This window comes from Talpa occidentalis, unplaced genomic scaffold (genome assembly GCF_014898055.3).
Source record: "Talpa occidentalis isolate TD23 unplaced genomic scaffold, MPIMG_talOcc4v2.1 talOcc4.13, whole genome shotgun sequence".
In the NCBI taxonomy this organism is placed as follows: domain Eukaryota; kingdom Metazoa; phylum Chordata; class Mammalia; order Eulipotyphla; family Talpidae; genus Talpa; species Talpa occidentalis.
This window is the reverse complement of record NW_023601322.1, coordinates 40,242,336-40,303,283: the sequence shown is the minus strand read 5'-3', so window position 1 is coordinate 40,303,283 and position 60,948 is coordinate 40,242,336. Positions and strand designations below refer to the sequence as shown.

The 60,948-nt window shown below is 41.2% G+C and overlaps 2 long non-coding RNA genes across 3 annotated transcripts; one reads left to right on the top strand and one right to left on the bottom strand.

Moving 5' to 3' along the window:
* The first annotated feature begins 3,224 nt into the window (after positions 1-3,224).
* LOC119243146 (uncharacterized) lies at positions 3,225-48,227 on the top strand. 2 transcript variants are annotated; one of them, XR_008551384.1, is made up of 4 exons: positions 3,225-3,387; positions 8,030-8,102; positions 42,231-42,375; positions 48,189-48,227. It is a non-coding gene; the product is annotated as an uncharacterized LOC119243146 (long non-coding RNA). The 2 variants fall into 2 exon arrangements; XR_008551385.1 differs by having other exon boundaries at positions 42,231-42,429; positions 48,189-48,225.
* On the bottom strand, positions 35,754-38,727 carry LOC129145599 (uncharacterized). The gene is made up of 4 exons (XR_008551382.1): positions 38,456-38,727; positions 38,183-38,361; positions 36,677-36,765; positions 35,754-35,912 (listed from the first exon to the last, which is right to left on the bottom strand). It is a non-coding gene; the product is annotated as an uncharacterized LOC129145599 (long non-coding RNA).
* Positions 48,228-60,948: the final 12,721 nt, after the last annotated feature.

Sequence of the window (60,948 nt, the reverse complement as noted above, 5' to 3'; positions counted from 1 at the left end):
ATTTCCCAGATTAGCCTTCACTATATTAGTTTTATCACAGCTACAAGAACAGAGTGATACCATTTCTACTTCCCTTAGGCAGTTCTCGGAAAACATAATTTTAAAGGTTTAAACACACTATTCATCAAACAGGTACTGTATGCCCATGTTCACAGCAGCACTGTTAACAAAAGCCAAAAGGTTTCACGTGTCTCTTGACAGATGAATGGATAAGCAAGATGTGGCATGAATCCACAACGGAATAATATTCAGCCTTAAAAACATGACACATGCTACAGCACAGATGAATCAGACAACATTTGAAACATCAGATACAAGTGAAATAGCCAGACACAAAAGGACAGATACTGGTCATGATGGTTGCATAATAATGTGAATGTATTTAATGTACTGAACTGCACACTTAAAAATAGTTAAGAGGATAAATTAAATGTTATGTACATTTTACCATAAAAAATGTACAAACACAGGTACCACTACTTGAGTGTTCTTTTATGATTCCGTTCAAAGTTAGGAAGGCCAGTTTGAGCCTCACTTTCCCTTTGCCTCTGGGTGGCTCAGGTGCCCCTGGGCCAGCTTTGAACTAGTCTTTGTACAGGAACTAAGTCAAGGGCGGGTGACTCTGATCTCACCTTGCCCATGGCCAGATGACTAACTGGAAGTCAGCTGTTCACATTGCAGGGAGTGATGAGAAAGGAAGTTTGTGGGGCTGGGGTGGAAAGAAATACCTATAAGTTCATAAGGAAGAACTTAATTGATAATTAAAGAAATATGAAATATGAAAGCACTCATAAGCACAACCATGACAGGTGATCTTGGGAAGGACTGGAGGTGATCCTTATAGACCTCAAAGGGAGTTCTCTTGGAAGGCTTTGCGAGGAACCTGAAATCATGGGTAAGCTGCAACCACAGAAGGAGGTGAGGGTGTGACTTGTGATGCTTAGCATGGTTTGCTCCAGGGCAGAGCTGAAGCGGCCAGGCCTGGGAGCAGTGAGTGCCACGCTTCCTGTTTATTTATCTCCCCTTGAATTTCGATTTATTTTCCTAAAAGAACTTGGCCTGCAGTTAACTATGTGTGAACTGGAAAATTTATGTCTGCATTTGTTGTTCTTCCCTTACTACTCAGAAACCTCTGGAAATTCGTTTCCTAATGGTTGGAGAGCAGAGGTAAAGTTATCACTTTGGTTGCCAAATGACTTCGGTAGAAATCTGAACTTGCTGTTCTGCTCTCAAAGGAAGTGCAGCAAACACCGAGGTGCTGAGGGCTCCTGGCAGGGTGCTGTGGAAAGTGCAGGGAAACACCTGGCACAGGGCACCGGGGTTTGCTGTTGCCCTAGGTAGTGAGGCAGGAAAGGGGGAGAAACTGACATAGCTGCTCTAACCTTCCAGACCACGCGCCTCACCTCCTGGTGTCTCTGGCTGCTTAGGATTCCATACACAGTCCTTTGCTGAACTCAATCAAAACCAGTTTTTTATTATTCCTCTTTGCTCCACTGGCCTCCATCTCCTGGCAGGTGAAAATGAGTTTCATTTAAAAATGTTTCCCTTGGAATTTTCATTTCGGGTGCCAGCAAGACTGGACCACAAACTACCCAAGAAAAGAGTATGCAAAAGACATGAGTAGGAATTTCATAGAAAAGAAAATACGTGTGGCCTATAGACATATTAAGAAATAGCCAATGCTCTGAGAGGTCAATGAAATGCAGATCAAATCCACCGTAACACTGTTTTATATACATTCAATTGGCAAAAATAAAGAGGACTGACAATACTAAATGCTGGAGAGGGTGCAGATCTGAAGGACCTCTATGTGATAGGTAATTGCTTTAGGGAGTGTAAATAGGCTCAATCACCTTGAAAATTTGATTGGCGTTATTTCCTAGAAAGGGACATTTAGAAAACTTATACTGAGTATTTCCACCGTGGTATATAACAAAAACCCATTCTGGCATTATTATGAAAACAACAACAACAGGCACGCACAAGACTGATCAGACAGTGCTGTTCTCAACAGCACAAAACTGGAAACACCGGGGGAGTGGGTGAATAAAGGTAGCAGTCAAATGCATGAACTGAACAGAGGAATAAAAATGTGAATGAATCGAACTGAGGAAATAAGTTCCAAAAGATTACAAACAGCCTTATAATCTTTAAAAAAAGAAAAACAAGTGAAATGTCAGTTTATACTTAAAAATATGCATATAGAGTCAGTACAACTATTTACCAAGGTAAGCAATAGTATGATGAACAAGGGTTCAGCTGAACTGGAAAGGGTCTGGGACGTATCATGTGTTAGATGAAGGCTGCTGTCTGGTTGCTTGCTTTTATTTTTAAGTGGTGGCTTTGAGGTTGCTTATTCCACTGTTAAAATAACTAACCTAATAGCAACATGTGCATGAGTCAATGAGTAGAGGGGTTTATAAACCAAGATTAAAAATCGTTTATAATTTGATACTATGCTTCTGAGGTCCCCTTGTCCCTCAACCTCTCAGGAAACCAAAGAAGCCTCATTTACAGGTGAACAGCACAGGGGTCCCTCCACTGGGTGGGTTTCAACCTCTTAGAGACCTTTCTGGTTGCCTGGGGATATCTGGACATTCTTTTCAAGATTCACTTCTTTTTGTTCCAGGCACCCTTATCTACTATCTACATGCAAATAATGTTATGGAAGGGCCAGAAGAGTATGATTTATTCTTAAATGTGTGTTTTTAGAACAATTCAACTATCTTTCCTTATCTCTCTCTCTAGATTAATTTCATTCTTTGTAACAACTGCATAGATTTATCTGGATCATAATTTCTTTAACTACTCTTTCAATGATCACATTGAGAATGTTTCTAGTTTTTGCTTTTACGAAAAGTTACTACAGTAAAGGAAATACTGTAGGGAATATTTGTATATACTTAAGTGAGTATGTTGGTAGAGTGAATTTCTAGAAGAATTGCTGAGTTAAAAGATATACATATTTATATTTTGGTAGCCATTGCCAAATTGCCTCCAGAATAGTTCTACCTGTTTCCAGATCCAGCAAAATTGTGTCATAGTGGGTGTGACTGACTGTTAGGGAGTCACATTTTAATGCCTTCCTTTATTCCCGCCCCCCCCCCCCCCCACCGAGCTGGCTAGGGAGGAAGAATGTTCTTTGACCAGGGATTCTGGGAGGGGCAATGTTCACCTCTGACCTTTAACCTCTCCCCTCTGTGTCCTAGTTGTTAGGGCACAGGCTGGCTGCTTCCCTTTGGCAACAGTAGGGGCACTGTCTTCCCTCTGGCTTCCCATAGTCCTTGCGCCTGCCCACAAGCTTCAACTCTGGGAAGGAGAGCACTTCTCCTCACCTGCCTCAGGTGGATGCTCTTAGGATTTGTGAAAATCCCTTTGGAACAAAAGGTACACACACACACACACACTATATATATATATATATATATATAGTTTCCCTAGTACCTGTTTCTCTCTCTCTATATATATATAGTCTGTGTACCTTTATATATAATATAATATAATATAATATAATATAATATAATATAATATAATATAATATAATATAATAAATCCACTTTAAAAGTACAACTCCATAGATAATCACGCTGGAGAGATGCCAGGAGAGAACATTTATAATGTCAATAAAAACTTTGCCGTCTCTTACTCAGAAATTTGACATTTCTCCTTTTGGATTGAGATGTCCCAAGGTTTCGCTTGAAGGCCACTTTCCACGCACAGCTCACATTCTTTGTTTGGCTGTGTTTGCAGTGTGATGTCAGAAAACAAAACCTTTCCCCTGTCCCAACTTTTACTAGTGTCATCGAGTCATTTAACATGCAGATCTCTCTCAGGTAGCATTTTGTTAAGATCTCTGTGCAAACATCTCTGTGTTGTCTAACCACTGGCAGCGACCCCACCTGATGGATCCACCTGGATCTCGGGAAGGTGCTTACTTCTTCTGGGCCCAGGTTCCCACACTAGGCCCTTGTGGGTTTGAAAGCAGGAGTGCACCTACTCATTGCCCCTGTCTCTTGAAAGCCTCCAACTTGGGACAGCTGGTGCTTGGCTCTAGTTTTGTTCTTTCAAAATAGAGTGAATAGAAAACATAGTACTTTTTTTCCTGCTGGTGAATGCAAATATAATACCCAAAGTTGGGAGGTAGCGATGTAAGCTATTTGGCACCACATAACCCTTAGCAAGTTTGACCCTCAGGCCTCTGGGCTGTGCAGGGGTGTCTCAGGCCTGCCTGGGCCCTGGTGTGCTCACTTCCTGAATCACTACCAGCCACTAGCAGGCTGCTTCAGAGGTCAATTACAACCAAAGCCAGGGTTTGATATCCACTTTTCTAAGTCTCCTTGGTGGAGGCAGTGTGACGTGAGAGTTTTGATAGAGACCTGAATTATATAGTTATTTAATCCAGACTGTCAGCTTTTCTAGCTGTGACTAGAATTTATCTGGTGTTTGTTCTGATGTGAGCATAACCGTCAAACATGACTAGAATAATTCTATAGAATAGCAAAAATTTTGAATAACATTAAGAATGTAAGCTTGATGATATGATTAATTTTTACATTTAATACTGTAAGTATATAACTATATATGTTATATAGTTATAAGTATATCATTATATATAAGTATATATAGTTATATATACTTATATAAGTATATATAGTTATAAGTATGTAACTGGCATATGACATTATATCATTAAAGTGTGAAGGTTATAGTTTACAAGATGTAAGTTATAAGGATGTAATATAATACTGAATGCTTATTACTATGCCCCTGGTACCAGGAAGGCTTAGTATGTATTATTTCATTTAATCCACAGAAAAGTTCTATGATATAGGCGATAAAATTTACCCATTTTTCAGGTCATGCACATAATGAGAACAATAAGCATAAACACAACAAGCATAAACACAGTAATACAATAGGAATAATAATTATATTAAATTACATTCATTTACTGTTTGTTATTATTGTGGTCATAAAATTAAGTAACTTTACACACATTATTTCATTTATTCTCTCATCTTGTGAAGTAGGTATTATTTTCCCTGTATTCTAGATAAGGAAACTAAGCTAGAAATTAAATAATGTACCTAAGGCCACTGATCATTTAAAAGGTTAGGGCAGGATTTTGAAACATGTATACAGGTAAAGCCAAAGACTTCAGGCAGTTGAACAGCAAGAATTGTGTAATTCTTTTTAAGTAAAAAGAAATGATCTTGTTTCAATTTCTATTGTATTCATAAATATATAGGCAAAATAGTATGCAACTGAACATTTTATGTTCAAGGGAGCTATTGTATATCTGAAAGTGACTTATTGTAAATAATTTCTCATAGGAGCAATGTTGTTCTTGGTAGAGAATTTCACATTGAATAAATCAGACAGAAAATTAAAAATATGGTTGGAGGAACAGAACCAAATTATATAGTCAGAGGATTTTTGAACTCAAAAATTTTTAAGTGGCTTTAAAATAATTTTAAATTCAAAGGAACACTTTAGTCAGCAAAATCTTACTTATCCCATACATAAAACAGCTTAAAAACTAACCATACCATTTGTGCACGATAAGAGATTGTGTGTGTGTGTATATATAATATATATACTTCTTATGTATAAAAGATATACATTTATTATCTTGCATATAATACAATTGCTATACTTATATGCACACATAATTATACATATAAAATATATATGTAAAAATATACAATAATGATATGATTGTTATGCCTTGAGTGTCTAGGGAAAACCAAGAAAATGTCAGCAAATGGGTTGAGGTTGAGGGATCCTTACATGTCCCATTTGTTTATAATGTTTGAATTTTTAAACAGCAAACACACCTAAGCATGTCACATGAGGTTGTTCTGTGGCATCCTTTCAAGCTCCCTTCCCTACCCCTCTAAGCCCCACATGCCACGCGCCAGTCTTGGCAACTGGAAATATGCACTAAAACTTTGAAAGCTTCCCCTTTCCTGCTACTTACCACATGCTTTCCTGTGTGCTGAAGAGGCCTTCATTTTCTCATCTGAGAAATGAAAATACAAAACTAAGTGTTATTTGGGAACACTAAAGAGACTCAGTCTACAACAATAGAAATATTAGAGGAGTTGCAAATGTAAGTCATACATGTAATTAAAAAAATTTTTAGTGATTGCTTTAAAAATCAAGAGAAACAGGTAAAATTAATTTAATTGTAGAGCTTATTTAAGATATCTTACATATTATCATTTCATCGTGTAATCAGTATCAAAATGATTACTGAGATTGTCTACATTCTTTCCTTCAAGCTAAATTGTTGAAATCCTTTGTGTGTTTACTCCTGGAACATCTCAGTTTAACCATCTTCATTTCAATAACCACCTGAGATCAATAGCTATACACAGGTCTGTAACAATCTAGGCATATTCCCTGGATTTGAGCATACACTTAAAAAAAAATGCACTTAGGGCCTCCCCAGTGGCTCAGCGGTTGAGCACTGGGTTGTGAAGCTGCCCGCGGCCTCTGCAGCACCGGTTCAATCCTCGGCTGCTCCCCGGCTACCTGAGGAGGGTCCTACATGGCGCGCAGACCTCTCCTGCTGCCCGCTGCTCCCCTCAGCAGTGTACTTCGGTCCTTCTGCCTGCTCTGCTCCCTGCTCTGGCTCTGGTGAATTCTCTCACCCTCCCGCACTTCCGACTGTACCCAGTGCATGTATAAACAAAACAACCAACCAACCAACCAAATAAATAAATAAAAAACATGCCTCTACTAAAAAAAAAAAAAAAAAACTTTAAAAAAAATGTACTTAAAAAAAGGGACAATAGCGTACACTTAAAAAAAAGGGACAACAGCCATATAACCTTATAACAGTTTTAGGTGTATACTCTAATGATACAATAGTGGTGTACATTGTCACGTGATCACCACAAGAAGTTTAGTTAGCATCCATTACCTATCATAGCTACAATTTTTTTTGTGATCCAACTTTTAAGATCTACTCTTAGCAATTTAAGTATGCAATACAGTGTTATTAACTACAGCTACCATGCTGTACATTATATCCACATGACTTATTTATCTTACAGCTGGAAGTTAACAGTATCAGCTTAATAAATAATAGCTGTCATTAATTTTGTATCATTGCATATGCTTTTACACCTCCGCTTTCTCTGTGGAACTCTTGCCCAGCCAATTGGCCACATCCCTGGATAGGCCTTCTGGATGCATCCTGACCTGATTCCTCCTTCATTCTTTGTTTTCCTAGTAACTATCTCCAGTGTAGATTTTGTCTATCTCCATAGACTCTAAACTTTTTAAGAGTTATAATCCGGGCCTCCCCGGTGGCGCAGCGGTTGAGAGCTGGGTTGCGAAGCTGCCTGCGGCCTCTGCAGCGCCAGTTCGATCCCCGGCTGCTCCCCGGCCACCGGAGGAGGGTCCCACATGGCGCGCAGACCTCTCCTGCCGCCCGCTGCTCCCCTCAGCAGTGTACTTCGGTCCTTCTGCCTGCTCTGCTCCCCGCTCTGGCTCTGGTGAATTCTCTCACCCTCCCGCGCTTCTGACTGTACCCAGTGCATGTATAAACAAAACAAACAAACAAATAAATAAATAAAACATGCCTCTATAAAAAAAAAAGAGTTATAATCCACTTTTTGGTCTTTATAACCCTGGGACATGACTCTATGCTAGGCACAGGGGAGGGACTTAATAATTAGTCATTTGAATGACAAGGGGAATAGAGAAGTTATACGCCTACATCTTTGCTTTGATGACAGAGTGGCTGATTATGGGTTGTTTCTCTTTTGTCATTTAATTTTTAAATACTGGTTGGTAGAGCCAGCTCCTCCTTCCTTCTCAAGCTGCCTTTCAAGGTCATTTCCACAAGTTGGGCCTTGCTGCAGAAAAACAATGATAAGAAAAGCAAATGTATCAATTAAATAGTGGTCCCAGAGAGAAATCACAAAATGTAAGCAGGATCACCCCAATACACAAATTCTGTTACTTATATATTATAAACCAATGCAAAGAAAAACTACCCACCCTCCATTTCTTTCAGAGATTTGAGTAAGAAGTTTTGTGAAATGGCTCAGAAGACAAGAGCGCCCAGGAAAGCAGGGTGATATTTTACTGTGAGTATTCTTTTTGGGAACAGGCCTTTCTGCAAAGAGAATTTGGGGGTGGGGCCAGACATTTAGCTAGGCAACCTGGGGGAAGGCAGTTTTAGGAGTGGTGTTGCTGTCTCCTTTGCTCACATTCTCTTCATCCTGGCTCTGGGGTGCAATTCTCACACTCCTGCAATTCTACCTGATTTCGGTCTCCAAGAGTAAATTTGAGGTGAAGGTGAGAAGAGATACTGAGGCATCTTTACTCAGGGCTCATTTTTCACCTTTTGTCAAAGAGGTGTGTTAAGTTTGGCTGACAGAAGCCCTCGTGCACCCATGTCTCCTATAACTTTAAGAAACTGCAGAGTTTCTGCGTTTGATGTGTCTTAACTTTAACACAAAGCACACCAGGGCTGGTTAATGATCATGAACTGTCATGGCAGCCACTCTGCAAAGGTGACAGTGATGGATGGGCCTGTGGTGTGGAGGGAGACGGCAGGGTGCAGAGGCAGAAGGTTTATTTAAGCCAAGGCTGATAATAGAGGGCTCTCCTCAGTACCTGAGCAGCAGGACTTTAATGCAGAAATTTAAAAGAGAAGGAGAGCCCTTTTTCTTTTTTCTTTCTTTTTTTATTATAAATTTTATTTTTATATTCCCCACACAGTTGCGACCCCCTTATTTTGACCCCAATCCCTCCCCTCCCCGCCCTTTACCCCCCCCATAGAGTGTCTCTGGTTCATAGTTGTTTATTGATTTTGATTTTTACTTTCTTATAGTTATTCTTTTTCCTTGTCCCTTATTTAAGTTTTCTAGATTCCTGCTATGGGTGAGACCATCCAGTATTTTTCTTTTTCTTTCTGGCTTATTTCGCTGAGCATGATCCCTTCCAGCGCCATCCATGTAGCTGCAAATTGCATGTGTTTATCTTTTTTGAATGCTGAGTAATATTCCATTGTGTATATGTACCACATCTTCTTGATCCAGTCATCTATTTTTGGGCATTTGGGCTGTTTCCAAAGCTTAGTTATTGTAAACAGTGCTGCTATAAACATAGGGGTGCAGGTGACGAGAGCCCTTTTTCTGTGCTGCTCTCTGAAAGGACGGTGCTCATTCTACCAGTCTGCTCCACCAAATTAGAGCATTCCTTAGAGATTTAGATCTATTTGACATTTTCTGCTAGAACAGGGGAAAAAGCCATTTCTATAATGAACTTTACCATCTTTCTTCGTTTGGTCCTGCTTAACTAAAAGTCCATGTCTGCAACCTGAAAGAAATGATGTAGGGATGGGCCTGAGTAACAATGAATTCATAAGCTTACTCTCCTTGGAATAACCACCAAAATGTGAACAGGATTATGGAATTTTATATGTTAATTGGAATTCCTTACATGACTGATATGGGAAAATAAAATCTACTGAAAAAATTATTGAGTGAATTTTTTATACTCATATTTGGTTTTGGAGTTATTGATCATCACTTCATTCAGTGCCCAAACTAGGTACCACAGCTATATGTTTCTTTAGGTAAATATCAAGACAATCTCTATTATGTTAACATTAGTATTTCAGCTATTTTCATCATATCTTTACATGTATCTCTAGGTGTGTTTTGTCCCATCAGACAAGCTAAGCCATGATGCACCAGGATTAGAAGCAAAGTTTCCTTTCCTTTCAGATGTGACTGGATCTCTTTATGTGTCATTAAAATGAGTTCTAGGGAATAGCCTGACCAGAGACCCTTCCTTTGGAGATGCTAAATTCGGATCACCCTGGGACTTTTAATCTTTTAGGGAGAGACACACTATCAGGGTCCACTGATAATTCTGTGGTGTAAGGGTTAATGCCGGATGGAGACATTTAGTTGACTCCCCAATCACTAAATTCAGCAGCTCATGGCCTCTACTTGTTGCTGGACAGCATAAACATCAGGTTTTGGTAAATAAACTCAGGCTATCATGCAACTGTCCCACATGCACTTAAGCTGTGACTGACAGCTCACTTGGGAGGACTTGGAGTCTAGAGGCAAAGCTTTTGGGTGCAGAGGCTCTGAGGTTCCAAGATAAACAAATCTGTCGGTGAGAGTGACCAGAGTGTTAGGTCAGTCCAAGGGTCACTTATAGGTCATCCCACTGGGAGCTTGGTCTCTGCTTTGTGTTTATCCTGGGAGGGGAGAAGCAGGAGGGGCTGGGGGCAGAGGCTGGGTCTCTATTGGGAAAACATCCCAGGTCTGCTCATCAGAACCTTTGGAAGTGAATCAGTGCCCATCCCACTCTGAGTAATCCAGTAAAAGGTATGGGCACAGTCTTCTGTTTTTTATTGGTGTTAATGAGCAAGTTCTTTTGGAAATACGGACTGCAGAATGTGTATGGGGCTGGCTCACTGGGTTGTAAAATCATTCAAGGATTTTCAGAGGCCAGAGTAAGTCATTAGATTACTCTTATGAAATTGTGGCAGTTAAAATTAGAAAAGTCAGTGGGAGGAATGGAAAACTTTCCCTGTCTCTACCCCTCTTACTAATTTCCCTGGGAAATATTTCCTCAGTTTTAAAATTTTTACCAACAAGGAACTTTTAGGAGAATGATAGCAAATTTCCTCTTTTTCTGTGCTTGACTCTACAAGACTGATAGAGAAGTGAAAGCAGGGATAGGTATTACCACCTTTCCTAATTGATATTGAGCAAAATAACAACCCTCACCTTCCCATGAATCCCTCTTAGCCACCTTGCAGTTCTCTCTCATTTGGAGAACAATCTGGTTCGTGAAGAAGATATGACATCAAACAATGGATATTTAGAGCTGATTGCATGATTTGTTTCCATATTACAAATGACAAAGACTTTTAAATCCAAGTTTCAGTTGCTTGCTTTGGAGAATAACCTTTCAAATAAGAAGTCCAAAGGGGCTGGTGTCTTCAGATAAATTAGAAGCTGAAGTATTTCCAAATAAGCTCTTAGGGATAATGGCAAACCACTTTTAATTAAACTGAATTCATAAAATATTTATAATACTTATATGTTAAAGATGCATTTAAGGATATATCTAGAGATACATATATAAATATATAATTAAAAGAATTGAAATCCATCAGTATGTCTATGATAAAATGGAATTAAACTATAGGAATCAGTAGAGAAGGGACAATCTCTAAATATTTGGAAACTAAATATAAAGATGAAATACTTTTTTGAAAGTTACAAGGAAATAAACATGTATTAAGCTGAATCACAATAAAAATACAACATATCAAGATTTGTGGGACATTGCTAAAGCTGTACTGAGCGGGGCATTTATAACATTAAATGCTTATATTAGGAAAAAGAAAACTTTTCAAATCAATAATCTAGGATTCCACTGCAAGAAACCAGGAAAAGAAGAAAAAAAATTCACAAAAAGCTGAAAAGGGAAATAATAAAGTTAAAAGTGAAAAAAAAAATAGAGAAACTCATTGAAACAAAGAGTCTTTTTAAAACAAATCTGTCTTTTTAAAAAGATTGATATAATCGACAAGTCTTGGGCAAGAGAGATAATGAAGAGAAGTGAGAAGATACAAATTATCAATATAAAACAGGGGCTCTCACTACATACCCTAAAGACATCACAAAGATAATAGAATATTACTAACTCTACACTCATAAATTTAGACCTGTGAGGACTTAAATGAAGTGACCAATTCTTTGAAAAATACAACCACAAGTCATTCAACATGAAATGGATAACTTAAATAGTCCTATAATTATTAAGGAAATTGAATTAATAATTAATCCTCCTTTCAAAAATGAAATCTTCAGGCCTAAATGGTTTCATTGGAAAATTCCATCAAGTGTTATGCCAGAATCAAACCAATTTTATATAATTTCCTCCTGAAAATAGAAGAGGAAACACTTCCCAGTTCATTTTATGAAGCTGCTGCCAAAATCAAAGACAGTACAAAAAGAAAATTACAGACCAATATTCTTCATGAGTACAAATTCAAAAATTGTTAATAAAATAATAGCAAATAGAATTCAGCAATATGTGAAAATAATTATACATCATGACCAAATGATATTCATTCTAGGGATCAGGACTGGTTCAATATTTGAAAAATTGATACAATAAATATACATATAATAAAATTATATTGACTAAATTAAAAAAATCACATGATTAGATCAATCTATTTTATTGAATGAGCTCCACCCACTGATGTTTTGGACTCCACCTTGATGGTGGACTCCACCTCGGTGTCAAAGAGATCTCAGGCACCTGGAATTACAACTCCTGTCATGCCCTGAATCTGCCGTGACTCTTGACATCCTGAAAGGGGGATTCCTGGGAACTAAGGATGGAGCTAAGCGGTTATTCTTGGTATAAAACTGAATACATGTGAGCTTGGGCTCTCTTGCTTTTCCTGCTTTCAGCTTGCAATCAGGGTCTTAGCTCTGAGGGCATTACTGTAGGATGTATTGGTCAATTAATCTGTTTTCTCTCTTTTGATTTCCCTTGTAAATGAAACTTTCATTAACTTTTCTCTTCTGACTTATACCCAGGCCACCCTGTTTCTCCCTTGACTTGCCCTATAACATTTTAACAGAGTACTCAAAGTTCTAAAAGGCATTCATTTAAAAGACAAAAAAATTATCTATTAATGTTCCTATGAACAGGTAACACATGTCTACATAGAAATCCCAAAGGAATCTAAAAGTACATGTGATTTGGTAACATACATCTGAAGAAGTGTGAACCTGTGCCCACAAATTAATTGTATTTCCATATTAGCAATGAAAACATGGAGAAAAGAATATAACAGCATTTATAATCATTCAAAAAAAAAGAGAAATACTTTGGTGCAAATCTGACAAAACACATACAAGACCTATATAATAATAACCATGAAATGCTGATCAAGGAAATCAGACAAAGAAATCTAAATAAATGGAGAGGTATATCATACTCATGAATTGGAAGACTCAACATAATAATATCAATTCTCTCCAAATTGAAATTTAGATTTAATGAAGTTCCCTTTAAAGTTCTGGAAAGTTTTAATTATTCTAAAGTTTATATGGAAGACAAAAAGCTAGAATAATTTTGAAAAAAGAATAATAAAGTAAATGAACCAGTCTATGTGATTTTAAGACTTCTCTGTAGTAATCAAGAGTGTATAGTACTGAGCAAGAGATAGGTACATAAATCAATAGAACAGAATGGATAACCCAGAATAGACATACAAATAAACCTAACTGACTTTTGACAAAGGTGCAAAAGTTTTGGGATAGAGCGACTGGACAGCCATGGACAAAAAAAGTGAACTTCAACTATGTTACATCTTATAGAAAGATGAAGTCAAAACTGTTGGAGGACCTCAAAAAAAAATTTAGGAGAAAACATAGAGGCAAATCTTCAAGATCTAGGTCTAGGCTAAGAGTTCTTAAACTTGACACCAAAAGCAAGCATTTATCTCTTCAAAAAACATGGTAAATTATACCACATTAAAATGAAAAGTTTTACTCTATGAAAGACTATATGAAGATGATAAGAAAACAGAGAATGGGACAAAATATTTGCAGACCACACAACTGACAAAGGACTTGTATCTCAAATACATAAAAACACTCAAAACTCTACAGTAAAAACACTAAACAATCTAATTAGAAAATGGATAAAGGACAAGAAGAGCCTTTTTACTGAAGAGAATAAACAGATTGCACACAAGCACATAAATAGATGGTTTCAATATCATTATCCACTAAGAATTGCAAGTTTAAGGGCCTCCCTGGTGGCTCAAGGGGTTAAGTTTCTGCTCTATGAAGCTATCACCAGCCACTGCAGCAAGAGTTTGATCTCTGGCCAGGGAGTAAACCCACATGGCACAGCAGACCTCTCCTGTCTTGCCTGCTGTGACCCTCAGCTGTGTATTTCAGTCAATCTGCCTGTTCTGCTCCCCACTCTGTCTCTGGTGAATCCTCTCACCACCACCCCCCACACCTCTGGCCTGTACCCCAGCTCTTGTGTGCATAAATAAATAAAATAAATCTTAAAAAAAAGAAAAGAATTGCAAGTTAAAACCATGGTGAGATAGTGTTAGATTCCTATCAGAATGGCTAAATACAAAGTAATGACAACATTATTTCTGCTGGTGAAGATGTACAGATTGGTTTACAGTGCTGGTGGGAATGTATTATATGGTACAGCCACTCTGGAAAGCAGTTTATCAATTTCTTAAAAAACTAAATATGTATCTATGATGTGACCAATCATGATCTGGCATTTATATTCCTGGGTATTTATCTCAGAGAAATGAAAACTTATGCTCACACAAAAACCTGTGCATGGTTATTTTTTTATTTTTTAAATTTTTTTAAGAGATGTGCATTTTCTTTTTTTTTTTTAATATTTATTTATTTATTCATACAAGCACTGGGTACAGTCAGAAGCGCAGGAGGGTGAGAGAACCCACCAGAGCCAGAGTGGGGAGCAGAGCAGGTAGAAGGACCCAAGTACACTGCTGAGGGGAGCAGCGGGCGGCAGGAGAGGTCTGCGCGCCATGTGGGACCCTCCTCCGGTGGCCGGGGAGCAGCCGGGGATCGAACCGGCGCTGTAGAGGCTGCGGGCAGCCCCGCAACCCAGCGCTCAACCGCTGCGCCGCCAGGGAGGCCCCTGTGCATGGTTATTTAATGACAACTTTATTCCCAATAGCCCCCAACTGGAAACAATCCAGATGTTGTTTAATGGGTGAGAGGGTAAACTCTGCTACCTCCAGACCATGGAATACTACTCAGCAATAAAAAGAAACAGACATGCAATAACTCGGTTGAATCTCAACATAATGGATCTCACAGATCTTATGTTGAGTGAAATAAAAGTCAATATCAAAAGATCACATACAGATTGATAGTTGTCAGGCAGTAAGGAGGTGATGGAATTAAAGGGAAGCGGGCATGACTCTAAAAGAACTACAAGAATGATCCTTGTGTTGATGAACCTGTATTTTCACTGTAACAATGTCAATCTCCTGGTTGTAATATTATGCTATAGTTCTGGAAGATATTAACATTCAGGGAAATATTAGGTAGAGGGTATACAGGATTGCTTAATATTTTTTTTAGAATTGCATGTGAATTTATAATTATCTTAAAAGTAAATTAAAATTTTCTTTTGTGTTATTAGCAATTGTTGTCTAATATTTTTAAATTATGAGTCTGCCACATGTGTGTGTAGATATAAATGAAGATGTAGATATAGGTGTAGATATATACTAGCTAATCAAATAGAATTAGTCTTAAACACCTATTTTATTTACAAACTATGTTCTGCAGTGAACTGTAACATAAAGTCACCTAAATGTTTGCTCTCACCAAAACCCCATGTTTATCTGTCTCCTTTGTTCTACTCCTTGAATCGATGAATTTTTTTCTCATATACACAACATGTATAGCATGTAGACCGGGGTAAGACAGTCACACACTGTGCCATCTTGTGGAAAACCTTTAAGTCAGAGTCTCTCCACTTGATTAATGGTTCTCTGATATTGTAGCAGAGAAACACTGAAGTCTGATTTAGATTTCTTTCGAAAGACACTTTCAAAACATCAATTTTGAGGCTTTTGAAAATCCTCCTTCAGAATTTGTGTAAAATTGGATGGGCTTTTGTAGATGACACAGAGAGCTTGTATCAGGGGAGGGCTCACTGGTTCTTCCTAAAATGCTGCTCTTCAGAACAATGAACTTTTCAAATCACTCAGAAAGTGAAGAAACCCTTTCTTTTCTCCCTTAGAGGTTTGTAGACCATGTATATTCTCTAACTGATAAATAATGATTAAAAAATATAAAGGATCGGTAGATGGAGATTTTATTTTTCTCTCAATATACCTATCAAAAATGGGTTTGCCAATACCAACCTTCAATCCTAAGAATTCTTTTTCTGTTTAAATGGGGCAACAATGGTTTATAACATAGTGTAAGTTTGAAATGTGCCACTTTGTATCTCAAACCTGTACATACAACATTATAATCACCACCAAAAGTCTAGTTTCCAACCATCGTTCTAAGGATTCTACACCTGAGGTTACTGGGTAAGTCTGCATCGCCTATGAAATTGTACGCCATGCATTTGGTGTATATATATTTTTCTGGAGAATTAAGAGTGTGATAAGTAAATATAGGAAGTTCTATTTTAATAGATGAAGGATTAAAAAAAATAGCAAGAATTAGCAATAGATGGGGAAGAACCTGTCCAGCCAGGATACAGCACTGACCCTGTCTCCACTGATCTCAGGTGTTTAAGGACTGAATCAATTTCCCCTACAAAGCTTTTTCTGATCAGCTACCTTTTTTCACCTAGACGTCTGCTCTTTCCTGAGCTCCCAGAGTCTTTCCTCCTTTCTTGAGACATTTAACACTTTCTATCATATGTGAGAGTCTACAAATAAATCTTTTTTTTTTAAAAGATTTATTTATTTTTATACAAGAACCAGGGGGCAGTCCAGATGCGTGGGAGGGTGAGAGGATTCACCAGAGACAGAGTGGGGAGCAGAACAGGCAGACTGACTGAAACACACTGCTGAGGGGAGCAGCGAGCAGGAGAGACAGGAGTGTTCTGCCTCACCATGTGATTTGCTCCCTGGTTGGCCGGGGATCGAACTCTTGCTGCAGACGCTGCGGATAGCTTCATAGTGCAGTGCTTATCCCCTTGTGCCACTAGGGAGACCCCTGAGAGTCCATACTTTTTAGTTGCCTACCTCACACTACTGTAGATAAGGTATAAATTGATAATGTATAAATATTTGCTGGGTAAGTAAATGAATTGTAGATGGGCTTCATCACACTCTCAGTTCGTCCTTACAGATTTGGGAGCAGCCCTTATAGAAATGGCCGGGGAGAGACTTGGAGGTTAGGATAGTTTTTTTTCTCAGTTCAACAAGCCACGGGATGTAAGGTGCTGGGTATTCACTGGTATGTCATGATAAGGGCTGCCCAGAGGGAACTGTTGGAGGAACTAGGTGTAGCTCAGCTGCAGAACTGAAGGTTATGCTTTCCTTATACCAGTTGTCTCATTTAGGAAACACTTAAAAAATCTCACCAACTCCCTGATTTCACATTCTCTTTAGGGTAAGCCTATTCTTTGAAGGGAGGGTGGGAGTGGAGAGAGGGACTCAAGCATTCCCTGTTCCAGTGGAATTTGCCCCAACCTCCCATAGCATTGCCTCCAGCCCCTGTCTTGCATTCTTGGCGTTTGAAGAGGGGAGGCAACCCCCCTCTTATCTGGGATTGCCTGCTTAAACAAATGCAGTGTGGAGGTATTGTCCTTTGGAAACTTGGCCTGGGACATTTTACCAAGTGTCTGCAAACATTTAGACACGTAAAACTGCCCACTGTTAAGCAGAGCCCATTGTCTTTGTTGGGGCTGCTCTTGCCTGAAAGTGGCTGGGGTGGGGGCTGGAGGTGGTGAGAGTGGACCCAAGGGAATCCCTCAGTTGGGGCTCTGGGCTGGGGAATTGTGCTGCTGTTTGTTTAAACAACCTGAGTGTAATTGGATTGTTTGAGATGCCCAAGATGTTTGGGAAAGCGGGGGAAGGGAAGCAGCTTGCTGGGGGAGAGTCACCAGCAGGGACTTTGACGGGTGGCTGGCTGGGCGGTTGTCAGCCTCCTGATTGCAAAGCCAGTGGGAAGGGTGGCCCTTCCGGTTTGACCATGGGCACAGAGGACCTGGGTCAATAGGTTGGGGCTTGTAGTCTATAAAATCTCTGAGTTAGCACTTGAGGGCTAGGTACGGAAATATGCAACTTAAAATCAATGATCTCTTTTTTAGCCACCGCAATCCAAGGACAGAACAAACACATAGAGATTTGTTTCATTTTCCAGTTTTATTTTTCAAAATCCCTCAAAAGTAATTGTAATAATCAACCCAGATTTCAACAAGGAAAGATAAGAATGCTGGGTGAGGAATTCCTCAGGCGTGCTTACATCATTACTCTGGGCAATTAGGGAGTAAATATTCACCAGGCCGAAGGGAAAAATAAGTCTGTTTTTTATTGTAGAGATCATACCCTTTCCTTTGACCTGGGGAAAAGAACAGAGAGTGTTAAAAAACACGAGAAGAATTTGGGAATAATAGAAGGAATCTCTGCAATGCTGGGCCTGGTCGAAGCTGCCTTGAGTGATGGGGCCTCACATGAGCTTGATTCTCATGTCAGAAGAGGCAAGGGTGGGGTGACTCCAACACCAGGTATGACTACTGGCTAGGGATGCTTAGCACCAGAAAGGATTAGAAAAAGCATGGAGTGCCTGTTGCATGGCAGCCTCCCATTTATTTCATTTTATCTCACTACAAACCTGAGGCTATGGATTTGTAAAAAATGGCTCAGAGGGATAAAATTAACTTGCCCTGACCACAAAGAATAACTTAGTTAAATATGATTTTGAGTTAAGGTCCTCCTGTTTTGGGTCTCCCTGGTGATGCAAGGGGTTAAGACACAACCTATGAAGCTATCCACAGCCACTGCAGCACGAGTTTGATCCCTGGCCAGGGAGATACCCACATGGCACAGCAGACCTCTCCTGACTCACCCACTGCTCCTCTCAGAGGTATATTTCAGTCAATCTGCCTGTTCTGTTCCCCACTCTGTCTCTGGTGACTTCTCTCACCCCCCACACCTCTGGCCTACACCCCAGTTCTTGTATGCATAAATAAATAAATCTTTGAAAAAAAAAAATCCTCCTGTTTTCAAAACACTTACTCTCACTTCCTCTTTCCTCTATCCACTCTCCAACTAACCCCCACCCAAAGGATGAAAATGATGAAAATGGAGGCTTCTTCACTGTTAAGTTAAAAAAGAAACAACTCTCTTTTGATATGCTAATAGAACATCAGCTTATAGGCCATCAACTATAGCATTAAAATAAATAAAAAAACAAAATTAACATGCAACCATGAATCAGAGAAGTTCTTCAGGGGAGGGGGAAGGAGGGGGATCAAAACAGGGGAGGGAAGAACAGAAGGGATTGTGGTGATGGTACACAGGTGACTTGGTGGTGGGAATTTTACAGGGACTACACCTGAGAGGAGAAAGCATGCATTGTACAAAAATGAACAATGATGTAAAATATCCATAAATAAATAATTTTTTTAAAAAAGATAGAATTGTTATTTGTAAAATTTACTGATCTGATTTATGTGGCTGGAGTGCTTGTCCTCTTCCTTTCAAGGTGGCTATTGGGTTTTGAGATTGTTCCTTTTACTTTATTAAAATAAAGTCAGAATTAAGAATTCTGTAACAGATTCAGTGGAACAACACTAAACATTACTTAGCAGAACAGATTTAGTGGAACAACAGGGTGCGATGCTCTTTTACTAGTAACATGAACATCTCTGTGAGGTGAAAACAACTTTACAAAGTTAAAAAAATCCATAACAATATTTTGATGAATACCTGAAAACAGTGCTCTTAGAGAAAAGGGCTTGTATACTTCCTGGGCACTTGAGTTTTGTGTGGACTTTAAGTTCGGCTACTTCTGTTGCTCTAGGTGGCTGGTGTCATTTTATGGGCATCATGAACCACAGAACAAATAGAGCAAACAGTGGTGTCACACACAGTACAGAACAGTCACTGTATTTATTCCACTTGGCAACTCTATTCTCCTAGGCTTTGAGGGCTGCTTAAGGTCTGAGCCAAAGGGCTTTTCAAAATCAGACCATGACCTCGCTTGCTTCAGTGGATGTTGGTAGCTTCTAGCAATTCAGGTCTTTGACACCGGAAGGCTGTCTGGCTCCAAACACTTCAAAATGAAAGGTCTCATTTAAGTCAAAGGAATATTTACAATATAGATAAAAATAAACACGGGATCCCCAAGTGAGGCACTGGAGACTCAGTGTCTTTCTTTAATCTGTGTGGTTCCTTGAGGACGTGGAGGGAGAGTCCTGAGGACAGATGGGGAACAGAGAGTTGCTGCGAGCTGCTGTTGGGTGCATCCTGCTACGGAGACGGCGCGCACACTGGGGATGCATTCCCCACTGGGCAAGCTGGGGGTCTGACTTGGTAATGGGTGAGCCAGGTCTTCCCTTTCTTCTCCCGCGTGAAATGTCATGCTGATAGATTTTGGAATGATAACTTTTTTTTTTCTTTTTTGCACTCTGCTGTTCTCACTAAGGTGTACACATGGATTATTAAAGGAAAATTTTCTTAGATTAGGTACTCCTGTCCTCTTTTTAAGGATGCCATCTCCTCTTCCAATGTCTCCCCAAGTCCCCAAATTCTAGATTCTAAGCACTTGAAAGGTTTAAAGTTTGTTGGTCTTAATGATGGCAATTTATTGTACAATAGACAAATATGTTGCTGATGGTTGTCCTTTCTTGCAGGTTTGTGTAGAAGTGAAACAATGTGGCTAGTCATGAAAGTTTTTATTTATTCTAGAATGGTTAGCTCGTTTGTACACTTGTCAGCAGGAATTGGATTTGGCATGACATTGGTATTTGGACAATTGGATTTGGTATTTCATGACTGAAGTCCAAATAGAGACTAAATTCTACAACTCAGGAGGCGTAATCACCATTTTAATGGATTTGAACTCTGTTGTATAGTTTAAATAAATCTGTCCATTTTATACTTATCTGTATGTGAAAATATACTAAATCAAGGTGGCTCAGATATTTGGATGGACCAATTAGGTAGATAGTGATATAATTTTCCACAGAAAGTCCCTAACACAAGTTTATTTGTCACATGTTTAGTCCATGCTTTGATCATTTCCACAATATCACTCTCCTGTCATTTATGAACATTTCCAAAGCCATTAAGACAGAAATAGGGAGAATTGGTTGGGACGTGTTATGTGTATGCAGCAAGGCTGGTGTTTAAAATTGCATTCTCAGGAGTCCAAGTTCGTAAGTTCAAGTCCCATTGTCACCGCTTACACCTGTGTGTTCCTGGGCAAGTAGGCTATTGTTCTGAGTTTCAGTATCCTAATATATAAATAAAACAGATACAATTCTAAAATTCAGTAAGATCATCTATGCAAACTCATGTGCTGAGTACACAATAGATGCTCAATAAATGAAAGTCATTTATATTTGTAGTAATGTTAATAATATTTTGACTTGGGAATAGCACATCGGGCAGCCTAAAGAGTTAATGGTAAGTGGCTGTAGATGGGCAAACATAGTAGGAGGGATCATGTTAGGACAAGTTTCCAAACTTTGCCTGTGGCTATGAGAAAGAGGGAAGCAAGAAAGCTTAGACTGAGCATCTTGGGAAAAACTGGGCTGGGCAAGAGGGAAACTGGGATTTGAATCCTGGAACTTGGATTAAATTCTCTGAATCTTTATGTCTTTTGTAAATGGGGATTAAAAATACCTAAAATTACAGGGTTGTTGTGATAAGTAGCGTAATTATGCAAACATGTCCCTCTTGGATGGGTATGCAGAAAACATTTGTCTTCTAAATAGAATTGGAAAAGTGAATGAATAATGAACCACTGCAAGCAGATAGTCCCCTGAGCCTGGAGGCCACGTTCCTTCCAACTCGGCCTCAGATAGACCTTTCACCCAAATAGCCTTTGGTCCTTGTGTTCAAGGAGCAGGAATCCTGGACTTGCATCCTCTCTGGTCCTTTCTTAGGCCCATTGTTCTCAGAGGCCTTATGCTGTTTGTTCATCTAATCTGTTAACAAAAAGGCAAACTGAATATGCTTCACCTGGACCCCTCTCTCATGCTTCGCAAAGAAAAGAGGTGTCCTGGCTGTGGTGGCTGGCGCACTGTCTGTCCTGTTCCTGTTGGGTTGTACTGGAAGCCCCCTTCAGGGAGTGATGGCAGGTGCCCGGGTAGAGGTCCTGGATTCTCTGTCTCATCAGGTTAGTTTGGACTTGGTTTCTTGTACCCTGTTGCCAGGCAGGGCCTCAGGAAGGCCCTGGGACAAGCTTGTCATTGGAGATCTTGCACCCCTTACAAAAGCCCTAGTTTATTCCACCTCATCTCCCCATCTCTATGCCTTGCAGATATAATGGATGTGGGGTAACTGATTGAGCGTCCTCTTGACTAGCTCTGGGACCAGAATGTAAGTCACCAAAGCCAGGGGTCCGACTGCCTATCACCCGATTCCTCCTCTGAGCCATTAGCATTCCCTTAGCCAAGTTCTTTTATTTATAATTATTTTAAACTAGGTCCTACAGAAAGAATACTATGAGAAAAAATTATGCCCAATTACTGATGAAAAAGCAGGTTGTAGGTATCACTGCAATGTGATTCCCATTTTTCATCTATGAAATGTTGAGACCAGGGTTTAAAGGAATTTTTCCTGATTGTGGATTTTCCCTGCTTCTCTGTCTACTACTTATTAACCCTGATGATCCCTGCCTGTGTGCTGGCCTCACTCTTGGATCTGGCTTACAAAGACCCCATGGTAGTCATCTCTCCAACTGGCAGGCAGCTCACATGATTACTCTGCTCCTCTCCTGGATGGGGATCCCTTGAGAACACCCTGGGTTCACTCCCCCATTCCCTAGACATTTGTCTGGGTCATCTCTACCTTTACCTGGAATATCATTCCCTCCTGATAGAAGTCCTGCCTGCTCACGGTACCCTGTACTACAACCACCAGGACCTTCCACTTTAGACTCCAATGGCATCTAACCCCCACTCACATGCCCATTCAAAATCTTTTGTATATTTGCTGCTTCATCCTGTGCTTTTTCTGTTTAATTTGTTTTTCCATCCTACCCATCCTCCATATTCCAGCTAGATCATGGGACCCTTAAAAGGCACCCAGCATCAGCCTGGTTTATAGTATACATACTTGGCTTTCCCCTATTGGAGAAGACAAGCCTACATCCCCTTTCTTGCTGACTTAATAACATCCTGTTCCTTCTTTGTGAGCTGGCAGTGACTCACAAAGTGTATCACTCATCAGTGATACATAATTTTCACACTCTTTCATAATTCAAATTAATTATGAAATGCCTATCTTTGTGAGATTCTCTTTGGAACTGGATTTCTAGAGGAAGAAAAGGTGTTAGAGTCAATACATTTAATCCGTGACATAAGTAAGTGTGGAGTTCCAACATTTGGAAAGGCCTCCACAAGGCCTGCTCAAAATGAAAGCAGCAGGCCTCCCAGGCCGCAGTACCCTCTGCATTCCTACTCACATTGCAGATTAATGTCGTAAAATGCTGGCAACGAGGAGGATGGAAACGCTTTCTTATTTATGAGCATTCATGTCATGGAAATGAGATGGGCGATTAAATATTTTCAATACCATTTTGTGTATACATCTATATTTATTTTTCACGTATTCTTTTTCCTTTTTGTCCTATGAAGTCAGAAAGATATGGCTGGTTTCAGATTCCTCCTCTGCCACTCACTAGCTCTGGGACCTTGGAGCTGTCCTAAACCCATTTCTTATCTATAAGCGACCAATAGGCCTTCCTTGATGGGATATTAAGAAGCAGAAGTGAGATAAGGTGTTTGGTGTGGGGTCTGAGGCAGCGCACCCCAGGAGAATTTGCAGAAATGCAGATCCTCAGGCCCTACTCCAGTGCTATTGAATCAGAATCTACTTTTAACAGAATCTGCATTTAAAAAGGTTTCCAGATAATTTGCATGTGTGTCATTGTTGAAGAAACCCGTGCTCAAGGAATGAATGGATGTCTGCTGAGGGGGTAATAGCAGCTTCCATTTGCTGCATTCTTTTTAACCTTTTTGATGTGACTTTGTGTTACAGATGACTCAGAGCAGTGCTGCTGATGGAACTGGGTGTTGATAATGTTCAGAGAAATAGCCATTAGGACTTGGTGTCAGATGGACTGATTGTGAGGCGGGTCTGAAAGTAGAGGATGACAGAGGGATAGGGGAGTTTGTGGGCTGTTACCAGAAAAGAAATTAGAAAAGGCAGAGAGAGAGGACACAAAGAGAGAGAAACAAGCTTATTAACAAAGAACAACAACAAAAAAGTTTTTGCTGGAACAAGAACGTCTATAAAATTTTAATAACCTTATACCTTAGACTTGATCCAATGTAATATAGTCACATACATGCAGGTAATAGTTAAACAAAATTATTTTCATTTTAGAATAATAGATGTTGGAGCTGGAAGAGAATTTTAGAGATCACTGTTGGGCCCCTGAGGCAGAGCTTATCTAGGGATTTCTTACATCAGCAACTTAAATCATCTCCTCTCTCTAAGCCTCTTTTTTCTTAGCTTGAAATAGGAAAATAAAAGTACCTGAATTCATGGGTTATTATGAGGATTCAGTGAGAATGCATAGAAGATTACCAAGTGCAGGCTGACCCCAGTTACGTAATAACACATAGTTTAATCATAGCTAATGACCAATAGGAAGTAAAGGAGGAAAAATCATTGTCATTACTATATTTCATAGATATTAAGACAACAAGTTTGAGATTCATGGAACTGACTAATTTTCTTGTTAATAGTGGTGATGATTATAATAACAGTAAATTCGACAATGACCACGATAATTTTTTTTAAAGGTTTAAGCAATTTTTTTCTTATTTTTTTATTTTTTTTTTAAAGATTTATTTTTATTTATACAAGAGCTGGGGTACAGGCCAGAGTCGGGGGAGGGTGAGAGGATTCAACAGAGACAAAGCGGGGAGCAGAACAGGCAGACGGTGTCCTTGGCTGGCTGGGAATTGAACCGGCACTGCAGCGGCTGCGGACAGCTTCATAGCGCTGCGCTCAACCCGCTGTGCCACCGGGGAGGCCCTGACCACAATAATTTTAATGTGATAAATACTAACTAACCATAGTTAACATTAGTTGGGTTCTTATCATATGCCAAGTACTAAGTAAAGCATTACGCTTGGATTATCTCTTTTAATTCTTCAAACCTATATGATGTTTATATTACTATCCCCAGTTAACAGATGATAAAACTGAGGCCTAAAGAGATTAGTAATTGGCCCAAGGCCCAGAGCTTGCATATGTAACTGGAATCTAAATCCAGACAGACTGGCTCCACAAATTGTTCTCTTAACCTCTACATGAATGTCCATGCTAACAATCTGACAGATAAAACCAAAGAACAAAGTATTCTTTCCGCTGGTGGCAACATAGGTGCTGTTTGTTCTCTGGCCTGATTCTCTGATTATTTAAAGGAAATCCTGGGCCTCCCTGGTGGCACAGCGGGTTGAGCGCAGCACTGTGGAGCTGTACACAGCCTCTGCAGTGTGGGTTTGATTCCCGGCCGGCCAGGGAGATACCCACATGGCGCAGCAGACCTCTACTGTCTCGCCCGCTGCTCTCCTCAGCAGTGTTTTCAGTTCGTCTGCCTGTTCTGCTCCCTGCTCTGTCTCTGGTGAATTCTCTCGCCCTCCCAAGCCTCTGGCCTGTACCCCAGTTCTTGTATAAATAAATAAATCTTTTTTAAAAAATTAAGGAAATCCTGCTGTGGGACGGAGAAAAGAGCACCCTGAAGACATAAGGAGGAGGCAAACCTCTGTTAGCCACTGTGTAGTGGGCAGATGCAGTCATCTGTATGACCCTGCTGGTGCCTGTTTCTTTGTGGGTATGACCTACATATGCAAGTAAAGCTTGGAGAGGTTCAGTAACTTGCCCAGTTCTTCAAGGTAGCAAGTAACAGAACTGAGATTTGAACCTGAGAACAAAGTCCAAGGTAGCCCAAAAAACACCTCAATTCATGACTGGTATTTGTACCTAGAGGATAATTAGACCATTCCCTTTTCCCCAAGTCCCCAAAACCTGGTTCCATTTCCAAACTCCTTCATCATAAAGCCTTCAAACAATTTGAAGAAGCTTCCCCTAGAATTGTCTGAAATCCCACACTGAAAGAGTACATACAGCTCCTTCAAGAGTATTTTATTTTTGACTTACTGTTCACTACTATACTATCTTCCTGTAAGAATTTTAAGTAGCTAACAAACATGTAACTATTATAAAAAATGTGAAGCTGAGGTAGGGAAAAAGAAGTCTAGGCTAAGAATAGGGTAGTTGCCAAATAGGGTAGTTGCCAAGGGACCCTGAATCAGGTGAAATGTGCTATATAGTATCTTTAACTGAACCAGAATACTTATAACTCCCAGAGTATACGAATAGGTAGGAAAATCAAAGTAGCTTCCAGTGAGATCCCTAGGAAATCCACAATTCTGCATTCTGTGAATTACTGTAGGGAATGGAGCACATCCTGGCCTTAAAGCTAAAGTTTAGGGCAGTGTCAGTCTCTTCCTTAGTCTGTCTGGTAGGTTCCATGACTAGAAGAGGGTTTGGTTGAAGAGCCATAGGCTTCAAATTCTGTGACAATTCTTACTTCTTTTTTCTTTGATTCCATTTGCCTGTGATGTTTTACTGGAACACATTTTCTTCATAATGTGCACTCTCCAATACCTTGCACCTCATCCCACTGGAAAGCCAAATACAGCTCTTCCCAGGATGCACAAAACCTCCATCTGCAAAATGATGGAATTCCCAAGCTCCAGCAAAGGGGTCTGTGGCGTTTCTCTCATTGAAGGCTATCAGAAAAATAGGGCAAGAATCAACCTACATCACCTGGACACCGCCTTATGTCAATAGCCCTCACAAACACAGGGGCCAGCAGCAGCCTTTTACACCTCCTGGTACTGTACACTGGAACAGGCCTGCACGCTCAACAGAAAGGAAAACAAGTGCCGGCCCTGTTCCGATGGCAGCCGATAAGCTGCCCCGCCATTGTTCTCTCCCTTGGAGCCTTCCCTTGTCCATTCCAAGCAGCCCTGATAAGTTTGTGCACAAGGCAGGCTTGTGTTTGAGTTGCGTTGTCAAACCTATTACTCAAAGGGAGGACGTGGACTTGCTTTGGGAAGGGCAAACTGGTCTTAGGAGTAGGAGAGAATAAAGATGATTTATGATTAACTAAGTGGCTGGGCTGTTGAGTGTGGTCTCATTGACCACTGTTTGAGTCACGGTTCCTTTGTAGGATGGGTGTCTCCATGGAGGTGTGAGTTCATAGTGACCACAGAAAATACCAGGCAAGAAATGGACCCATCGGGGCATTAGCGAAGCTCTGTATGTTGTCACCCAGTGATGGGGTGATTTGATGGGGACAAACTAAACACACATACTGAATGGCTGATAGGGTGTGTTGTTAAGGATATAGGGAAACTTACATATAAAAGTGTTTGAGTGAGGATAACATCCGTCTTATCGCTCTTCACAACCAAAACCTGGGTTCCTCTATGATTTTACTAGGTAGTGAAGAAGAAACAAAAAATATAGTACATTCTCTGCCACCAGCTGGTATTAGGGCAATAAGAGGTGGAGCAGGCAATGCTGTGGTGGGTGGCTGGGTGAATCCCTTGGACTCATATATATTTTCTTTTTGGGCCTCATGAAGACATGAAATTGACAGAGTTTTCTTTCAGATCTGGCAGGACAGTAAAATGTGTAAATGCATTCAAAAAGCCAAAGCATTACACAAAAAGAAGGCAGCATTATTATTTCATTAGGTGCTCACCACAGCACCCTGGGAACAGTGTATCAGATGTAATTTGAGTAAGTGAAGGCCCAGGTAAGTGAGGGTGCCCAGTCACACAGCTGTTTAGGAGCTGAGCCGGGAGCAGCACCCAGCTCTCCAAGGGAGCATGGTTCCCAGCATCCTTCCTGATGAAGTGTCAGCTTGGCTGGCGTGCCAATGAAACAAAGTCCAGACCTTCTGAAGAAATGTAGAAAACATACGAATTTCACTTAAATTTTCCTTCACCATTTAAGAAATTAAACAGACTTTTTTTCCAAATTAAAAATACCTGGCCTGGAAACATCCTATACACAAGGGCCATTGGCGTCATCTTCCCTCTGGAGTTCCCCAGAGCAGGAACTATTCCCGGAGTGGTGTGTGTGGACTGACTTTCACCCAAATTGTAGGATCTAGATGGAATTCAGAACACCTTTTGTTTTGAAAACACTTTTATAATTTCCCAAGGTAGTCTTCATAATTTTACATCTAATATAACCCATAGTCAAAACATCATCATTGGCCAAAAAGTGATTTCCAGTATTATATATTTTTCATTGCAAATGCATGTGTGACATTTAGGATCTTTATTAAGCAGCTTTATGAGCTCAGGCAGGGGCCTATTCTCTACTTGTAACACTTTCTATTAGAAAAGGTTCATTAACATATCCAAAAAGCCCACTGACATATTTTAAGACCACCAATCTATTGTCAGTTCAAGTCTGAAAGACTCTACTGCTGTCTCAGAAGACTAATGTTCCTTATTGCAAATTTTCCTGGCACATGGGGGTATTATCAGGCTGGAGTGTGCTAAAATTTATGCCAAAAGATGGGCAAGAGAAAATCACACATCAAATGTAAAAACATATGAAAGATTCCAAACTTTCTGAAGTTTTGTTCCTGATTATTCTAAATTAGTCTTCTGTGCTTTTGGCACCCTCTCTTCTAATCTGTCAACACTACAGAAGCAAACCTAAACTCTCTCTGGTACATGGTCCTGTGTCCTTCACAGGTGAAGAAACACTTCTCGGAAGGCAGTGTATTGAGACATTTGAGCGTGACAGGGGCTCAGAAGCCATCTTTTCAGGGAAGAACTTCTCACATCTTCATCTTTCTCTGGTGTCCCCATCCTGTATCAACTCTCCCAGTCCCTGCACTAGCAGCGCACCAAGCTGGCATTCACAAAATATCTTTTGATGGAGATTTGTATCTGTTTTTGAACCATATCAATGTGGTTTCTCATAGTCTGTGCTATGTAGACTGTTTTCTCATAGTCTGTGCTATGTAGACTAAAGTTCAAAACTAGGAATCCAGTGTATGTAGTTGTTCACATCTGACTTGAACAAATAAAGGTTTGAATTATTGCCCACTCAGCTAATTTTAGACTTGGATCTATCCTCTCATCGTATCTCTCTCTCCGCTTTCATTATTAGTTCCCTTCCCCATTGCGAATGCTATTTTCCTTTTATCGTTGTAAACATTTTTACTCTTACTTGTGGACCAAGAGCCTATTAATTAGGAACTGGTCTGTAGGCCCCGATGGGAGCTTGTTTGGACTCAGCTCATGAAGCATTCTTACTCCAGTTGATTCATTATGTGGCCAGGGGCCAATGGTGCAGTTTTACTGCAGCCTTTCCATGAAGGAGACCAAGCCTGGGACTGGGGCGCACCACTGGCTTTGGCTCTGCTGAGCTTTCCTAATGTGTTTGTAAATCTTTTGAGCTCTGTAAGTAGCCCAGCTCACTAGATTGCTTAAGCACAGGCCTGGAACCCAGCCATTCTGAAGTTCTAATTTCATATTCCTCATCCAGACTTGAGTGTATCCATTTATAATGCAGTTATTAATATTAGCTCCTTTCCCAGACCCCTAATCAGGCATTTTCCTACTGAGCCACTCGTTAGGCTTGCCTTTGGGTAGAGTAACTTTATTCCCTTCTTACACATCAGGCACTTCAGGGGCTCTCCAATCTGATTCCATCCCAGTTCTTATTTCCATGCTTCTATATTTTATTCTAGCCAAAAGGGACTTCACAGTACTTCTTGAGACTGCTTTGTTTTTGGCTCAAAATCTAACCTTTCTGGGAGCTGGACCTTCAGATACATTGTCCAATAAATGGCTTCTACAAGCCACAGGCTGTTGGAGGTAAAAGGAACCAGGAGGATAAGAAAAGGTTCGAAGAGGTGTAGGTTAAGAGGCTGTGGGGCAGTGAGGAGCCCTCCTCACCCTCTCTTTGCTCTTTGGGGTTTTTTCTTACACAACAAATCAATCCTGGATATACTATTACAAGTGGTTCTGTTTTCACCTTTTGTGCATGTGTCTTATTTCCTGCTGCCATTAGGCTATGAGCTAAGATATCCCATGCTTGTATTTTAAAACAACGACTCCTAAAAGAAAAGCTTTTTCACCAAAGAGTGAGCCAGATCTTAAAAGTATGAATGAAGCAAATGTGATATTTATAAAATCTTTTTGGGAGGAAGGGTGAAAGGGCCTTTAAGCAAACACTCAATAATGGAAAAATCAATGAAAATGTTCATAGTAAAAGAAACTGCCCAATCTCTTTCTTCTGGGGTCTCACATTTCTTTACTCAAGCAACTTGTCTTCCATCTGATAGTTGAAAGTCTGCCATTGGAAAATGTCGCGTTAAGATGGCAGGACAATGAATGATTTTTCATCTTTGTCAACTGCTTCTTTTATCTGCCAAGAGATTTTCATGTTACTTTGTTTTGGATGAATACATCTAAGTAATTAACAACATATTTGCTGATGAACATTTTAAAGGAGGCTCCCATAGGAATTAAATTTCTGGGTAGAGTATTTTATTGAGTTCCCACACAATAGTCTGAGATGCAGCTTATGACAAAGGACAGAGACAGAAAAAGGGACAGATGCCCAGGAGATGTAATATGGATTTACAAATGGTGCACTTTAAATGGATTGACTGTCTGAAAGGAACTTGACGGCAGTTGCAGCCCATTTGCGCTGCTTTGTACCATCAGTCTCTCATTTTGTTTTGTTTGTGTTGATTCCATACCATTTAGACAATGAACATTAACTGCATGAACATTCATGTATGTGCAGGGCTATTCTTTGTAGGATTATTTAAAATAGAAAAATTACAAAATAATCTAGATGTTCATCAATAAATTATCAGTCAAGGGCCTCCCCAGTGGCGCAGCGGTTGAGCGCTGGGTTGCAAAACTGCCCACAGCCTCTGCAGCGCCGGTTTGATCCCCGGCTGTTCCCCGGCCACCAGAGGAGGGTCCCGCATGGCATGGACCTCTCCTGCTGCCCGCTGCTCCCCTCAGCAGTGTACTTCGGTCCTTCTGCCTGCTCTGCTCCCTGCTCTGGCTCTGGTGAATTCTCTCACCCTCCCGCGCTTCTGACTGTACCCAGTGCTCGTATAAATAAGCAAACAAATAATTAAAGAAAGTTTTTTAAAATAAATAAATAAATTTTCAGTCAAATAGATTATATATATATTCACACAGTGGAATATTACACAGCAAGAAGAAAAAGGCGAATTTATCTATATGGTTGTGGGAAGGTTTCCAAGATGTATTGTTTAATTTAAAAAAAGGCAAGATTTTGCAGCATGTGATCTTTTGTGTGAAATACACCAGATGTGTGTGTATGCTTGTATGTGCACAGACTATTTAAGGAAGAAAACACAAGATACTGGTACTAAAAGCTAATTGCTTGGGGGGAAGAAAATTCAGAGACTAGAAAGGAGGGAGATATTTTCAGTGTGAACCTTTTTGTATAGGTGAAGGCCTTGTGGCGTGTCAACCTGGCTAAACTGAACTACATTACCTGTAATTCTCTTTTCTATATGTTTCCAGTTAGAGTAGGCCTCCAAAGAGGTTATTAGGTGAGTTTTAGTGGATGGAAATAAAGGAGTACTTTTGGTAGCTTAATGCATTGTTGATCAGACCTGCAGAAGCTCAATCTCCCTTTGGGTCCTTTTTCTTCTTTTCTGACTGTGGGTTAACTCTGAATCCTGTATGATTTTCTCCTGCAAGATACCACCATCAAGCAGCAAGGATTGACACACATTTCAGTCCATACTCAGGGTTCTAGTATATACTTGTAGGTTCCTGCTTGGCCTTATTCTCTTCCACTTTACATTCATCTTCCCAAGAACTTCTGGCATCAGATGTAAAGACAATAGCTCTAGAGACTACTTTACTAGCACCTGTAATTGCATCTAGCAAATCCCTTAGAGAGACTGTGTGTTATTCCTAAAATTTCTGCTTGAATTTCCCTAATATATAATTGCTTTATTTTTCAATGAGCTCATATATTACCCATTCAAAAATCAAACAAAACTCTAAAAAAATTATTAAAAAGTTGGAGACCAAGTTCCTTTATTCAGTCATGTTAGGCATTAAAGTAAGACACCTAGTTTTGAGTTGGGAATGTGTAAAGCTGCTATAAAACTGATGGGAAAGTCACAAATTGTTACTGGATCCCCACAGCCATCCAGAGGCCGCAGGACAAAGTTATTTTGTTGAGGCTGAAGTCTGCAGGCATTTTCCCTCCTCTGGCCCCAGTAAGGCCAGCTCTAGCCATAGTTACCTACCTGAGAAGCAACACCAGCCTACCCTGGTAGGCAGGCCTGGTTGGGCTGTTCACCCTTTTATATCTGATGCAAGAATATTAAAGTGGACCAATCAGGTATAAGCTAAGTGGACCAATCAGGTGTGAGCTAAATGGACCAAACAGGTTCAAGCTCACTTCATTTGGATTGAAAAATGGAAATGATTTGATTGGTGCTAAACAGTCCAGTCAAATGCTTAGTATTGAAAATGGCCCAATCAGGCTTGTAGGGTGGGGCACTCTGGAGGGAATATAAAGCAGAATAAGAGTGTCACACTTTCTTGCTTCTTTATATGTCTAATAATTTTTTATGGCTTACTTGACATTATGGACTCCATTTACTGATAATTTTTGATTTGTTGTTTTCTTTGAAAGCAAATTTTTTTCTGGGAGGCAGTTGTAGTCATGTTTCACTTGATGGAAATGTATTCTGAGAAATGCGTTGTTAGGTGATTTTTGTCATTGTGTGAAAGTCATTGAGGGTAATTACAAAAACCTATATGGTATAGCCTGCTACACACCTGGGCTACATTATATAACCTATTAGGACTGCCATCACATATGAAATCTGTCATTGATGGAAACATCATTAAGCAATGCATGACTATACTTTCCTGGTGGATCAGTCTGATCATAGTAAAGCTTAGTTTAGCTTTTGTTAGTGGAGGTCAAGCCAAGTCTTTATGAAGGCTAAAGTAGCCATTTTTCTAAGTGTGGTCTTTCTGAAGTCTCAGCTGAATGCTTGGGATATTCAGGAAAATCTCTTTGGTCTGCTTAAAACTCCAATTTTCCCAGTCCAATCTTCAGAATTCCCTGTTCTGTTCACAAACCCCTAGAACTTTTGTCTGCTATCCCTTGCAGAATCTCACCCTTTGCCTGTGTTACTTAATATTTACCTGAAGACTCAAGGAGACTCTTATGAAGATTTATGACAACTCTCCTTTGCACAATTACCTACTTTCTATTATCCCAGCAGCTCTACTTCTCTGTGCCTTGGTTTGGAGGGTATTCCCAGCAGAAAACTGAGTGAATGTGGAGCTTGCTTTATGTGGAGCTTGCTTTATGTATTTCCCATCTTTCGAGGACCAAATCCTCGCCTGATGCCTAAAAATAGTAGTTTCATGTGTTTTGTTTTCTTTTATAGTTGTTTAAGATTATAGATTTTAAGTCCAAAACTTATTATTCAATTATGGTCAAATTTGTAAATCAGTTTCCTATATTTTTATTTCTAAATAGTATGATTATACTTATTTCATCAACTTTACACAATAAGTTTTGCTTCCTGTGATGTAGACTCTTTCCTTATCCTTATCTCATAACACAATTATATCCCAATTATGATTACATTAATATTCACATTTTCATTATTGTGTATTTGTAAATCCCTTTCACTGCTAAACAAAATTGTGTGGTCTGATCACATTGCCTTTCCTGTTCAAGTTTTATTTTTCTGAAAGCTAATAATGGTTGGCTTTTTCTTCTACTTTTTTTTTTATTTTTATTGAGATAACATTGATTTACAAAACTGTATGTGGTTTAGGAAAACGGGTTCACATCTTCTCAGATGTATGTCACCATCAAAGCAGCCGTAGTCCTTTCCATAGACTATTGGGTCCCCTCCACCCTTTCTTCTCACTCTCTCCTTCCCTCTCTAGTAATCTCTCTCTAGTAGTCTCAATTCTGCAGTTTTTGGTTTAGTTTTGTTAGCTCCTTTGTTTTCTTTCTCTGTATTCCACATAATGAGTGAAATCATCCTCTAGTTTCCTTTAAATGTAAGTTTTGCTTCACCCACCAATAACTACCTATTTTACTTTTAAGTGTAAGTGCCTCTTAATTATTTTTTTAAAAAAGATTTATTTATTTATGCATGCAAGGACTGGGGTACAGGCCAGAGGTGCGGGGGATGAGAGGATTCACCAGAGACAGAGTGGGAAACAGAACAGACAGATTGACTGAAATACACTGCTGAGGGGAGCAGTGGGTGAGCCAGGAGAGGTCTGCTGCACCATGTGGGTAGCTCCCTGGCTGGCCGGGGATCAAACTCATGCAGCAGAGGCTGCAGACAACTTCATAGAACCATGCTTAACCCCCTTTGCCACCAGGGAGGCCCTAATTTTTTACTGGAACCTTTGTCATCATGCTTCAGTCTGAAACGGTTGCTTAGTTGACCTGTAGTTATATAACCATGGGATTATCATGGGAACTCCCCTTCACTTCCATCCTAGGAATTTCCTTCCTTTTCTTCTCTGCTTGATTCTTTGCTGTCTAGGTCCATATTTTGTTTTTGTTTTTTTTTTTTAACTTATTTCTTTATTTTGGTGGAATATATTCTCCAGTGGCTTCCCAATAAAGCATGCACATGAAGTACCATTTTCCTCTGTGTCTTTTAACATCTAAAACATATCTTTATTTTACTATGTCAGTTGACTGATGATTGATTGAATATAAAATTATAATTAGGAAATATTTATTCACAGAATTTTGAGGGTATTACCTCATTATCGTCTAATAACCATGATGGTATTAAAACATTTGATCCCATTTTCACACTTGACTCTACCATATGACTTAGAGTGCCTGTCTAGAAGCTTTTGTATTGTTTTTTGTATTTTTTTGTGAAAAGTTGATAGTGTCTTGGTGTGAACCTTCATTCTTTATGCTTGTCACTGGGCTTGTCAATATACTCATGCCCTTCAACTTTTCTTATATTATTTCTTAAATTATTTTCTTATATTATTTCTTATATTATATTGATAATTTCTTCCCTTCTTATATTAATTTGCTGGGGTTACCATAACTAAATACCACAGGCTAGGTGGCTTAAACAACAGTAGTATATTATCTCATAATTCTGGGGGTTGGAAGTTCAAGATCAAGGCAGTGACAAGTTTGGTTTCTTTGAAGATCTCTCTCCTTGGCCTCCAGATAGCCACCTCTCCACTGTGTTCTTATTTGGCTTCTCTGTGCACAGGCATCCTTGCTGTCTTTTCTTCTTCTTCTAGAAAACCAGATATACTGGATTCGGGCACTACTTTACCAACCTCATTCAACTTAATTATCTCTTTAAAGATTTCCTCTCCAAGTATAGTTATTCTAAAATACCGAGAACATATAAACATTGAGAGGACACAGTTCAACCCATAACACCTCTATGTAAATTTTTTATATATTTCTGGAATTCCTTGTATTTGGAAGTAGAATTTCTTGGATGGAGCCTTTTTTTGTTTGACTTCTCCATTGGGCTACTGTCTAGGTTCATTACAAGGAAATATGGGGAAGAAGAATGATGATGGTGAGGAGTTTTTGTCTGACTATGCAGTGAAGAGTGGGGGGACTAGCTACTTCTACATAGAATTTCAAGCCACTCCTCTGTTTTCAGTACCACTTTTTTATTCCTACCTTCAGCATTGACCGCTGTCTCTGATATTGGAACACTCCTGGAATTTTACAAAATTAAAGCTATTGCTGCCTATCTCATATGCCACAACCTGCAAAATACTTATGTTTGACCTTCCTCTTTTGTGCTGAGTCACTTAGCATTTCTCCATTCACTTTGCCCTTCCTATACTTTTGTTTGAAGTTACAGATCTTTTAGTTTGACAGATTTTCTAATTCTGTTTCAGAATAAAAGAATTCTTTTGACAAGAGAAACAAGAGAAAATGCCTTTGCTTGCCATTTTGGAATCAAAGGTTTGAAATTTAGTTTCTTTCCCTCTCTCCCTCTTTCCTTTCCTTCCACCCAGGATCTCAAACACTAGAAATCAAATGATTCATATTCCTCATTCTTCATTGTTCACGTAGTCCACTATTTTCACATTGATGCAGTATGGTAGACAGAGACAAAAAAGAAAATGACAAATTAGCAAGCAAATACTTGTAGAGTTACAGAAATAAATACAATGGAGAAAACGAACATGATGCTGTAAAAGAGAGTCAAAGAGGGAAGTTGGGGAGGTAATTAGAGAGAGGCCAGGGAAGTTTTCTTTGAAAAAAAAAATGCCATTGATGCTAAGACTTGAAAAGGAGTTGGCCTTTGAAGAGGTAGAAAGGGTGTTTGAAGAACTGAAAGGAACTCAGTGAAGCTGGAGTGTAGCAGACAAGGAGGTGTGTGGCTCCGGATGAGATTGTTCAGGTGGAAACGGGGCCAGTCCTACAGGGTCTTTTAAACCAGCTAAGAACTTGAGATTTTATCTGAAGTGCAATGGGAAGCTATTGGTGGTGGAGGATCAGAGGGAGGTTTAAGAGGGAGAGTGATGTAGTTTCTTTAGCCATAGCTTTAAAGATACCACTATATATGGAGTGTATGAAATAGATTGGGAGTTCCAAGGAAGAGTCAAAGTTGGGGGGATAGCCAGGGGACTATTGCAGCAGTTCAGGTGGGTGGGTGATGATGGCTTTGACTGGGCAGGGCGCAGTGAAGATGGAGAGAAGTGGATGGACTGAGGGTTTACTTTGGTGACAGACTAGACAGGATTTGTGAAGAACTGGATGTGAGGGAGAAAGAAGTAGGGATTTATAGACAGTATGCATGGGAGCCTGTAATCACCTCCCCTGGCCACCACGACTTACATCTGAGACAGTGGCTTCTTTGTCACTGTCCTCTGAAATGATTGTTTCACGTAAGTCCACGGCATCTGTGCTGAGGGGCTGGGAGCATTCTCAAATGTGAAGACAGGAAATGAGATTTTAAAAAGAAGTCAACACTTATTTCAAAGTGTTTCTCCCAGGTTGTAGGAGAAATAGTAATAATTGAATGACAATGCTGCTGCTGCTGCTGCTAGCAGCTGGCACTTGTTCAGAGGTTGCCATGTGCCTGGTGCCCAGGACACCCTATGAGAGGTCAAGTATCTCATCCTAAGTCAGAGGTGGCAAGTGCACGAAGCAGGACGTGACATCGGCAGCCTGGTTCTAGACTGTTGTTTTCCCCATTCTGTTATTTAATTAATTCTGACTGTAGAAAAACACATCTCACCAGAAATTACCATCAAGCACCCTTTTTGGGGGTGGAACTAGCAAGATCAAGTTCAAATATAACCAGTGACAAGACAGGGTTTAGAATGTTAAAGTAGAAAAAAAAACTACCTCCATCACTAACAACCAACCAAACAACAAAAGCCTGAACAATTGAAAACAGTCTACCCTGGCTGGCCTTAGAAGTAAGGATTCGTGTCAAATGACTCCTGAGTTGGGTAAGTCACTCACCTCATCACAGGTAACTGAGTCAGCTTCTTAACCTTCTTGTTGGAGTTAATCATTAACTGGTCTGATTTCTGCAGCTTGTAGACCTTAACTCTCACCTCAGGCCCAGGATAGCCTGGGACACCACCAACCTTGGAGATGGCAAGGCTGTACGTTTTTAATTACAGGGAGACACCCTTATCTCTGGCCAGTCCTTTTCTCCATTAATTTACACCTTCCCTTATCTTTTCCATCTATTGTCTCTTTGCCACAACCGGCCTTTTCCGAGGTGTTCCTGCGCTGTCACTGCATCTGAGTGCAGGCACGCCTGTCCCTGGGCTGACCCCTATGGAGCCTCATTTGTCTCCTGCCAGCACTCCCTACTCCTGACCTGTCCAGGCTCTCTTTGATCTGCTCCCTGCTCCCCTCTGCCTTCACCTAGAGTTCTCCTTTCTCTCTTTTGGGTGATGTCCCTGCCCATTCCGGGAATTCTCCTGACTCTGGGAGACAGTGTTTCTGGGAGCAGGCCCCCCCCCCACCTTTGTTTCTCCAAAAGGATGGGAAGGCAAGAAGGGGAAGGGAGTCCTTTGTGTAGCTAGAGGAATGGGCCTGTGGGCTCACAGTCAAAAGAAAAGGGGGGCATGGGAGCAGGCGTGCCAGGCTCCTACATGTGCAAGGGGCTATGTGATGTGGTTGAGATATCAAACTCGAGAAGATCTCTTTTGTTGCTGACCCACCCTCCCTGACCTTGCACTTTGAGAGTGGGGAGGCAGGAGAGGGAACTCAGCCTTAGCAGGCGGCAGGTTGAGTCCTGGTGGCAGCAGGTCTGTTAAGGAGCCCGGTGCCAGATACCTGCTTCTTATATATGTATTTTTTCTTTCATATATTTGTCTCTACCTTGGTTTTAGGTAACCCTCAAAGCGTCCTCTTAACCTCCCCTGTTTCCAGCCTGCTTCAAAGGATGACTGTTGAAAGCCATAAGCATTTCCATGTCTCCCTTTCTCTCTAGGTGTCTCTTCAGTCCGGAATTTCTCCCTGAAATGCCAGTGCTGGGCCGGTCTTGGGCATTCTGCCACCTATAGCAAATAGAAAAAGAAAGTGTGTTCTTACTGTCGCCACCAATGTTTGCTGTGGCCTGCAGTGGGGGACGGACTCTGGCGGCGGGCACACCTGCTTGATGGAGGGAAGACTCCAGTGCCCGGGAGGGGGCTGGTCAGGAGGCTGGGAAAGCGCCAGACCCCCTTGTTCTACCAAGGTCTCTGAGGACTACTGGGCAGCTCTCTACAGTCTTCCAGTATTCAACTGCAGGTCAAAAGCTTGTGATGAAAATAAAACAACAAAGAATCCAGAATTCTGGAAAGACACACATAACTGTCACCCATAGGTGCCCCAGAGGAGGCTGAGTGGCTGGAGAGGAGAGGAGTAATCTAGTGGGTGGGGCAGATGAGGATGACAGAGGCAGACCTTCGACCTTTGTTCTGTCAGAGCAGGGGGACTGAGAAGGTTTGAACAGAGAGGTGGCACAGTTGGAAACAGCTTTCCAAAGAACTCTGGCGGTTGTTGACGAATAGACTGAGGGGGTGTGGGTAAGAGTGGAGAGACATCTTGGAGATCATTGCCACAACATAGGGACACAATGATGGCTTGGAGCAGGTGGTGGGGCTGAAGGTGGTAAGAAGCTGTGAACTTCTGGGTGTATATATATATATTTTTTTTTTTTTAAAGATTAATTTATTTTTATACAAGACTGGGGTACAGGCCAGAGGTGCTGGAGGGTGAGAGGATTCACCAGAGACAGAGCAGGGAGCAGAACAGGCAGGTGACTGAAATACACTGCTGAGGGGAGCAGTGGGCAAGGCAGGAGAGGTCTGCTGCGCCATGTGGGTATCTCCCTGGCTGGCCGGGAATTGAACCAGCGCTGCAGAGGCTGTGGACAAGTTCAGAGCGCTGCGCTCAACCCGCTGTGCCACCGGGGAGGCCCTTCTGGGTATATTTTGAGGGACTGGGGTGACAGGACTCTGAAGGATTGTGTGTGGTGTATGAGAGAGAGAGGAGTCAGGAAGGGCTTCAAGGGCTTGTCCCAAGCAGCTCAAGAATAGAATTGCCTTTGTTACAAAGGTGAAGATCTAAAATCATCTCACGTGCCAGTCTGCATTCCCTTCAACTCTCCAGCAGCTCCACGCGTGACGGAATGGAAGGGAGGAAAGCTGCTCTTGGCTCCTGGCATGGAGCCTCACACGTTGTGAGCGAGCAGTTTGGAAGCAATGAAAAAGGGGAAAAAGAACAGAGAAGGAGAGCAAATATTTGCCCAGTGGTATCTGAGCAGACCCTGGGCTTCCGACGGCAAGTGGGCCTACGGTTTTGGACAATGGCTCAAGGAAATGTTGGGGTCAGTGGGAGCATCCACATTTCTGTGGATTGTCCTTTTGGCGTTTGGTCTAACTTCATTTTAAAAGTTGTAAAACTTGTAATAATGCCTATGAACAATAGACTGTCACAGAGATGGTGTAAAGATAAATGAGCTTGATATTTCTGAACAAATTCTAGAATAGGCGCTATATAAAAGCAAGGTAGTATCTAGGAAAAGAAAAAAAAAAAAAAGCTAGCCAGCTTTGCTTTTTCATCACTCTTAGCTATTTGAACTATGCTTGAGGACAAAGAGGTTGGCAAAGAAAGGACATTCACTAAAGTCAGGGACTTTACACATTACGGAGTTGAGCAGTTCTCCATTTGGAGTCTAGGAACTCAGTTTACAAACATACACAACTGATTTTGATTGTCTGGTAGCTCAGGCCTCTGTAGTGTGAGCTCTGCATTCAGACAGCATGGCTTCCTTCCCTGCCTCCTGCTGTGCCAAGAAGGACAAGTTAATTTCTTTCTAAGCCTTTGTGTAGTGTCCTCCTCTGTAAATGGTGGGTAGCAATAGTACCTGTCTCATGGAATACTTAGAAGAATCAAATGAAGAAATTTTCCTGATTTAGCTTAGCATGGTGCCAGGTACATGGCAACTGACAAATAGCTATTAATATTAATATTATTGTTAGTATTATTAATGTCAGCAGCAAAGTAGGTGTTGTAAGTGGGAGTGCTAGGAGCAATATTTTAGAGTGATAGCCTACCATGGAGGAAAGAGGCAAAAAAATGATAAAAAAATCATAAATATAATAACAATAATTCAATGTCAGTGTAAAGGAAAACAGCTCAATGTACTTCAATAGTACTGGGAGGCACTATGCTGTACCATGGTAAAATGTGTACTCACTATGTAGCTAATAACACACTGAGTCATCAAGATAATGTTCAGTACACTATTTTACCAGGCAGGGAAGAGCATGATACAGTTATTTAAAACAAAGTTTTTGTGCAAGCACTTGTGTGAATAGATTGTAAACCAGTAATGCCAAATAAAGAAACTCTCTTCCTTGAAAATATCCAGGACTTACCCAAATGATGATTTGAAAAATTATTTACATGTGGGATATGATTGGTTTTGGAAAAAATACTTTTAGAGTACATCATAGTCTCCTTATAAACCAATAATACTGTCTCATGTTTTAATGTCAAATATAGAACTCTCAATGAGACTTAGCATAGCGGGTTTCTACTTAAGTGGATAATATTAATAGAAGTGTGTGGTTTAGAGGCTTCGCAGGGTATAAGCCAGAGATGGGACTAGTTAGAGGTAGTAGGATTTCCAGCATATTCACACACACACATCCACACACCCTGTCACATAGCACTTATCTTAGGAAAACATATTTTCAAGCCACAAATTGGGACCTATCAAATGAGAAATACAAACATTCTTAAGGGGAAAATAGAATATTTATTATTAGGACTTCCTGGCCCCTCCAGTCCCCTACTGGTTCTTGCCTCTTGTGGCAATTTCCCATTAGGAGAAGATCTTGGGTTTTCGGGTCAAGCGAGCCTTCCAAGTTGGGGTTTTGGGCGCATTTCTTGCTCCTAGTCTATTCCAGCAATTTCCCTCTGGCCCTTATGTACATCACCCATTGGGCTCTGTCAACCTAAATAATTACAGGTTGTTTCTTTGTGGGTGGTAGGGACAGGTATCATTCCTCTCCAGCCCCCTGGTCCTAGTAGAATTGGGTCCATAACAGGCACTCAATAAATGTTTGTTGACTGGGATTGAATTAGCAAGCTGAGAATTAGCAGAGCTCCCTCACTTCCTGAGCCACCTGGGTTAATACCTCCCGGAGTGCCTCAGCCCAGACAAGCTGCCTGGCCCTGTCGCCAGTCTTATCCTCTGCCCCCATGGGGGCCAGGCTGGCTGCCTTCTTCCTCCTGCGGATGCTGAGCCTGGTGTTGGGAGTGTCCAGCCTGTCCCTGCTTGAAGGCCATGGATCTGGCTGAGCCATGTGGATTGCCCTGATGCAGCATTTTCCCAAGGCTTGGCTGTGCTAATTACTCCTTCCCTCCTGGTGTTAAAACCTTGGACTAGAAAATGAAATCAAGGGAGGGGGTGTGGAAGGGCAGAGAGGATGGAAAGGAGTTAATATGCAGAACAAGGTCACCCATCTGCTGCTGCTGCCCGCACTTCTTATCTATGACGCCACCAGTTCCAAGGCCCCTTCTTTTCACGCAAACAGTTGAATCACCTAAAATGATAAAATTAACTAAATTCTGGCCTTCTGCCTTAGACATAACAGAGCTCGCCTTGATATGGAGGCTGCCCTGATGGAATGAAGCGTCTCTCTTCCTTGCCTCCCTGATGAAGCAGAGGAAACACAAGTGCTGGTGGGGAGGCTATCAGGACAAGTGGGCACAGATCTGCTGCAGGTCACAGGCCAGTAGCAGTTCTCCTGCCTGGGTGGGCAGACATGCATGTCTGCCAGGTTCTGTTTCCTGGGCAGGTGAGAGACAGACCTGTCGGCTCCAACTCTCTGGCAGGACTGTGACAATACCTTGTCATTCCACACCTCTGCAGGGGAGAGGGGATGAGCTTCCAGGCTCCTCCAAGCCAGAACACCTGGAAGGCCATGATGCCTCAGTGCAGTGACCCCCTGCATGGTCTGCATACCAGGAGGAGACACAGGGAAATGCATGGCCAGAAAAATAAAAAGCATAGAAGGGTAAGGCCATTATCACTACTGGATCAATACAATCTAGAAGTAGTGTGATCCTCGGTAAGTCATAGAGTCTTAATTTTCTCAACTGTGAAATAAGAATAGTGACTACTCTGCCACAGGTTGAAGGAAATAGTATATTTAAAGGTTCTACACGTGCTTGGCATATCATGGTGCTAAATTAATGTTTGGCTGTTGAATTATTGCTAAGCAAACCCTTAAAGAAATATTAATGCAACTACGAACCAAACCAAAGAAGCCAAATTAAAAAGTAAAAGCAGGGTAAAGCTGATGTATAAAAGACTTCTGTTTTGTTTTTTTAAATAGAAGCATAATAAAGCTGCTATGTTCTTTCTATTCTCCACCCTTCCCTCCAATTTTGTTTGGGATTCAGTTGACATAAAGCACTCTTTAAGTTTAAGGTGTACAATGTAATGATTTGATATGTATATATATTGCAAAATGATTGTCATAATAAGGTTAGTGAACACCTCCATTACCTAATATAATCACTTGTGTGTTTGAGCTACTCTTTCAGCAACTTTTAAATATAGCACCCAGTATTGTCTATAGTTATACTATTTACTAGATTCCCTTATTCATCTTAAGACAGGTTGTTTGTAACCATTGACTAACATCTCCCTGTTTCTCCTACCCCCTATCTTCTGGTAACCACCAGTGGGTTCTGTTTCTATGGGTTCTACTTTTCTAGATTCCAACATATAAGAGAGATCAAACCATATTTGTCTTTTTCTGTCTGACTTATTTCATGTAGCCCTTAAGATCTGCCCATTCTATCACAAAAGGCAAGATTTAATCAACCACCAGAAAAAAAATACATTTTGTAATATAATGCTACATCTAGGACATCACATAAAATTAGTACCTTTGATCTGCCTCACTTAAAAAAAAAGACTCCATGATAGTCCAATGCATGACTATTCCAGGTTTCTAATGGTTAACAGGTATGGATAAGCTTTTGCTATGTCCAAGGTTGCTATGTCCAACCTTGTGACTATGAATACCCTTGCACTGATTTGTTGGAGCACATACATCAGCATCTCTGTAGCTCTACACTTTCCAACGCTATAATTACCAATCTTGGTGAAACTATAACAGGTATACTTTTCAATTTTGCTGAAAGGAGAGCTAGTACAATTGGTGGTAGAATTCCACAGCTGGTTCCACTAGATTATCATTTATATAGTCATATATATATCTATGATTGCATATTGATTACCTACTGTGTGCCAGATACTGTTGCAGGGAGTTGGTTGGGATACTGTTGCATTGGTTGGGGCCCACCAATGAATAAAGGCAACCAAAATCCTTGCCTTCATAGAGGTGATAGGTTAACAGTAGAAAACAAACAACAATAACGTAATAAATAAGGAAAATACATAGTATGTTGGGAAGAGTTAAGTGCTGTGGAAATGGTAGAACAATAGAGTGGGGGTAAGGAGGTATTAGTCTTCCATGGCTGGAGAATGATCTTGAAATTCTCAAAGTTTTACAGTATACAGCTGTGTTTAAAGAAAGGCACACAGTGGCCAAGAACATCTTTCAATTTGATTGAATGGAATTAAAATGAATAAAGAGCTCTCTTACTGGCTGGGGCAGCCAACTATCACTCCCTCCTTGGGGAAAATTCCAGGAGGCCAACTTTCCACCTAAAACATGTGACCTGCAGTACAGGACGAAACTGTTGTGTTCTTGCAGATGGTCACTTGATGCTGTTGTCACATATGGAGACTCCAGTTGTCAGGAGCCCCAAGGGTGGTTGGTTTTCAGGAAAAGCTAGTAAGCCAACTTATCCTTATTCTGTTCCACATAAACTTATATTTTCAACCTTAACAAAGGGCAATTGTGTGTCTTTTCCCTAATAGTTTCTTTTAAAGTTTTATTTTGTGTTTCCACTCTCTTGAGATGCTGAGTCTCAATTTCCAATAGTCAGAGTTGTTGGTCCTTTTTAAAAAATTGTCAAACTAAGGAGTCTGGGATTTATTCTGAGGGCAATAGGAAACATTGAAAGGTTTTCATCAGGTGAGAAATGAGGGCATATTTACCTTCTAGAAACATCACGGAAGGAGCAGGGAGAGAGGATTGATTAGAGGGATGCATGGTAGCAGGGAGGGAAACCAGACCACTTAAGAGGGGGGTGGAAAAGTGTCCAGCCAAGGCAACTGGGTGAGGTAGAGAGAAGGGTGGGCAAAAGAGATGCAGGCAATGGAGGAAAATGTCTCTGGAGCCCCTGAAGTTGCTGGGGCTCTTGGCTGCATCCCCTCTCTTTGCTGGGGGTGACTGGATGAGGCCTTTACCAGGACAAAAAATATTGGTTGGTCAGGCACATGTTAGGGAGTGGCTGTAATGTTTGACTTTGGTGAGGAGTCTGGGCCAGATGGAGCAGTTTTCTGGGCCTGGGGATGTGACATTTACCAGCTTAGTAGATACTAGGAATGTTACATGCACAAAAGAATACCATTACAGCTTCCAAGTTCTGCCAGGTGGGAGAGAATGTCTACATGCTCTGTACAGCAACTAAGGCCAAAACAGGGACTGAGGCTGGATGCTGCAGGAATATGGCCCTTAGGTCAATAGCAGGAGAACTTCTAATAGGACTGTTACAATCCTGTTGCAGGGAGTGGCTGACAACCACTTGGTACTACAATAATGAATCAGAAATGGTAACAGTGGTCTCTGCTTTCAAGAAGCTCACAATCTTGTAGGAGATTCCATAAGTGAAATGACCTCTGACTAGACTTTATGTCCACTAGGTACATACAGTAAAAGGAAAGATTAGCATGAATTAGAAAGAAAAAATGGTAACTACCATCTGGATGGGTAGTGTAGAGCTGGTCTACTAGATCTGTGGATTGGGAATGGGTGAGGACGGATTGGGAGAGCAAAGGGGGGTTGGTGGGCCATCAGGAGGGCAGCTTACAGCCCAGTTGGGGCAGGTCACACCTCTGCTTGGACTCTTCTCTCTCACTCAAAAGTAAAAGCCAAGGGCCTTCCAGTGACCTTCCAGGCTCAATAGGGTCTGTACACCCCTGGCCTAAGTTGTGCCAGCTACACATGCTTTCTAGATGTTCTTTAAGCAGACTGTGTATTCTCTGGCCTCCAGGTTTTACCTATTATAAACAGTGCTGCAATACACATAGGGGTAAAAGTATTCTTTTGAATCAATGTTTTTGTGTCCTTTGGGTAGATCCCTAGGAGTGGAATTGCTGGGTCATATGGTAGCTCCATTTTTAGTAGACTGAGGAAACTCCAGACAGCTTTCCATAGTGGTTGGACCAGTTTGCACTCCCACCAGCAATGCAGCAGAGTTCATTTTCACCACATCCTCGCCGACATTTGTTGTTTCTAGTTTTTTTGATATGTGCCATTCTAAAAGAATGTTATTACCTCACAAGTCAACAAATGGAGTATAAATAAATATTGTGGGTTGGAGGGATAAGGATGAACTTTGAAGTTCAGCCTTCTAAGGCTCTGGGATTAAGAGCATAAACTATAAACTCTAGTCAATTAACTATTTGGATTTAGACTGTAGCACACTGATATTAACTGTGTGACCTTGAGCATTGAACATCCCTGCCTCAGTTTACTTGTCTATAAAATGGGGATAATATTAGAAATTTTCTTAGAGCATCTTTATAAGGATTAAAGAACATAGGTGAACAGTGCCTAGCACACTCTAAGTCCTGTTCAAGTTCACACTAAGTCCTGTACAAAATCATACTAAGTGCTGTAGAAGGTCAACAACTTTTCAACTAGAGTTGGTGGTTTTGAATTCTGGTTTTGGTGTCCAGACTGACACAATTTTTCTGCCCTCTGTGAATTTCAGTTTTCTGATTTGTCAAACAAATAAGTCTGTCTTGCAGGACTGATGAAGAATTTAGATAAAATTCCTTGTGTGTGGCACAAATTCGAGCTGTGTATAAAATGTATAAAAGTGTATTGAATGAATAACAAGCTTGAATCACTACCTAGAGTGGATTTGCAGTGAATGAGCCTTCCAGGGGTGTAAGCAATGGAATGATCAGAGGTTTGGTTGGCGTGCTTGCTAAGACTGGGCATTCTCAGATTTCAAAGAAAAAAATAGCTTATGGGTCAGCAGAATGAGGAAAAGTGTTCTAAGTTAGATGAATTGACAAAGAAAATCTCCAAGAAAAGGGTTTTTATTTGCTGCAAGGAGAATTGGAAAAAAAGAGCTGATGAGTTAGGAAGACAAGTTTTCTAACACCTTGAAGTTCAAGAATTCTTCTTTCTACTTATAACCCTTAAAAAGAACATTCCTATGGGTGTGGTTTGTCTCCTGTCCTCCACAATTAGATCCTGAAAAGAATCTGATACTAATACAGGTGATGGAGAGTTGAGAAAATGGACCTCAGAGATGGTTGGGGTGATTCTGGTATCACTTTCTTAAGTTTACTTAGAGGTTTTCAGGAAACTCTTTGGGGTAAGGAAAACTACCTTAAAACTATGGGCAAACTTTCAGTGATTCTGAGAATGTTTTTCCTGAAGGTCAAATTCCTCAGGGAGTCTGGAACCCTATTTATTTGTTTACATTTATAAGTACTACTTTTATTTATTTTTTAATAAAAGGTCAATACTATTTAAGTCTTTGAAATATAATAGGAAAACATGAAAAACAACTGACATACTTTTTTTCTTAGGAGTGATGTTGGATAAGACCAATAACTGATCAATTTTGTTATAAACAATATTAAAGTATAATTGGATAGTTTGAAATATGCAACAGAAGTAATTTGAATAATTTGAAAAAGTTCTTATCATAGAAATGCCATGTTTAATTACTGGAAAGTATGGGAAAGCATTGTATGATAAGGTGACATAACTGATTTATGGTAAGTTATACAACTGGCAATTATTATTTTAGCTCTTGGGACTCTAATCCTCTTGATTATGGTATCTATTGTTCTCACTCATGGGAGGTTGTTTCTTTTCCTTATGTGGTCTCTAATTTTTTTTAAAGGAGCTAAACTTTATGGAGGATTCCTCTCCTCCCGTTAGGAGAGGTAGAGAGTGATGTGCCGAAAACTCAGGCCACAGGAGATTGTAAGGGAACACCTTTCGAAAACTCCTCTAAAGTCTTTCAACACAACCACAGGCTCTTTGCCAGAAGGCCAAGACCTAATGCTGCCAGTTCCCCATCTGCCCATGGGAGGTGGTAGTGAGGGACTCTGAGAAAAGGGAAGAACCCTTCCTGGGATTCAGCTGAACAGGCATGCTGTCCACACTCCTGCTCAGGAATCTTCATTTCACCACCGAGATGAGAGGGGAGGTGTCAGAAAGATTGCCTACCCTTTGCTCCCATAGTCTCTTACCTGTGGGTCCCATCACCCTTTGAAAGCCCAGGGACATGGGGTCCCCTCCTTTGAGCAGATCTGTAGGCACACATGGCAAACTTCACCAGCAATGTCTGTACGTCACAGACTGGGGGCCCATCTGCTGGTCTTAGTTAAAAAACCATGCTGTTGGAATGACTGTTTCCTCTGCCTTACATTGTTGTCCATGTTTGTACAATGGACTTAAATTATCTTGGTATTCTCCCTGGCCTCAGAACAGTTTCTGGCACATTCTAGGAACTCATTAAATATTTGTGGAATTGAATCCCCACCTTAGCTACAGGGACAACTGCTTTCTTGTTACTATAGAAAAACTGGGCTTTTTTTTTCTTCCCTCAAATGGAATTAATATACCTCGAAGGGAGAAAAATACCGGCCTGCAGTTGAAAACAACATGTGTTAGGTGGGGCATGCACAACAATAACGCTTTTGCTCTTGCCCTTCCAGATGCAGGCAAACTACAAGGAAATAAAGCACACAGCAGATCTATAACAAGGTGATCTTTAGATTTTTTTTTTCTCTAACTCTGAGCTGAGCACTTGAATAATCCTGGTTTCCGGAGAGCAGACTACTGTAATGATAATCCAGGAAGTAAATTGCTCTTTGAAAAGCAAGGAAGAAACCAATCAACTAAGTATTTATTTATATTTAATGCTCCGGGGCTTCTGTTTCCAGCTTTGAAGAGTTCCTGGCAAACGTTCCTTGAAGTCATTAATCCTAGGGGCAAATCTAAATGTCTTGCAGACTGTCCCTGGTCCCTGGAGCATGGCACACCGTGTTTATGACCCGTGGGCTTTCCAGAAAGACAGGAACGTGGGGAGGGAGGAGTTGGTTGCAGTGGAATAGGGAGCAGCTCTCCTTTGAATCTGTCCTGGAATCTTTGGTCAGAAATGAATGCTCCAGAATTAATTGATTTATTTTTTTGAAAGGGGATGACCTGCACATATCCTTCAGTCCTGAAGTCAAACTGACCCATTGAGTCTCGGCTCCTGTCTTTCTCCAGTTTATGTCTGGGGACTCCTGTTCACTGACATCAGCTCTGGCCCACCTCAGGGTGACTGGCTCCAAAGACACTTTTTCTTTTTTTAAAGATTTATTTATTTATACGTACAAGAGCTGGGTTACAGGCCAGAGGTGCGGAGGGTGAGAGGATTCACCAGAGACAGAGTAGGGAACAGAACAGGCAGATTGACTGAAGTGCACTGCTGAGGGGAGCAGCGGGCGTCAGGAGAGGTCTGCACCATGTGGGTAGCTCCCTGCCTGGGTATTGAACTTGTGCCGCAGTGGCTGTGAATTGCTTCATAGGTTGCATCTTAACCCCTTGCGCCACCAGGGAGGCCCCAAAGACACTTTTTCTTCTACAATGTGCAAGCAACTTTTGTTCATGATAGAAAAATTAACAACTACAAATAAGCAAAAAGAAAATAAATCTTTTTTTTAAAGATTTTATTTATTTATTTATTTATTTATTTATTTATTTATTTATTTATTTATTTATTTATGCAAGCACTGGGTACAGTCAGAAGTGTGGGAGGGTGAGAGAATTCACCAGAGCCAGAGCGGGGAGCAGAGCAGGCAGAAGGACCGAAGTACACTGCTGAGGGGAGCAGCGGGCGGCAGGAGAGGTCTGCGCGCCATGTGGGACCCTCCTCCGGTGGCCGGGGAGCAGCTGGGAATCGAACTGGCGCTGCAGGCAGCTTCGCAACCCAGCGCTCAACCGTTGCGCTACCGGGGAGGCCCCCAAGAAAATAAATCTTATGTGATTCTCACTGTCAAAGACAATCATGCTTCCCACATTTTATTTACACACATATATAATCAAAGTGTTAGTCTCTACATATTTTAGAGCCTGTTTTCCCGCATATCAATAATATGTTATTATAGATCAGGAAATATATGCCAAGATCATCATTATTAATGGCTGAATAGGATATCATTGTTCAATGATACCAAACACATTTAACCAACTTCCCTTTTTGGTGATTTAATAGCCACATTTATTTGCTAGGGTTGCTGTAACAAAGTGCCATAGACTGGGTGGCTTAAAGAACTGGAATTTATTTCCTCATAGTTCTGGAGTCTAAAAGTCTGAGATAAAGGTGCCAGCAGAGCTGGTTTCTTCTGAGGCTTCTCTCTTGGCTTGAATATGGCAACGTTTTCCTTGTACCCTCACCTGGTTTTCCCTCTGTACCTGCCTGTCTCCCAATTTTTTCTTATAAGGACACCAGCTTAGTGACCTAATTTTAACATAATTACCGCTTTAAAGATATTGATTCCAAACACAGTCTAATGCTGGGGTCTGGGTTCTGAGTTTGGGGAACATAAGTCAGCCTGTAGCTAATATTTTAGAAGGCTTACCATGGGTCAGGAACCATGCTGATTGCTTTACCCGTGTCATCTCACTTGTGGGCAGCCACTGTATCCTAGGGTGAGTTGAAATGCCCCCTGGCGTCATGCACATCTACTGCTGTCTTGTTCAGATGGAGAGTCCTTGGCTGCAAGAGGCAGCAGGTGAGTCCCACTGGGTGTCATTTTTGTTTTCTACTGTCTTGAATATCCATTGTCATCCTGGCCCTCCATTCACGTGACTCTCAGCTCTTTACATTCATTAACATTCATTATGTTCAAACTGGAATTCCTACTTCTTCACCTGTCCTCCACCTCTCTGCTTCAACTGCTTTTCATATTGGGTCTTCTCTCTTGCTAATGTTTCACCAACTGCGTAGGCACGCAAACAAGAAATGAGGGCCATACAGACATACACCTTCCCTTCACTTCCTATGTTACGTCAGTCGCCAGGCTCAACTGTGTCTAACTTCCAAGCACCTCTTAAATGCTTTTCTTCCTTTTCGTCCCCTCCTGGTACTCCCTTGGTTCAGAGAGTCAACAAGAATCAAAACAACAAAATACCATCTTACACCTGTGAGAATGTCTGTTACCTGAAAGACAGGAACGCAGTGTTGGAGAGGGTGTGGAGAGAAGGGAACTTGAATACACTGTTGGTGGGGATATAAATTGTTGTGAACATTATGGAAAGCAGTATGCAGATTTCTCAAAAAATTAAAAACAGAAATTCCATATGATCTAGTTATCCAGCTTCTGGGTATTTATCCAAAAAAACCCACAAAACACTAATTGAAGGGATATATGCACCCCCATGTTTATTGAAGCATTATTTATAATAGCCAAGAACTGGAAACAACCTAAGTGCCCACTGACAGATGACTGGATAAAGAAGACTTGATATATATGATATTACCCAATTATAAAAAAGGACGAAATCCTACCATTTGCAAAAATGATGACCTTGAGGGCATTATGCTTATTGAAACAAAATCAGAGAAAGAAAAACAATGTTATGGTTTCATTTATATGTAATATGTAGAGAAACCAAACAAATGGATGAATTAAATAAAATAAAAATAAACTCGTAGCCTATAAGACCAATTACTAGTTTACAGAAGGGAAAGAGTGGGTACACCAGGTTAAAGGGGTCAATTGCATGATGAACGATGGAGTTACATTTTAGTGGTGAACTCAATATATGGTGTATACACATGTTGAATTTTAATGACGCACATCTGAACTTTCTATAGTGTTATAATGCAATATGATTTCCAAAAAAAAAAAAAAAGGCAGCATGTATCATCTGGATCCTATGTAATTTTTTTTAATTTTTATTTATTTATTTTATTTTTTACATTTTTTTAATTTTTATATTCCCCATACCCCACTTATTTTGGACCCAATCCCTCCTTTCCCCACCCCCCCATAGTGTGTCTCTGGTTTATAGTTGCTTGTTGATTTTGATTTTTCTTTCTTATAGTTATTTTTTTTTTGAAGATTTATATATTTTTTTTTAGATTTATTTATTTATACAAGCACTGGATACAGTCAGAAGCGCGGGAGGGTGAGAGAATTCACCAGAGCCAGAGCAGGGAGCAGAACAGGCAGAAGGAACGAAGTACACTGCTGAGGGGAGCAGTGGGTGGCAGGAGAGGTCTGCGCGCCATGTGGGACCCTCGCCCGGCGGCCAGGGATTGAACCGGTGCTGCAGAGGCTGCAGGTAGCTTCGCAACCCAGCGCTCAACCGCTGCGCCACCAGGGAGGCCCTCTTACAGTTATTCTTTTTCCTGGTCCCTTATTTAGGTTTTCTAGATTCCTGCTATGAGTGAGACCATCCGGTATTTTTCTTTTTCTTTCTGGCTTATTTCGCTGAGCATGATCCCTTTCAGCTCCATCCATGTTGTTGCAAATTGCATGAGTTTATCTTTTTTGATTGCTGAGTAATATTCCATTGTGTATATGTACCACATTTTCTTGTGGATCCTATGTAATTTGTAATGATCTCCTAACCGGACTACCTTCTCCCCGGTCTTCTTTAGGTTGCTGCCTTCATAGTTGCCAAAGTGATCTTTCTAGAATGCAGCCTTGATAATGTCACTCTTCTGCTTAAAACTCTTTCATGGCTCCCTGTTGCTTCCCTGATAAAGATCAGATTCTTCAGTGTGGCACCCTGGTGCCTGCCTTGGCTTGGGCCACATGGCCCCTTACCCCTTGTACTTCAGCAATAAAGAGTGCTTATTATATGTCTGCATTTTCTCCTATATGACAGCAATCTCACTGTAACAATTTGTTTACACACCTGTCTTTCTCACTGGCCTGTGAAGTGCTTGAGGGCAGGGACTATAGTTTACTTGTGTGCCATATCACTAGGGCCCGTGAGTCATTCATTTAATAGTCATTCATTTAACAAACATTTATTTAATGTTCACCATCACATGCTGAATTTATAGCATATATTAGGATATATACTATATGCAGTGCTTTTGTAGAGAATCTTAATAGTTTTAGGTTGAAGATTAATGGCACCACATTTTAGGACAATATTGAATACTGGCCACTTGGAGTCATAGTCCAAAGTGAAGGACTGCTATAAATTAAAATGATGGCATTTGAAACTCTCTGGTGAAAATAATCCTGTTTCATGCTCAATTGTCTATTTTGTGCTCTGGAAAATGTGGTAGATCAAATGACAGGCTGGGGAGCGGGTGTCTTTCAGATTGTTTTGGGAGGGGAATGAAGGGTGATAGGAAATGTGCACAAAACAGAATTTGTTGGTTTGCTACCATCTTCCCACCCCATCTTGTTGTTTCCCCTGGGGACCCATTGTCAGTTCTGGTGTCATGGAACCCCAATCTCCTCCCTGACTTTCTCCCTTTGCACCTGACATCGCAGACTCTCAAGCCTGCAGCATGCATGTGTCTGGGTACCCATGACTTGGTGGGTCCTGCTTGCATCTTTGCTGTGTGTGCGTGTGCATGTGTTTATATGTGTGTGCACACATGTGTGTTTATATCTTATATGTAAGATAAACACATAAGCACATGTTCTGTTGCTCAAGTGTCTCCTCACCTGTAGAGTTTTCACCCGTAGGGTTTTCCCAGCTCATTGGGGAGAATTAGTGCCTTGTCATTGTATCTTTTACAGGACAATTACTGTCTTGATGGTCTTCCTTGCATGTCTTTGCAGAAACTGTGGTCCCACAGTGCAGGAAGTGTGTTTTCTTTTTCTAGGTAGATGCTCCCACCCCAGCACAGGGTTCAGGAAATCTTATACCTGAATCAATCGTCAATGTTAGGGGTGTTGCCAACCCCGAAGACCTAGTCTTCCCTGTCTTCCACCGAAAGCCCCGTATTCCTTCCTGAACACCTCCTCACTTTCTTTCCGTCTTTGGAATACCCTTTTTGTCTTTTTATTCAAATTTTCTCTGAATAAAAATGTAGGGTACTTTGTGGGGTGACCTTTTGGAGACAAATTATTAAAGCTTTTAAATATGAATCTCCCGTGGTATTTAAGGCTGTGGTTTCAATGTCGACTGTTTCTTCCATTCAACATTTCTTTCTAAAAAATAAATAACCAGTCATTTGAAGAAGAGGAGACTGTGCAGGAAAGAAATCGGGGGCATAATGAGAATCTGGAAGATGGGAGATCCTGAGGCCAAAATAGTAGAAAGAAAAGCGGGGTGTCCTTCAGCGGCTGAAATTTCAATCTCACAGAGGCTGAGATGTCAATGCACAGCGAGGGAGCTTCCCACTCCTGTTTATTGTCATCCCTTCCCAACACTCCCACTTCCATTTTCCCAATCCCATCTCTCAGGAGTCAGGGTACCATCCCCAAATCCCTTGCGGTGTCTCCTACAACCTGCCTGTCACCCATTCTGTCTTTTGTCTCTTCAAAATTTCTCTAAAATCTGCTCTTTTCCCCCCTCCCCTCCACTGCTCCTGCCACTGCCTGAGCTCACCCTTCCCCTTGTGCGCACCCACCCTTCCACCTGCAGCGGGATCTCTCCAACCTGTTCCCATATCACCTCGCTGCTAGCATACGGAGCCCTGCACTGCTGTGGAACGTCACCGTTTCAAATTTCATTGCTTTTAATCAAAAGTCTTTGCAAAACTCACAGAGCCACATGACGTAAATTGCAAAGACAAAAATGGAAGGAAGTTAAAGCAAATATTCTAGCAGGATGGTTTAGTGTAGAATTACTTGGAACGATCCCATAGATGTTAATTTTATCCCGACAATCTGCTGCTGCTGGAGGGTCTCTGAGTCTCCCACAGGGTGTTGTTACTCAGGGCTGGGCTCATGGGTGACGCTCATCAACTGCACATGAATGGCTTTATTGATATATTCATTCAGGCTTTGACAAACATTTACTGCCTATAAAGAACCCCAAGTGGACTCTTACTTCTGCCCAAATTACAGCGAAGTTCAGCAGAGCACCTAGCACCTGAAAGAGGACTGGGACAAAGCAAAGCAGCCTGAGAACAGGTTTCGCTGCCTTCAGCTCACCTTGAGCGGCAGCCAAGCTCAGCACGCTGGGAACGCACATGGAAAGCACACTTGCCGCGTGCTATTTGCTCAGCGGTAACCTTCCTGAAGCACATGTCTGTTGGTGAGAACTCGGCCTGAAAAAGTCAACAGAAGGCTCCTGGCTGAATCTCCAGGAGCCCCGGGCTGCTGATGCCCGCACCCCAGACCCAGGACTTCCCAACCTCGGGTTAGCAGCTTCACAGCACAGAGCCTGAGCCAGGGTTCCCTGTGCTGTGGTCAGGACGCGGTGCTGTGGGGCTTCCCTCAGGAGGATCTTGAAAGCCCATTTCTAGACGTGGCCCCCTCAAGCCTGGCTGCAGCTTACTGGGCTGAAGCCAGAAGCCACAGCTGAGTGGCTGAGAGAACAAATGGATTCTGAGAGCCACAGGATGGCTGGTAAGGTTCAGTCAGGGCTATGCAGGATAGGTGTTGGCAACAGAAATGCAAACGTTTGTTCCACTCAGGTTTAAAGCCTAGTCAATGATTACATATTTTTATTATTTACCTGGTAAAAATTCCCTGAATAAAGAAAAGAAGGAAGCTTGCTATTTCCCCTAAATTTTAGGGTCTGTTCAGTGTTTTTGTGGTCATGTTGATTCATCTGAAATCTCTGGCTTCTGGGCTGGGCTCACAGCAGGGCAATCAGTTGGGAGGTCTGAGGTGTGCAGACCTTGGCCTGTGAGAGGGTCTGCTGGGGCAGAAAGTTCGGAGCCAGCGAGAGAGCCTGCAGCCCAACAAGGTAATTCTCCCAGCCTCCAGATGACAAAGGTTGCATTTACACCTGGCCAGGAGGTTTAATCATCTACCATTTCCAAACACTGCAGGCTAACAACCGGCTGGGCTGAAAATCATAAATTAAAAAAAAAAAAAAAAAAATCACCAAGAGACAGTACTAGGGAAAGGAGAAGTGATTCAGTGTCTTTACTCCAGAGGGCCTGGTTGAGGCCCTGCTGGGGGTCCCTAGTGAGAGGCTGAGCCAGGGTTCCACAAACAAGTATGAGAAACCCAGTTGCCATGAACCCTATGGAAAGTGGCCACTTGTGTCCCAGGCTATCTTCACCGTGGCTATGAGGAAAGAGATCCCTGCCATCCGGGTCTTCTCTTGGGGGCTTGCAGAGGGAGGGGGCTGTGCTATGTCACTGGTTCTATATATGCCATTGCCTTCTTGTTAAAGGAGGCCAGGCCGCCTTTTTGTCATGAGGTCAGGCAGTCTGGCTCAGGGTTCTGCACCCTCTAAACTTATGGCAGCCGCCAGAACTTCATACATTCACTGTGTCTTTGGGCAAATGACTTCAGCTCTTTAAATCTTGGTTTTTCACCTATAAAGCTTGGGTGATAGGAGTCCCTGCCTCAGAGGGAATTGTCGGTATTAAATGTGATACTGTGTCTGTATTGTGACTTAATGAAAAAATGCAATTCAGGGAGACAGTAGCCAACTCTCCAAAAACATTGGTGGTGTCAGAGCTTGATGCCCATGAAACAAAATGATGATGGATTTACTTGTGGAGAGAGTTGGAGGTCCTGGTGTCCCCAGGACAGTGATTATGTGTTGATTTTTTATGCATTGTTTTGATCCTCATTGATGAATAAAATCTTCACAATAAGTTTTTATTGCAGAAGAAAGATCAACATTTTAGGTAATTAGCAATAAATATTATTGAATGTCTGCTATATACACAACATTCTGGTTAGTGTAGGGGATGTGGCAGAATTGGATCCAGGCCCTCCTCTCAGTAAATTTACCATCTTGATAGGGGACAAGACATATATGTAAATAGATAATAATAACTCAAGATAACATATGTCAAATGCCAAATGAGTTGTATGCAGAACAAATGTATTTGTGTTTTATCTCTTCTGCTCAGTTCATGAAGACAGAACCACATTTTTCTTGTTCACCACAATATTCCCTCTGCCTACATCTCCATTATAGCTAAGCCCTACTGAATATTTACCATGACCCAGGCAATGGTCTAGGCCATTTCTAGACATTAACTCTTTGAGCTTATAATATGGACTGTGGTGTGGCTGTTATAGATAAACCCATTTTCAAGATGAGGAAAGTGAGGCACAGAGAAATGAAAAAAACTTCCCGAGGGTCATGAGACTTCACAAATGGCAAACACATGGTGTCAGGCATGTGTTGGGAACTTGTTCTCCCCCATTGTCCACTACTTATGCCTAGGCACAGAGGACAGGAAAATGTCTATGTGGGGGCCCCACTACTGGTGCTAGATGCTTGATGTGGACTGTCTCACTTCATCTTCACAAAACTCCACTAAGGAAGTTGATGTTAGGAGGAAGGGTCTCAGAGAAGGCAAGGACATGCCCAAGTTACTGTCAGGTAAGGGATGCTGCCTGAATCTATTCCTGTACCAAGAGACTGACCTGGACCAGGGCAAATGTTTGGAGTTTAGAGAACTGCGGTGGTGAAGAAGTCTTCCCCAAGGAGGAGCCTAATTCAGATAAGCAGGGAATATGAGATGAGCTGGAAATGAGGCAGGAAAGCAGCACAGAAACCTTGTTGGGGGATGGAGCCAGGAGACTGGCTGAGTGAATGGTATGTGGAAGTAAGCAGTGGCCTGGACAGTAAGAAAGACAAATTATAGCCAGATTATAAAAGACCTTAAGTACCATGCAAAGGAGGGGATATCCTAAGGAATAATCTCCACCAAAATAAGATGGCCATATTTTGAGCACTTAATATTTGTGGATCTCATGCTGGGTCCAAACATTTGATAAGCCTGCCAAGGCCTTTAATTTCTTCAAGCTATAGTTATATTGAATTACATAACATCTTTAATCAAGGCCACTGGAAAATTACACAAAAGTTTGTTTTAGATGGCATGGGAAAATTTAAAACCTTGCAGAAAAATTCCTGCTTCACCCCCTGCCTGGCTCCCCTCCTTTCTTTTTGTACTTTGAGTGGATGGACATTCCACAGTTTCCACTGTGTTATCACCAAGGAAATGGTGCAGGCCCAAGGTGTGGACTTGTTGAAGGTAACAAGATGGGCCGACGCAGCCAGTAACTGTTCATCTCAGTGTCTGCTGCCCTGGGATCTGGATCCAATGTTCTCTGAACCAGTGCCACTAGTTTGGGCTTCTGACGGCATGTGGCCTTTGACACAGCTTCTTATCTCTTTTTTTTTTTTTCATGGTGGAAAAGAGGATCCTAATGGTTCTGCTCCTTTTGCTCACATGAGCATGGTGATGAGTAAGGCAGTGTTAGTTGAAGGCCCTTGAGAACCTAGATGTCACACAGGCGCCTGAGTTATGACTCCGGAAGAAGCCAGATGGTGGTCGTGTTCATTACTTACTCTGTTATAATGGCAAAAACCCCTTCCAAACCTAGGCCCTCTCCTGTGTACTACGGTGAAGCCAGGATCTGGCATAGTGGTGGGGGAGTAGACAGGGCTGTGACAGAGGAAGAAAGAGGCCAAGATTGTCTCTAGCTCTTCGTTGGTATTTCTTATTTTGTTATGTTTTCTGGACATTTGTAAGGTTAAAAAAAATGTCACTTCAGTGTCATACAACTTATACTTCAATGAAAGGAATACAGACTTTGCCAACATTAAGAATCAGAAGGTAAAAGGGCTAGCATTTAGCTCTCTAACTTAGCACATAGCTGTTTGTATTTCTTTTCATTCATTTTGGGGAAACACTTTTTTTTTTTAAGAGGAGGGTTTTTTATTTTTAAAGATTTATTTTTATTAATTTTTTTTAATTTTTTTTTTTTTTTTTTTTTTTTTTTTTTATAGAGGCATGCTTTATTTATTTGTTTGCTGGTTTCTTTGTTTGTTTTGTTTATACATGCACTGGGTACAGTCAGAAGCGCGGGAGGGCGAGAGAATTCACCAGAGCCAGAGCGGGGAGCAGAGCAGGCAGAAGGACCGAAGTACACTGCTGAGGGGAGCAGCGGGCGGCAGGAGAGGTCTGCGCGCCATGTGGGACCCTCCTCCGGTGGCCGGGGAGCAGCCGGGGACCGAACCGGCGCCGCAGAGGCCGCGCGCAGCTTCGCAACCCAGCGCTCAACCGCTGCGCCACCGGGGAGGCCCCTAAAGATTTATTTTTATTTGTGCATACAAAAACTGGGGTCTAGGCCAGAGATGGCGGTGGGGAGGGGGTTGTGGTGAGAGGATTCACCAGAGGCAGAGTGGGAAGCAGAACACGCAGATCTATTGAAACACACTGCTAAGGGGAGCAGCTGGTGAGGCAGGAGAGGTCTGCTGAGCCATATGGATCAGCAACCCAGCCTAGGATCAAACTCATGCTGTAGGGGCTTGATAGCACTGAGACTTTTAACTCCTGCACTACCAGGAAAGCCCGGAAACACATTTTTTAAGAAGAAAAGACATAAATAGCTCTTTGAACTACCAAAATGTTTATTGAAAGTTCCTTTGTAGCTGCTGTAGAATCTTCTCTCATTTGTTGGAAACCTCAGAAAAGTACAACCCGAAGCATACACAGTGTTAATCATATGGAGGAACAGACTCCACTGAAAATATGTTTGGGATTTTTCTTGAAACTCCATCTATTTTCCAAATAGATATTTGAAAACCTTTGATTAAGCAAGCCAGCTTTCTTGTTTTCCTGTCCTCTATCAAGATTCAAACTAAGTTGGCCACCCACTGATATGAATCTGTAAATAGACTAAATCCTTCCTTTGAACACACACTGGTCCCTAGCTTGCTATCTTATGAAAATGTTTGGGAGATGACAACATCAGAAGGCTCAGCAGAGACTTGCCTGTCTGTCCTCTGCTAAGGAGACCTGGAAAGCTATAAGTCTCTTGGAAAGGAAAGGGAACACCAGGGAATTACAGGCCACAAAATATGCCTGTGCAGAATCTTGGCTTCCTGCCCTCTCCCATCACTCTGTGTGTGTGTGTCTGGCATGTGTATATGTGTGGTGTGTGCACGCACTGTGTATGTAGCATGTTTATATGGCATGTGTGGTGTGTATGTGTGTGGTATATATGTGCATGTGAGTGGAGCACATGCATACATTCGTGATGTGTATGTGTGTCGCGTGTGATGTGTGTATGTGTGTATTTGTGGTATGGTATGTATAGTGTGTGTGTGAATGTGTGTGTGTGATGGAGGATGCTAATTCTGCAGAGATCTATGTCTCCATCTAGCCTTGTATTTTGTGGTGAGAAGAAGGAATGTGAGTGACAGTTTTTAAAAATAAGTTGTTAATGCTCACACTACTAAAGCACAATTTTTCTTTCTTCCTTACCTCCCCTTCCAGTGTTCCAAATTTTCTCTCAAATCTTTCACTTTTTTCTTTAAATCAATCCTTTCTGCTCCCATCTTCTTTCATTATTCTCCCCTGATTTCCGTTTTCTCTCTCTCCTAATTTGTATTTTTTCCTTCTTTCTCCTAACTATACTATTAAACTTCCTCCCTCCTATCCATTTCTCTTTTGCTACTCTCCCCAGGAGCTGTAAGTCAGAGAACTTGAATTTGACCCAGAGCACAGCCAGAAGCATCAGTTATACTCAATATCATGTTTCTTTAAAATAAAGCCTGCCAGCATGAGAGACTTGAGGCGTTCATTGTAGTACATGCGCCCAGGTCTCTGCTTTTGTTCTGAATTTTGAATTCACATTGTGATTTTTCAGTAGGTGCAAATCTAATAAAGTGGCTGTTATTCTAGTTTTTGGTAAGTTGGCACAGAGTAAAAGAACTAAAGTGTGACTAGGGGTTGGTGAGGAGGTTGTACTGGAGAAATAAACAAGTGCTTGTATTTCTCCACCATTCAGACTGACGTGCATCCGCTTTACCTGGTAGTTAGAGTAGGCATTCCCAGAGTTTAGAAATGACAAATGAAGCTTTTTCAAACTTGGAAAACTTGTAAAATAACCAAGTTGGAGTGTGGGAGTCTGGAGAAAATTGTAGGCCTGAGCAAAGAAATACTTGAATGTTTTTTCCATATCCCAACTCTGGTACCTGTGAGCCCTATACCAATCACTCTTCCTATCTGTCTCTAAACTTGTATCTCTGTCCCAGGAAAGCATGGTTAAGGCTGTGGGGATGAGACTAGATTTGAAATCCAGTGAAATAACCTCAAGTTTCAGTTACCGCAAACGAAAATACCTACAGTTGTACCTGTTGTTGAAGTAGATGAGCCAAGGAAATGTTCGTGCTGTCACTAATAGGTGCTCCAGTTGTTATTATCATCCTTGTCCACTATTGAGGGAGTCTAGAGTCTCAAAAGGAGTTCATGGAGAGCGACATGTGTGCACATAGTCTTCCCCCTTCTAGGGAGGGACAGAGACCCCCAACCACACACCAGCACACAGTGGTTGACATCACGACTAGGTCCAAACC